The 72089-nt window shown below is 41.9% G+C and overlaps 1 protein-coding gene across 5 annotated transcripts; it reads right to left on the bottom strand.

Moving 5' to 3' along the window:
- Positions 1 to 12301: 12301 nt before the first annotated feature.
- On the bottom strand, positions 12302 to 52570 carry RUBCNL (rubicon like autophagy enhancer). 5 transcript variants are annotated; one of them, XM_030565234.1, is made up of 17 exons: positions 52227 to 52570; positions 47962 to 48267; positions 44882 to 44993; positions 43148 to 43268; positions 33071 to 33760; positions 25723 to 25808; positions 22956 to 23163; positions 21838 to 21942; positions 19449 to 19491; positions 19049 to 19181; positions 18471 to 18616; positions 17660 to 17724; positions 16315 to 16553; positions 15286 to 15347; positions 13547 to 13700; positions 13338 to 13428; positions 12302 to 12824 (listed from the first exon to the last, which is right to left on the bottom strand). In XM_030565234.1, the coding sequence occupies exons 3-17, from the start codon at positions 44951 to 44953 to the stop codon at positions 12715 to 12717; spliced, it is 2325 nt and encodes a 774-aa protein (XP_030421094.1). In that variant the 5' UTR covers positions 44954 to 44993; positions 47962 to 48267; positions 52227 to 52570; the 3' UTR covers positions 12302 to 12714. The 5 variants fall into 5 exon arrangements, with proteins under 5 accessions (XP_030421094.1, XP_030421087.1, XP_030421103.1 ...); XM_030565227.1 differs by lacking the exon at positions 47962 to 48267; XM_030565243.1 differs by lacking the exons at positions 33071 to 33760; positions 43148 to 43268; positions 44882 to 44993; positions 47962 to 48267; positions 52227 to 52570 and adding an exon at positions 26090 to 26321.
- Positions 52571 to 72089: the final 19519 nt, after the last annotated feature.

Below are 72089 nucleotides of genomic sequence, written 5' to 3'. Positions count from 1 at the left end.
TGTAAGCAAGAGACTCCAAGGTGTTGACCTTGATATATCTGGAGCAATGGAACAACTGGACAAAGCAAAGTCATACCTACAGTCTTACCCGTCAGATGAGGGATTTCAAAGCATTCTGAAGAGTGCACAGAAGTTGGCAGAGGAACTTCACACTGAAGCTGTTTTCCCACCGATTCAAGAATACAAGAGTCACCAAAGATGACAACGTTTTGATTACAAGGCACGGGATAATCTCATAAGAGACTCCAAACAACAATTCAAAGCTGAATTCTTTAACCAGGTGCTAGATTATGCAATATAGTCAGTTAAAGAATGTTTTATGCAGCTCAAGGAACACAGCAGTAAATTTGGGATGTTATATGATATTCCAAAACTCCTCACTATACCTGAAGATCTACATCAGCAATGCAGGGCACTAGAGACAGAGTTGCCACATGACGACACACGCAGTATTGATGTGAGTGATTTAGGTGATGAACTGAAAGCCCTTTCAAGATACATTTCAGCAGGATCAACTCCAAAGGCTGTTCTGGAATATATATGCACAAATCAGATGACCAACCTCTTTTCAAATGCTTCTGTTGCTCTGTGCATACTTCTAACACTCCTATAGCAGTTGCCAGTGGAGAATGCAGCTTCTCCAAGCAGAAGTTAATAAAAACACATGTACATGCCACAATGACACAGGAGAGGCTGGTCAGCCTTGCAACCATCTCAATAGAGCATGAGCTGGCCCAGACTGTGGACCTTCAGCTAGAAGCAGTTCAAAATTTGCAACCAAGAAGGCACAAAGCACCACTTTGATTATTCAAACTGATAAAAATGTCAGTGTTTACTATGCAGACAAGAAAAGTTGCATTTGCTGTTCAGTCACTTGAAAGTTAAGTGTTACTTAAAATTTTTGAAAGAGGCATTTTAAGTTGTTAGTTCTTCTTTCCTGGGGTAGGTAGCAGAGCAGAACCATGAGAGGAGTAGAACAGGAAGAAGGCAGAACTGAAACCTTTTAAAGTTTTGGCCCAAGCGAGCAGGTATTGGGGCATCATTTGAGCTTCTTGCCTCAGGTGCCACAATGTTGTGGGCCGGCCCTGCCTCTTGTAGACAAGGAAAGTTGGAGTTTGCCCTGGTGAAGTTTATCCTGCTGCACTACTGCAGATCCCCCCAATTTCAAATCACAGCTTTCTCTGTTTGCGCTTGGGGTTTGCACTGCCACAGCTATACAGGTTGCTGACAACTGATGGCTGTATCCAGAGCAAATCTCCACTATAGGCATGGCCTACACTTCTTTGTACATCACAACTGAAAGCACATTCTCTCTCCTTTGCCTATTCCTTTTAATTGCTCTCCCTTCTTCTATTAATTGGCTTTGACTGGGTGCTTCATTACTACTTGTTAAGGACCAATAATGTACCTACTTCTGAACAGGACACAAATATAAATGATGATACAATGTTTTGTTTTCTGTGATTTACATAAAAGTGCCAGATCTTCAGAATTTGTGCACTTAATTCGTAGGTGCATTTGCTGAACTTGTACAGATGCATTTGCTTGCAAAAATGGACTGTTAGATGCTTCAGTGGCTATTTACATGTGCAAACCCCCAATTTGCATGTGCACTAAGGTAACTGAATGCACAAATAAGTTATGAAACTTCACACATTTTTAATAAGCTCCTTAGAAGCCCCATTTGGTGTGCCGCCTTCTAGAATTCAAGTTCACAAAACATTTGAGTGCAATAGGTCTGAAAGAGGATATAAAAATGTGATACTAGCTGGACAAAACTTTACCAGAGTAACCAAATGCCTAGGAAGTTGTTTCTCCAGCTGTTTGTATGTGCTGCCACTCTAACTGAGACGTAAAAGAACGGCGCACACAACAACTATTACTTTTGGCTATGGGGAAAATATTTTATCTCAGCTTGCTGCTTTCCTCTTGTGCCTACTTCAGCTGACTCAAGCAGAGGCTGTGGGAAAGCCCCCCTATGGAAATCAAAGGGTATTTTGCACAACTTCCCTTGTGATTCAGGAAGTGAGATGGTTTGTCACTAACAGATTAATATTACTAATTTGAGGGCAGATGTTTGAAACAAATTGCAGTAGATCAGTGGTTCCCAAACTTTAACAGCCTGTGAACCCCTTTCACTAACACGTTAAGTCTCATGAACCCCCTCTTAAAAATGAATATTTCCAGAGTTTTTCTTCTTTACCTAGTATAAATTATAAAAGCAGTGATCTTGAAAATATAAAATTTATTTTTATGGACATGCTTATTACACACTATTAATTATTATTTATCATTATAGTATTTTTATTACATTATGAAAATGGCAACACTCTTCCAAGAGCTCCCTTTCGTAGCTTGTATCACTTTGAATAAGCCTGTTATAAGACAAGGCTCCTATGTTTCATCAAGGAGTATCAGATGTGAAACAGCATGAAGGTATTTAAGAAGGCAACTCAAAGAGTTCCTCCTACGCAGGCATTCAGGTCTTGAGCAGTCCAGGCAAACAGTGCATGTTACAACAAAGCTTAAACTTGTTCTTCATAATAATTTTAAAAACAATACTAGCTGCCTTTTTAATTTTAAAAACAGCGAAAAATATTCATCTCCCTTTCCATTTCTTAGAAGGAGTCTTGAAGTTTAAATCTCCTCAGTGTGATAGATATGTTTGCTTTGATCTGCTTAGCTCTTGGAAGTCCAGGGGCTCCGGGCCCTGTGCTGCCCGGAGTCCCTAGGGACAGCTCTGTCCGCCATCAGGGATTTTTTTCCCCAAGAACCCCCTGTAACATTTCACAAACCCCAGATTGGGAACCACTGTAGTAGATTAACATGATCAGCACAAGTGGAAAGCAAGTTTTGCTGCCACCTGCTGTTGAAGTAGGACAGTGACATGTCTATGGATAAAATGCACTCCTCCCATCAAGGATACTGCAGTGATTGGGGTTTTTTCTGGTACAGTGATTGTCCCACTTTAAAGTTGCTTTCAGGGCCATAAACAGAACATATACAAGTTTTTGAAATTTGCTGATCAGACAAATAGCATCCTGAGGGCAGCCATGCCCCACCTGTCTCTAAACATGTCCTGCAAGGAGCTGAGGACACTTGCAGACTCACAGGACTAGGCCTTCTAATTCCACGGCTAAAGCCATTATTCAGCATATTTAGACACATATCTCCATATATCATAGCCACTGGCAGATTAGCCACTAAGCCGACGGGGCCTGTGCCCAGTGGCCCCGACCAATTGGGGGTCCTGGAAAAATGGGTGCCCCTGTTCCCCGACACTGCTCGATGGAAGGAGTGCTGGGCAGGGCAAGTCCCTGTGCCCTGATCCCACACCCTGGCAGAAGTGTGGGGTGGTGGGGGAAGCCCCAGAGTCCCAACCCCAGCTGCAGTCCCAGGAATGGAGGAGCTCTTGCTCCCTGCCGTGAGCAACCCGGGGCCATGGCTCGAGGAGGAACAGAACTTCTCCAGTCTGGGGAACTGCAGTGGGAGAGGGGCAGAAAGGAGCAAACATTGTGGGGCTGCAGTTGGGGGGACAGAATGGGGCAGACTATGGCTGGAAAAGAGTGGGGCCGCAGGGGAAGAGGCAGAAGGGGTTGAGTCCATGGGCAGGGCCGCAGATGGAAGGGGCAGAACAGGGGTGGAACTGCCAGTGGAAGGGGTGGGGAGAGGCCTCCCCCCACTTGCTCTGGCCCAGGGCAGCCTTATTTAAAGAGAAAGTGCTTCAAAAAGGCAGCATTACACTAAACCAGTGTTTCCCAAACTTGGGACCCCACTTGTGCAGGGAAGCCTCTGGTGGGCTGGGCTGGTTTGTTTACCTGCCCTGTCTGCAGGTCCAGCCGATTGGGCTCCCAGCCAACTGGAGCTGCTGGAAGTGGCGCAGGCTGAGGGAAAATAGTCTTAACTATCTTGAGAAGCTTTCATTTGGTTTTCTCTTGTCTGCCTTTTAAATACAAATTAACACGTATGAGCTAGCTGGATGCTCCTCTGGCTAATGTTCTGCACTCAAGTCTAGCTCCTGAAGAGGCAGTTCTGTAGTGAGGTGGGGTCTCACATCACTCTTATCAGTCTTATAGCAGCTCTCTACTTAATCTAACAGCTACACAAACAGACATCAAAGAGTTCAATTCCTGTTAAAGGAAGGTTGCTACAATTCAGGAGCTTGATGAAGTGGCAAAAACCATGGGCTCAGCCAGAGACTAGCCCACCAAAAACTCCATTTTCCTTCAATTATCCCAACTTCTGCTGTGAATTCCTCCTGGCATTTCGCTTAACCATGATTCTCCTTCCCCTCCTGTTCTAAATGGTTGTGCAGTGTAGCTGTGCAGTGTGGTTACATTTCAGCCTAGAGGTAGCTACATTATAATAGTGAAGTGATTCCTATTTAAACTATTAAAGCAGATGGGATCTGTCAGTAAAAACGAGCTACATCAATACAAGGTTACTACTTGTTAAAGGGGGTCAGAAATAGAACATTAAACTGTATAGCCCTTTGAATTATAGAACTGAGTATTTTGCAGGAGGAACAATTACAATCCCCAGAACCAAACCAACACCTGTGGACTTGGTTGCAGATGGATGCAAATACTGAACTATATTCTTAAATGCAGCCAAAATCTCACAAGCTGGAACAGCCACTCTCATTTTGGGCCAAAATCTCATTAGAACAGCTCCAAGATTTCAGTGCCATTAAAGCCCAAACCCTGGCCCAGATTCAGCTTCAAGTCCAAACTCGAGCCTAAACCAAACTGGGATTTGAGTATCTCCTTCTGAGTAGGGTGACCAGATGTCTCGATTTTATAGAGACAGTCCCAATTTTGGGGTTTTTTCTTATATAAGCTCCTATTACCTCCCACTCCCATCCCGATTTTTCACACTTGCTGTCTGGTCGCCCTACTTCTGAGTCAGTGTGTTACTAATAGAAGACACATGCCAAATTCAAAACCATCCTTTCAAGCACATTCACCCTGTAAAAGGGGAAGACTTTGAGTTAACCAAGCAGACATTGGTTCTGAAAGAGGAAGCTTGTCAGGACAGCTGTGCAGTTACTTCTGCTTTTCTGCATCTCTATGACTGCTAGTAACGTGCTTATGCCTTGTTCTTTGGAAACGTTACTAAATATGCAAATTATTAAGAGACTAAAATTAAGCGTTGTGTTGGCCCTGAAGCGGCGTGGTCCACTCACTCTTTGATAAAGTCCTTTACAAATCCCAATCACTGTGGGCCAGATTCTCTATTGTGCCCTCGTTACGCTGGGCTCAGAACTGACACTGATTTTCGCGGGATTCTCTAGCTGCATAAACTTGCCATATTTCCTAAGAGACCACTGTGAGCTAAGAATTGCTCTGGCTGTTCCCCCACCCCGACATTCCCCTTCCCACCTCTGCCTCACAATCTGCATTGGGGCTTCAGAGAGGGCAGTGAAAGCCAATGCTGTTGGCACACACCCAGGCTGGGGAAATCCCCAGCATGACATTGACTTTAGCGGTGGTTTCCGTAACAGGGACGCCATTCACCTGGCTCCCCCTTGTGGCCAGAGGTGTTTCCACGGCACCCTCCATCTACCCCCTTTCTTCAGTGCACCTTGGGAGCACTGAAAAATCTCTCTCAAGGCTATCACCAGAACTCCCCTGAAACTGGGTCAGTAGCCCAAAATAATCCTCAGTATCCCAAACACAGTATCCCCATAGTTCCAACCCATGTCTAATGCTCCTGCTTACCACAGAGCCTTTATTCTATCCAGCATAAGTCTAGCCTTCCAGCTCCGCCTTTCTTCCTCTGTTATCGCATGCCCTTCTCTGAGAGAAAGATGGCATATATACTACCCTCCTGCTAAGCATCCCTCCCGATTGACTGAAAGAGAGGGGACCCCTGCCCCCTCTCCCCCTCCCCACACACAGTCACTACAGGGCTTCTGATTCAAGGCCCTTAAAGTAAGAGTGTCCTGGGATCTTCCCATCCCACTGTTAATTCCCCAGAAGTGCTGCCTTTCTTCCAGTTGTGGCTGCTTTCTGAGCCTGGCCTAACACTAACAAACCCCTGGGATGACATCTTTTGGCCCCCTTTAGGGATAAAGGACCTGTACACCCCATTACAGCTCCTTTTATGAGCAGAGGTGAAGAGGTGGTGTTCTGCTCCAGTGCATTCAGCTGCCATATTGCATGCTTCAGAGCAACCCTTATGCTGTGATTTAGTAATAATATCCAATGCAAAGGTGTCAGTCACTGCACTACTGCAGTTCCAGTTAATCTGTACTGGCACTATGAAAAGAGAACTGAAATGTGTAACAGGATGCTAATCATCAGCATCAATCACATTTGTTGCAACTGAGGGGTCTGCAAAGCTATTGTTTTCAGACTGAAAACTAGAGCTGGGCAGAGAAGCTGCCTTGTGGATCCCAATAAGTTAAGGCTAGCTTAGGGTTATAATATCAGAGAAAACATGTAAGCAAACCCCGACTGAGATAGGAAGCAATTTTTATTCATACTGTTTGATTTCCTCTTCCAATTCATCAATCAAAACCAGATGGGAGAGTATGAGCTCTATTAATTCTAAAAATTTGAAAGCTATAGAGCCAGATTTTAAAGGTATTTAGGCACCTAAAGATGCGGATAGGAGCTAGTGGGATTTTCCAAAGTAGCTGTCTAATACCCATTGGTTTCATTGGAGGTTAGTACCCAACCTGCTTAGGTGGTTTTGAAAAAAACTCACTAGTCTCCTCTCTGCATTTTTAGGAGTCTAAGTGCTTTTAAAAATCTGGTCCATGTTGACCAGAAACAATCTGTCACTTGGCTAACCATAGTTACTACTTCCTTTGGTTAATAAAAGTTAATATTAAATGCAAAACATGTTTTGATAAATAGACTTTTGTTATGTATCCAATACATTTAAGGTAATTTTAACTAATAAAAGAACAATTTTAAAATGCTGGTTTTGTGCATTTTCCACTGAATTCCAATTTGTAATCAAATACAGCTAGCAAATAAGAAATGCATCACTCACTATTTTCTAACAAAAACAATATAAATAAGAATCCAAATTATTGTTTAAACTATATAATTGGTTAAACAGAGTTTAATCGATATAGTGTATCCTCCTGGTTAGCAAAAAGAAGTACCACATTTAGTGTAAAGTTTATATCTGGTTGCAAATCAACATGTTTTAATGGTTATACCAACCAATGAAAATTAGCCTGTCTTTGGGAAAATAAAAATACACATAAGATTAAAATCAGGTATTTAATCTAGGGTTCCTGCTTGTTGATTTAAATCATGATGAAAACTGGTGACTTAATTCAATCCCCACTGCATGTGTAGGAGTAAAACCTGATTAAAGGTTTTACAACAGTGCTGAGAAAACTTCCAAATGAATTTTGAGTCATCCAGTTAAAAAAAATGGTTATGATTTGACATTCCTGGTTTTTCTAAGCAAAGAACATACACACACACAAAAAACTTTTCAGGTCATGCATATAACTCATAAAGGAGCAAAAAGAGAGATGCTATTTTCTTCTCTCTTTAGAGGTCAGTTTTAAACAGTAACCACTTCACTATTTCTGGAAAGACTAGGCTACTGGGAAACCTTGAATTATAGAAATGTGTTAAATAAAACGTTATGCAACACTTCACAGCCCGGCCTTTCTCTTGTGAATGAGTGGTCACTTCTGACCCTCTCACCCTGTCGCTATCTTTGCCAAATAGACAAGTCAGACCAGAGAGACTTTCTTAACTGCTTCCTTCTCCCATATTTAGCTTCAATCTCTTGCCACTTAACTTTAAATGCCTCTACCTAGAAGACACTCATCTCCTGCAACTCTTAATAGTTTTACAGAAAGTGCTTAATGAATCTTCCAACATACCCACCTCATTCCCAATGCCCATATTCTTTTGTGGGTTTACAAAGGCGCACAGGTATTGCCATACTGGATCAGACCCATGGTCCCTCTAGTCCAGTATCCTGTCTTTGACAGGCAAACACTAGATGCTTCAAAAGGAAGCTGCAAGGAATGTCACAGTGGGCAGATATAGTAGAACTTGCTGTCCATGAAAGTCTCATTCTAGATGGGCTTAAATTCTGAAGTAGGAGGGTCGATATCACTTCAAAAAAATGTTAGCATTGACCATAATAACTAGATGTTCTTGTGATCCAGAGAAATGCCCAGCCCTTCTTTGAAGTGTGTATATTTGTAATAGCATATCTACTTACAAACCAAGTATTTCACCTTCCAGGTCACATTAATTACTCCGGTCCTTTTTTTACCCATCTGTTGAGCTCTTAGGAATTATCTTTTAATGGCTTTTTATCTTGCTTCACTGAAATCTTTGGAAGCCCATTATTTGTTTGTGGTTACACCTTCATCAGACCGTCAAACAGGATTCTTACTGGTGAAACCTTCTTTTACACAAGCTCTGTAGGATGCCTTCCACCTAATTAGCATTTCAGTGTTTGACAGGGATGTAACATAGATTCTCCAAGCTCCCGAGTGAAATGAGTGGTCAAAGACTTACTTGTGAACAGTATTGCAATTATTAGAACACATGCAAAATAAAAATAAGTACAGATACAATCTTTGTGAGAAGCTTTGAGCTGTTTTACAGTGTTCAGATCACTGGCTGATGGAATTAAAATACAGCTACAGCTGGCTTTCAAATATCACCCACCCACATTAAAAGTTCAGACCTGGGGATGACTTTCACTGGAAACACATAGGTTAACTAATTCAGACATACGTGGAAAATACATAGAATTGAGAGTCCATCTACCGAAACAATTAACTAGGCTCTGTATATAGAAATACATGTTCATAACAATGATTCCTAATAATGTAAATATTTTCATTCATTAATCTGAATGGTGCGTGAGCTACTGCTGGAATTATAGAGCTCAGTGAAGCTGTTTAATTATGCAAAGTATCTAATTACTCTTGCAGTGAAACCTGTACTTGCGCTCACATGCTATGCTTGGCCATCAAAGGTTAACTCCCTTATTTACATTATGGTAGCAGGCCCCAGTCAGGAGCCAGGCCCAAAGCACCTAGCAAAACAGCCCCTGCTCCAAGAGTTTATAATCTCAATTAAGCAGACATGACAAATGAATGTAAGCGACAGCGCAGAAGTGGCTAAGAATGAGAATGATAATACATGTTTGACATTCACCACAGTATATTGGCCAGGCACCTCTTAAAACAGACAGATCAACCGGGTGTGAAATCCTGCCCCTATTGAAGTCAATGGCAAAACTCCCAGAAGAGGAAGTCCATTAAAACTGTAGAATGTTCCCCAAAGGAACTTTGGCTGCTTCTGCCTCTGCCAACTGGAGTCTCTGGCTGGCTCTTCGTAGCTGCTTTCCTCCGAAGCCCACATGATGGGGGAAATGGAGACACCTGGTTCTAATGCCCACAGATACGTTAATGCCTTGGACTCATTCTGTCCAAGCCAAGCATTTTCCAAAGTTATCCCCAAATAAGATACATAGAGCACCATTTTCAGTTTTGTTCTAGCTGCTATATGCCCACAACTATCTGGTAACTCCTCTGCTGCAAGAGGAATCCCGTGCTGGCACAAAGTAAATCCTCTGTCCCTAGTGGACTGCTATGATAGGGCCCAGAACAGGCCCCAGTGCTGCCAGAATCCAGGGCCCATACAGGTGGCAACTGACCACTTTTGAACTTCCCTCCCAGCTTCCTCTGCATTGTGCCAAGCACAATTTACATGCGCCTCATCATTGGAGTCTTGATCTCTTGGTGACAGCTTCTGCATGAGAGCATTTTTTTAAATTACAAACACTTATGTAACAACAGCCTCTATAAACTTGTGTAGAACTGTGACAAACTTCTTGGCACCTTCTGTGGTGCATAGCAGGGATTATAACGAGTAATGCCTAGTCATACAAATCTACAGTTTACAGTTTGTAATGGGATAAGTTAATTACACTCAAGACAGGTTAAAATGAAATACTTTCAGCTCACATGCTCCACAGACAGCTGAGTGGGCATCTTCAGTCCCTCTCTCCATGTTAATTGATATAGCCTAAAGTTAACTCCTTTTCTTATTTTGTCTTGTCTCTCTAACATGACAGCAACGTTTGGGGTTTACTAAGCTAGTGTTCTCTGTTTCACTGCTCTGTTTCTTTGGGTTCAAAATACCAATAGCAAAAAAGTAACCTGGGTTTATTCGAGCAGCCTCCTCAGAAAACACATCTTATCAACCGGGTATCACTAAACAAACCGCCTCATATTAGTTTAGCTTCCCCCAAAGCCTCATTCTGGCCATGGCCAAGAGACAAATGACTTTTTACTAAACTCTTGTGAATGTCTTAGGGCATAATGTCCTATTGGCGCTACCTGTTCCAGCAATTCTTCAAACACTAGCATGAAGTAGGGCTATGAACAGACAAATATTTCAGTAGGGTTTGATACTGTTGAAAGCAGCCCCATACACAGCCAATTCCAAACAAGACAGATTATAAACACTGTAGGGTGCCAAAGATCCCCTTGACCACTGAAGAACTTTACAGGGCCTATGAATGACCAAACAAACAAAGAATGAAAGACCCATGCTGTATCCCCAGACATACACACTTTGAATTTAAAGAAACATATCATTTATTTGGATCTGCACTTCCACCAAGCACGCGAGGCAGGATACTACAGGGGACTGAGGTATGCGCTAGTCCACTACAGAATTTCAGCAGCTCCAAATGAACAAGAAAGATGAAGAGAAGAGAACTGTAGGATATGAATGTTCTGTGGTTATATAATAAATAGGCAAAGTGAAAAAACTTGTAATGATTTTTTTTTAAACAAGTTTACCCTGTCCCTCTTCACAAGCTGTCCACATGTAGTTGTGATTTTCAAATTCATTCAAAGGTCTTTTTTATTGATTTAAACTCAACTTTTGAGAAAGTCTGAATTCAAGTGGTGATGCTTAGCAATGATTGGTCAGGTGATTCAAGTGGTAGTCAAGTAGCTCGATTAAAATTAGCATAGGTTATGTGTGTGCATGTGAACAAAACAAACTCACGTTAACATTCCTCTTTCTGCAAACATTTGTGCAAGAAAAATCATTCATTAGATTATTCCTGGAAAGCACACACAACCAAAAGTTTAAGTGAACATTTTCCCCTTACTCAAACAAAGCCAGTAATCCTGCAAATTGTTCTATACAGGGATTAAGGCAAGCTCTTCCATAAAATGTAAATCCCTATAGCAAATCCATTAATGTGGCTTATTCAGTCTTGTGTATAGATGAAGCAACTAACACTTGCATCACATTAATTGCAGCCAATTCTGTAGGTGTGTCCCATCACCAAATCTCACCATTTGACATCACTCACTTCTCAGCAAAGTTTCATGTCTGTTTGCAGATCTTAGATAACAGTAATAGATGATAATCTTACGTCTATGCAATAAGCAGTTACATTTTGTTTATAGCCACAGGAAGATAAGAACTGTATATGAAGTGTCCCCACTTGCAATGTGTATTGTGAAAGATTTTCAGCTTGGAAGTGAACTGCAACAGATACTAGTTTCAGAGTTCCATTCTCTTTTAGTACAGCGGTAGTCTTGAATGGATATTTAAGAGGAAGGGTGTTTGAAAGTCCCATAGGAAATTAGACATTGAATGACAGAAGCAGATCCGGTGTCTTAAAGGCACTTAGCTAGGGAGACAGTACCTTTGGGACATGCTATCCAGATCAATGTCTACAATAACTCACAATAATCCTTCCTGTAAGTTTTGGGGATCTCTGTCAGCGGGTGGCCATTGGTGTTGCAGTGAAGCTTGGACCATGTGTGCTGTCACTGCTGAGGCAAGTACCACAGGAGTAGGAGTGATATAGGTTCAGGCAATAGCTCAACACTTCTGTGTACATGAGTCGCTTTCATGGCGAGCTTCATAAGAAGCATCTGCAGAAGCAGGTAAGGAAAGCAGTCAGTTTTCAAAGAGATACCCAGTACTTGGCCTGTAGGAGTCAGCAAGCCTGCAGTGTTGGGCAGAGTGAATTCAGGGTCATGGACCTCTCTCTCCCCCTCTCTCTACATGCCCTCCCCAAGTAGTCTGGCATCTCTCAGGTTTGGAAGTACTGCCGTAGAGTTTAGCACGGGTCTCTTTTTAAAACTGATCCACCATTTTGAGTTAGGATTCTTTTCAGGATAACATTTTCAGGTGTGTTTTTTTGTTTGTTTGTTTTTAAATCAAACTCGCAAGTCAAGGCATTTCTGTAGTATATTTTCAACAGAGGAAAGAAAATTCCTTACATTTTATCACCTCTTGCTTATAATAAAAATCTGACAAGGTTAAAAGAGTTTTTCAATTTTGTTTATTTTCTCTACATTGCATGAAAAGTTACATATGGGAATTGTCAACTTGTCAAATATAAAACAATAAAACAACAACAACAAAAACTTAAGTTCAGAAATAAAAAAGAGTAAAAAAACAGTAGCAGCAAAATATTAATGACAGCATTAACATACACTTAAACTGATCACAATAAAAAACTATTTTCTGTCAGGATAGGTATTCAAGCATAATATTTAAACCTTATTATTTTTTTTAAAAAGTCATATTAAAAAATGTTAACATGGCAGGATGACTTAAAAATACCAATGTTTAAAACAACATTATCCAACCTGTAGACAGACACCATATGTATCTGTATCTAGTTTCTTCAGAGGTATATACAGAAACCTGCATGCCTCTTCATAGTAATCCGGTCTCACATAGCCACAGATGGAGATTCCAAAAACATCCTCCGAGCAGCTATTCTCAGACATTTGGGGCACTCTCCAGACTTGAAACACTGATTGTGGAAGCACGCTTTGCAAACTGTTTACACACACAAGCAGGTGGGAAAAATTGCATCAATAATTGTATTCCTTAAAGGATGGCAGTTTATCCAGACATGAAAGTAACTGAAGACGACTCATGACCAGGACAATGAAGCACAAAGTAACAAGTTTAATTCCATATTTTGATCCCAAGCCAATGAACCTTGAAGTCAATTGGAGTCTTTCCATTGACTTCAATGGGCAGTTGATTAGGTCCAGAAAAATCCGACGTAACAGCAATACATTTGCTATTTCAAACTCAAACTGAGACATGTAAACCCATACCAAGAACACACTTGGATTTTGTTTTAACTTACATTCAGACAACACATCCAAGTTTTCAAATATACAATAAACTCACTGAGATAAGACAGTTTGAAATCAGTGCGACTACTCATGTGCTTACAATTAGGCACATGCTTAAGAACCTTGCGGAATCAGGGCTTGAAACATTATACATGCACGCACATACATGCTCACAAGAAAGCAATAGATTTGGGCAGGAACATACCTGTACATCTGCTACATGTAGCCATCTGAAATGGGAAGAGTACATCTGAGCTCTGGCAAAATTCACAAATAAATCCCTTGGCTTGACAAAGCTAGAAGAATTGAAAGAGTTAATTACTTTGATGTTTATTAAAAGTTCAGATTTATAAAAATATATGGTCAGTTGTGGCTATTCTTCAGGCTATATACCAGACACAGAGATTTCCTTACCTCACAGTTTTCTACATGAGATATGGAGCTTTTTAGAATATCCCTGAGAAGAGGCACTAACAGCCCTCGTTTGGTCTTCACCAAGTCATCCATTGAGAACAGATGCAGCTCTGTCGTCAGGTGGCTGGAGACCTGTTCAAATTCTTTCAATACACTACAGATAAAAAAAACCCGTTAAATTACAAAGTGGTGACATGTTTATTGAGAGCATGTTTAGCAAAACATGTAAGTGGAGACCGCTAAGTCTAATCAACCAGGAAGAACATAAAATTGATATCTCTATACACAGCAGAACTTAGTTTAACTGGGTTAAAGGGCACTTGTGAATTTTGCCAAAAGCCTACTTCTTAACTAACCTTAGAAGAAAGAATATTAAGTCTTGCCTACCCAGTTTATGCTGGAGTGTTCTTTGGAAGGCTACAGTGAGAACTTCCTTGACTTGTGGGTGAGGGTGTATGGGGGGGGTATCATTATTTAACATAGCTTTTTCTCCCAAAGTTTGAGTTCAATAAGTATTTAAACTAAAAAAAAAAATCTGTTCTCAATTGTTTAGGCATCTATCTTGTCATATGCAATAATCCCACCAATTCACTGATCATACATAGAATGCTCACACAGAAACAGCATAGATAACTTGCTATTTTAATGCACAAAAAAGCAGTGGGTTGTTGTTGGTTTTGATTTGTTTTGGGGGTAGGGGTGTATTAAAAAGCCTTTTAGACTATACAGCCATTGCAACAAGCGCAAGATGACCACTACTGCACATTTTAACTTTCATTTGCTACCATAACTGGGTGGAGAAGGAGTGCATCAAAAATGCTTAGTTTTGACAATAATATTTTCATCAGTCATCAAATCATTATTGTCCCTAGCCCTATAGTAGAGAGAGACTAAAAGGTTTTTTTTTTAATTTTTATTTATTTGCCTGGTTTATAAAAGACCTCTAATTCTGTGGGTGTAAGCAACAGCATTCAGATGTCTTGTCCAGAACTCAGCTCAATGTCCAAGTGCTATCATATGCACCCACAACTAATTGCAGGTGCAAAACAGAGGTCCATTATTTTTCCATTTTATAGTAATTACATTAAGCATTGCAGGCAACTGTTTGATTTAGACAAAAAATCATAAAGTTTGCTGGAAGAACATCTTACTTTTCTTTAAAGCCACCAATGTTCCCTAAATCCACAGAGAAGTTAGGCTGAGTGTGCAATGAGAGAAAGTAGTCAGAGCTGCCTAACTCAGGCAGAATATACACATTTTCTACAGCTTGTTTTATGTCATTAGTTAAATGAAGATGGAGTGAATACAATCTACTAAAGAGCCATCATTTGAGCAACATATGGAATAACCATTCTAGTCACCCTAGAAAAACTTTGAACAGAAATTACATTGCTGAGGGAGGAACAATGTGAGTGTCCTTGAAGAGGAATAGTATCAGAAGGATGAAAGAAAAAATTCTGCTAAAAATAATTACACACATCTAATCATTAATCAAGTCTCATAGGGGTTTCTACAAAGGTACTGGGGGAAAAAACAAGCTGCTTTATAAAATAAACTATCACTTGACATTTGCAATAGATAAATTTGCAAGGAAAAGGAAGATATCAGAATTTCTGATGACAATATCGAACTAATGTCCTTAAAAAATGTGTGATTAAAAATTTTTCTGGAGGGGGAAGCTCCATGAATAATTATTATACTTTTACCAAGTATTTACTACACTTAATCATGCTCCATACCTTTCAGCAAACCTGCAGGTTTTCAGTAGTTTTTTAATATGCAAAAGCTGTTCTTGTATCTCCTAAAGGATGAAGGGTAGGAAAATGTAGTATTTAAAATGAAAAGCAGAGCAGCATACTTAAACATTCAGAAGTGTTTAAGACCACTAATTTAGCCAGTGATTATTTAAAAATTAGCATTTCACCAATACAGCAGTTTTACTTTAAAATTAGGAAGAATACAGCAGAGAGTTAGATCAGCTATATAATGCACCAAAAGGCCTGCCCCACAAGTGAGTATGCATAGCCAAAATGCATGACCCGAAACTGCAAGTTGTTCCTGCAGGATCAAAGACTATATAGAACCAATTGCTATGCCCCAGGGCAAGGGGATGGGTTTATAAGCCCTTCCCTTGGGTTCACAAGAGCCAATAGACTTGTGCCGCACCCTTCTGTCCAACCAGTCAGCCATAGAGACACCCTCCTCTCCCCAACCCGCAGAGAGGTCAGTGTGCTCACAAGAAGGGCAGGGGGGGAGTGTGAAATCCTTAGAGAAGCCAACTGTTTTCTTTCCTCTGCTGGCCAGACACAGCTGCTTCATGGGCAGAGAGTGGCAGCCAATTAAACTGCTAGTGTCTCCTGGTGGCAGGTACTTGTTCAACAGGGCACCCAAATCCCTGATAAACTGGAATTGGAAGTGGATTAGGAGAAGGCATCTCTTAAACAAGGTGGGAAATAGGTTTGGGGCTCCTAATGTCTGGTATAGAAAGGAGAAAACCCCTAGTCCCCATCCCTTTAACCCTCATAAGAGCGGACAGTGCTAGTACCAGGTGGATTGGAACAGCGGGAAAAAGGTGGTAAAGATAACAGGTGGTACAGATAACAAATGAAAAATGGCCTGCAGTGGATGAGTTATTGCCGGATAGTTCCCAGATATGTTACTTAATAAAGCGGCAACCTAATTAAACCAGATTCCTGGGGTCTAGTCTTTCTTCTGGCAGCATGCAGGACGATGCCACACTCTTCAATTACAAAGATGCTGCTACTTACCCTGACTCTGTTCAGTTCCTTTGCTTTTGTATAGAGGGTTTTGTTGATACACGACACATTGAAGATGGGGTTTTGCCATATGCTGAGCAGGAGATGTTTGGAGAAGTTACAGACATAGTACTTTTTGAAGTCCCATTTCATCAATATTCGGGCAGGGATGGAAGTTTGTGCATAACTATGGCAACAGTCGCAGAAGTACTTCCCCAGGTAATCACAATAGCGGAGTCTCCTGATGTATTCTGAGGAGGGTCAACAATGAAGATAATTCTTTAAAGAACCATTCTTCTAAAAACTACGGTATTGCCTTTTAACTGCATCAATCCAGTAATAAATAATTCAGATCTACAGAAAAATAGGCTTTTTTTGGGGGGGGGAGGGGGTTGGTTTTTTAAGAGGTAGAACCATGGTCAGATTTAGTATTCTGAATTAACTATAGAAAACTCTCTTTGGCCTATGCAAGACTGATCATAGTTATGACCATCAAAATTTACACAGATCCTTACTGGAAACACTTTTGGCTGCTTCCCGCAAAACAAGTTCAGGACTGGGTCTTGTGGTTACAGGTGTAACCTCACTAATTCCTTTGCACAGTTATTGTGAATGATTCTCCGAGTCCCTGATGTCAACACAAATATTAATTTTGTTCTGACAGGCATGAGCGAGTCTCTCTTTATATAATGGACCCAGTATAGCGCTTTACATTCATTTCAGAGATTTCCCATGCAATGAGACCTGATGAAGTGGATACATCTGAACATTACAATGCATTAAGCAGCTTGTGAAAAAAAAGTATCCCAACGATTCTTATAACTTCAACAGGGTTTTGTGGTCAAGTCTTTAAAAATAAGAAAACCACTTACACATCCTCTTTCTTTTTAAGACCAGTTGACAGTATCAATTGGCAAGGATTACAAATTCTATTTCAAAAGTATTTTTAATTAAGATTTATGATTTGCAGCTTGGAGACTTATATTTTAACTTATATTTTACTATTAGCCTACTTTTTTTTTTAAAATCAAGCTATTTTACATCATAAATAATTTGCTTCCAGTTTTATTGTTGAAAGTCACCACTTCTAACTGTGGATAAGTAGGAGTGCTATGAAGTAGCCTACAGCTGATGGAGAAGGGCGTTGTATTCAGGCTGTAATAACATTTCAGGTGGAGATATGATCCTATTGTGCATTGTGCTACATGCATCCCCAACCTGGAATGTTTTCTTCTAGTTAAGGTATTGCCAGAACTGCAAAATATATCCTGTCAACACAAAAATACAGGCTGGCAAACAACTGGGGATTGCTTGGTGTGGTATGTCTGGGGGTTTGTGTTTGTGTTTCAATACTTACTGAGTTCTATTGGGGTTCCACAACCAGCACAAGTAAAGTTTTGCGCAGCTACAACAGCATCTCTCCTGTACAGACAGACAAAATTAAATCTAATATTTTCAACTTGGAAGTCTGATCATGTTACTCAAAAAAAAAACCACTACAATGTAGGAAGAGAAGTCTGTTGTCAAAGAGAAGTTCTGGATGTTATTTTACAGTGGAACTCTAAGCTAATCTTTGTAGAATATGCAGACACTGGTACCAGAGATCATGGTATGCCAGAAGTATGATACTTCCCCAGTCTTTCTTTAAGAAAGCATAAAGGGATACTGTTGACCAGGAAAAAAGTCACATTTGTCTGAACATTTTGTACCCATTATTAATTCCAAGTAACACTCAAGATTTTTTTCTGCCAACTTCTGTTAAAACAAAGTTATTAGTTTGTTTACTTTGTGCATTTGACAGCACTTTAAGTAGAGCAAGATTCATAATTCTTCTGCGTAGTCAATCTTTTGCTTGCTGGAAAAAAGTCTTGAGCCAGCAGGGGAGCTAAAAACAAAACCCCACAATCTTCAAAAAAAGTAACTCACCATATTGAGTAACAGTACATAGACAGTGTTAGTCAGGACATAATGACTCAGCAAAAGTAGGCATTATTACATAACTTCCAGTGAAACACTGGAGAACAAGGTACTGAACAATAGGCCTCATCCAAAGCCCAATGAAATCAATAGAAATCTTTTCACTGATCTCAACAGGCTTTGGACTGGGCTTAGTGTATAACAGAAACAAAATGACTAGTCCCACAGACAGACAAGTACTTGAGACTTACTTGAGTGATGGGTGAATACTAAATATTATTTGAAACCTAGGTGGGGCCCAGTCTGTGGTTCCTCTTAATCTGGCTTTGACCTTTATTTCTTCTGCCAGATTCCCACTTGACTCAAGTTCCTTTGGAATATTTTCTTTATTTGCACACTATTGAAGACAGAAAGACAGACTTAAGTGTGGAATTTAACCTGCAACCTAGTAGTTGAACAGATGCTAACATGCTTTGCAGACTATGCAATGAAATGTCACCTTCAACACTCCAACAGCTGTCAGTACAATCACAGTTTTGATACCCAAAGTCATGTTTAGTAGCAACTCTTGAAGGACTTCTTGTGTTCACAGAGATCCCATTTACATGATTTCCTACAGAGATCCCATTTACATGATTTCCTACGTTGCATTAAATGCATTAGAGCTTCCTAACCAAGACAGACTCCCCTCCCCCGCAATTGCTTAAAAATAACCAAACCCTGAACACACATTTATATCATTCTACGCATCCTCCTTCACCCCATGAATGAGGCAGCTGCACTGAAGGCTTTGAATAATAAGCACATTGTTTTCTGTTCAAAAACTTACTTTCTCCTTAGTTGTGTTCAGGCACCTAGACAGCTGAACGTTATTGGTTACAGACAGAAACTGTTTCCTGAACTCTTGGTAAAGCTTCTGTGCTGTTACTTCAGCAGAATAGCAGCCTGGATCAAAAGATAATCTGAAAATTAAGCAAGCCAAATGGTAGCATTTCATAAGTAGATTTGTGTCCTCCACATCCCTGAAGATTTCTGACACTCCTTCCATCCTCCCCTCCCTTCCCCTCCCCTTCCCACTTTGATTCACCTATGCCCTCTAGGACCCTTGTGCTACATCCATCAAACAAACTATGTTCCCTTCCTGCCTCTTTTTAGGAGAATCACAATATGGCAGGGAAAAGTATTGCCACCCGGCTATTTACTAAGTTATGAGAAATACAAAAAGTTACCTTTTATCTAGAGATGCTGCAATATTTTCCAAGTCTTCAAGTTCTGCAGAAATGGAGGAAAAATTTGTTAGCCCTACAAAAGCAAAAACCTCCACCTCCTGCCATTGTATTCTATCTACTTTAGGTTCTTATATGGCTCCCATTACCGTAGTATCTGAGCACCTGACAATCCTTAATATATTTATCTTCATAAGAGTGCTGTCAGGTAAGGAAGTGCTATTATCCCATTTTCATTAATCATCATCACTCCCATAATCACATTGGTCATTGCGGCACCATCACTGATGAGCAATCAACCAATTGTCTCCACCTCTGATGATTGTGTGTCAGAGCTTGAGTCTCCAAAGTCCATTCCTGTCCACTCTATGTTGTCAATCCATCTCTTCTTCTGTCTACCTCTTCTCCTCCTCCCCTGTACTGTTCCTTGGAGGATGTTCTTGGATAGGCTAGATGATCTTGTTACATGGCCGTACCACTTCAGCTTGTGCTTCTTCATGGTTGCCAGGAGACCTTCATCACCCAATGCACTGGGTCATATGATGTTGTGGTTGAAGTAGGGGATGCCCAGGATTTTCAGAAGTATCTCATCTCTACCACCTGTATTTTCCATTCAAGTTCTGCCGTAAGGGTCCATGTCTCGCACACATACAGAAAAATGGAGATGACCAATGCATGCAGCAGTTTCAGTTTATTTTCCACGGAGATGTTCTTATTCCTCCAAACTGGCTTTAGCATTGCCACTGCTGCTGCTGTTTGCGCAGTTCTTGCCAGAATTTCTGCCTGTGATCCTTCATCAGTGAGGATTGCCCCTAAATACTTAAACTGTTTCACTATCTCCGCCTCTTGTCCACTGACAGTGATATGTGAGCTGATCCCATCCTGTTTGTCTGTCATCAGGTTGGGTTTCTCTGCATAATTTCCATGCTGTATTTTGCGGAGGTTTCATCCAATCATTTCACAATATCGGCAAATTCATCTTTGCTACCTGCCAGTTCGCCAGTGTCATCAGTAAACTGAAGATTTGAGAGACTGTTCTCTCTCTCTCTCTCTCTCTCTCTCTCTCTCTCTCACACACACACACACACACCAATGCTGACTATACATATGTAATCTTCTAGGACATCAGTCATTATGTGCTCCAAGTAGATGTTGAACAGTGTGGGCGAAGAAAGCAGCCTTGCCAGACTCCAGCAGTGGTGCGAAACCACTCTCTTATTGTGCCATTGATGAGAACTGCACTGCTGGCCTTGGCATATAGTTGTTTAAGGGTAAGAATAAGCTTACAACCAACACTGTACATCTTCATGGCTGCCCAGAGAGCTTTGTGCCATACTCAACGCCGAAGTCAACTAAAACATGGTGGATGTCCTGCTGGTGTTGTAAGTACTTCTCACATAGAATACAAAGATTGAAAATCTGTTCTGTGGTACTTCTTCCAGCACGAAAGCCAGCCTGTTCTGCAGCGATGATATTCTCCACTTGTTGAAAGTCATATTGAACAGAATGAAGCACATCACTTTGCTGGGATGGCTAATTAAGCTTATGGTCCAGTAATTTTGACACAATTGCAGGTTGCCTTTCTTTGGCAGAGCAATGACTAGTGACTATGTCCACGTGGAAGGCCACTCATCGGTTTGCCATATCTTGTTGCAGATCTTGATGAGTAGATCTATTACTATTTCTCCTCTGAATTTCATCAGTTCGGCTGGGATATTGTCAATACTTGTAGCCTTTCTGTTTTTGAGTGATTTCACAGCTGTCTCCACTTCTTCACGCAGCATAGGAAAGTCATCCTCCCCTGTTGAATCTGGGAGATACTAGTGTAGACAGCCATTTGTCTGGTGGTTTTATAGATCAGAGCAGTAATTTGTGCACCTATTGATGATGTCCCTTTCTTCTGTAAGATTGTTCCCTTCTTCCTCTTGAATTGCGTTAGCTTTTCAGATTTTTTACAGATGGAAGCACAGAGACTTCCACAAATGACTTGCCCAAGATCACACACAAAAACTGTGGCAAAGCAGGGAATTGAACTCAGGTGTCTCAGCAGCCATATAGGGAATCTGTGGTGTGTACACTTTGGGCACTACCACATACATTGCATGTGCACGTTAATATATATGTCAACTACTGGAAAGTATTCTTGCTGTAGAAATGAACTTCTGTATTATTATTACGTATGATAGAGTTTCAGCACTTATGAAAAGCTATTTCAACTCTTCCAATTAGTAGTGCACGATTACCAAGAGAGAAATGTCATCATACACTTGCGAGTTTGTACTATAAAATACATACTATGGCAACATGTAGCTCTGGAAAAGTGGCACTGAAGTAGTTAGTAAATCTATCCAGACTCATTGCAAGTTGCAGCTGCATAGTTTGAAAGTCTTACCAATAATTACAAATTCATCATCTGAGTCACTATCGCAGTGAAATCTACCGGCCTCATGATGTGACGATGGATTTACTGATGAGCTGACCCGCAGCACAGCACAACCTTTAACAAAGTAAATGATCCATTAATAAGAGCTTCATGGAGGGATTAATATATTTAGATCTTTGCACTATTTTAAACATTCTGTCACTGTCTTCTCCTCTCTCTCCATCAAAAAAAAGCCACACACGAAATGTAAAATGAGCTTTTAGGTTGTATGTTCTTTGGGGCAGGGACTGTCATTTCTTTTGTATTTGTAAAGTGCCTGACACAGCAGGGCCTGAGCTGGTTGAAGCCTGTATTAGCTACTGCAATTATAAATATTTAATAGTAATGTGCTTCCCGCACCCCACACACTTCTTCTTCAGTGATTTCCCCTCCAAGAAGTTACATCATTTAGATTCATGTTATCTTATGTATTCAAATCCCTTTTGGGACATGCCCATTTTACAAATTCATGTACTGTACAGCGTTACAATATCATAAGCCTTTGTTACCCTGACTCATACTTCATGTGCACAAATCCTGCTTGAGATTTCATCCTACTCAAATGTCTAGTGACTGATCCATGAACTAATGAAGTAAGCTATAAAGCAAATTGATGATAGTCAGACTCCATAACCCGTAATACAAAAAAGGAAGATGAATAAACCACACATTACAAACGTTGCACTTGAAGGTGGGTTGTTGTTTTTTTTTAAATCCTAACTTGACAGTTTCACTAACAAAGAGCATGAATTACAATTTCCAGTGAATCACAGTCCAGCACAATGAACTACATATATCCCCAGGCACACTCCAAAGAGAGACGCAAACCATAAAAAAGATACACAGATGTGAATGTTAAAGAAAAACTGGCGAGCATGGGAATCATTTGGAGAATCAAATTTATCAGGGAGACATCTCATGGGACAAGCGACCTTTTATTTTTGACTGTCTGTCTGGGGAGTCAGTGAAGATTAGACAGGACAAGGAAATCACTTATGAGAAACACCCATTCCAACTCTTTCTGTAGGGTAATCACACAAAGGCAGGCAAGAAAGCACTGCATTATGGGTTAACATTAAATAACTTGCCTTCATAGCCACTGTCTGAAGAAGCAGAAGAAGCAGATTGTGTCTTTACTCTGGTATAAGAGGATATTTCTGAATCAGGCTGATAGCTGCCTAGTGATCCACTGGTTTCCTCTGTATTCCAGGGTTCTGCATGTTGACTTAGGATACTGCACTTCATTTTTTCCAAAGATGCTATGATCATATCTGCAACAAAAAAGTGTGCATTCTCCTAGACGTAGAAAAGAGGAATGTTTATTACTAATTTACTTCTTAGTGTAATTAGTGTCAGTTTCTCTTCCCAACATTAACAAGCCAAGAAGCATACTTAAAGCACACCTGGCCTTTAATTTAAGAAGCTGCAGGAAATTAAAATAAAACAATGCGGGTAAAAGGTATAGTATCCAAGAAACTCAATTTATGTCTGTCTTAATTTTTTTAAAGCATATTTATTGCATTAATTCTCTGTCTTTTAAATCAAAAGGAAGAAACTTAAAATGCTTAATTGAGCACTCTCGGCAGGTGTGCATATTTAGGCATTTTTAAGGGCATATTCCCAAGATTACAACATAAATTTTAGTAAGCATATTTTAAACCATGTAGCATATTTACTAGGATTTAATTAAAGGAGTGAGGTATATATAGACACATTAGTGTGCACATTAATTTTGAAGTGGCGAGGTGTGGCAGGCTTTAATACTACTGTGAGATTCCCAGATGAGGGATGATAAAAGAAGAGCAAAAGCACTTGCCTATCTCATTGACTTAATTCTTTAATGTTTGTAAGATATAATTAACCCCATTTTACAGGTGGGAAAATGGAAACTTGCGTGACTAGATCAAAAGGTCACACAGGAAATTGTTGATAAAGTTGGGGACAGAACTCAGATTCCCCTGGCTCCCACTGTGCAGTTGCTTGCTTGCTTGCATGCAACTTCAAGGTATAATAGGAAAGCTCATTGCTTAAAAATACCCTCAGAATCTAGTGTTGCAACTTGTGAATGCAGATATCAAATAATCCACTAAAAAAACTGAGTTACCGCTCTAAAAATGGACCGGTTGTAACTGCAACATTCTTCACAGCAGTGTAATGGAAAGCTGTAGTAATAAGCTCTACTAAACTATCATCACTTAAGAACAATTAAAAATGAAAACTTCAGTAGACATTTCTTCAACTTTTTAACCATCTTTAGGACAAAGAGGTGAACAACAGATTTTATTTCTAAACGATTCCAGTATAATGGCATTTTCTCAACAGTGCAGGCCCTCATATAACATCTCAAGAAGTTCACATAAGTGCCTGAAGAAACTGTATCTTAAACTACATGTTGTTCGATTATCGCTACTACTTTGGTTAACAGTTTCCCACAGAAACCTTTCAACAAGATTTGGGACATACCATTAAAAAAGGAAAGAGAATTAACCAGCCATTGTTTCCTAGCAGGGAAATACTGATATCAAGGTGGTTCAGAGAAAGTTTGATGGATGCTGAATGGGGGTTAATGCCTGGTCACTGACAGATCTCAGAATAGTGCCATGTCCAGTGGTTAAGGACTTGCCTGCAAGAGTTTGTGTTGCCAAGTGGGTACTTGCATATTGAGGAACTTACATAAGCAATCAGGCTGCATTTACATGAACTCTGCTATCACCCCTTTTTCACCACCTTCCTTTTATACACTGAGCTCCTTCCCTTTAAGAAACAGCTCGGGTCATAGAAGAAAGGTGGAGAAGACCTATTAGGTCATCTATTCCCTCTCCCTCCCAGGGCAGGACTGTAACCTTCAATACGTAGATTAGTGCTTTGTCCAATCTTCTACCAGTTCCCCTGGGAGACTACTCCGTCATCTAATAGAGGTCAACTGTCAGGAAGTTTTCTCCTGATATTCATCTTATTTTCCCCCTCTTAGCTTTACCCCATTACTTCTAGTTAAACCCCTTGTACCATTCCTGGTGTCTGAACCCTTTAATATTTGTTATATTCTCCCCTCTCCCTTTCAGAATGACTGAGCACTTAAGAGGAAAGATCAAAGATGACAGACTGGATAGTTCTCTGAAAATATCTGCTAATGCAGCAGCGGTCAAAAAAGCTATCAGAATGTTAGGAACCATTAGGAAAGGTCTAGATAACAAAACAGAATATATCATAATGCCTCTATATGAATCCATGGCATGCCTACACCATATTTGAATTGGAAAAGGTACTGAGGAAGGCAACAAAAATGATTCAGTGCACGGAACAGCTTCCGTATGAGGAGAGATTAAAAAAACTGGGACTTTTCAGTTTGGAAAACAGATGATTGGGGGGGATATGATAGAGGTCTATAAAATCTTGACTGATGTGGAGAAAGTGAATAAGGAAGTGTTATTTTCTCCTTCACATAACACACGCATAAAACAAATGCTATACTTTCACAGAATAGCATGAAATAATGCAGATAAAATGGAGGTTTAGGAAAGGGGAAAATGTTTGGAATGAAAAGGGAGTATCTTTAAAGTATTATATTCCCTGGAGTGAGTGAAAGGAGGGTGTGTAGATGGGGCAATACTGATAAGTTTGGGATGAATTTTAATTTGTAAGAATGCTCATCCTAAAACAGAATAAAAAAGAAAAAAATAGCAGGTTGTAAAAGACTAATTTTGGCATCACTAAAATTTGTTCTTCTAAAGCCAATCAGAAGGAATCAGTTCTATGTAGTTCTATGACTAGCAAACAATCAAGTGTAATTATTCATAAGTGACTATTCTGTACTAGAGTATTGGTGCAATAGATTCATGACAGCAATGCTCTCACCTTCTCCACATCTACAGAAAGCATGAAGATATCCTGCAAGGAACGGTTCAAGGAAATAGCTCCTATGCTTAAAGCCGAAGTAGCACCTGTAGGCATAACAATAAGCATTATTATTAGTCATTTGTTTCTTTGCATTAGCCACAATGTGTTAGTGCTTTCCAAGAGAAAAAAACTTGCTCTTGTTTTCCAAAACTGTCACCGGGTGTGGGAGGGGGGAAGAATTATCAAAGGTAGAGTTTGAGAAGTCTTTGTCTTTGGAAAATACAGACAGTACTTAAGTTATCCTGGCAACCTGGAGAAAGTACATCAAGTTTAGAGGAAACAAAACTTAAATACACTGCAACACATAACTTCATTGTAAACCTGCCTCAGAATTCTAAGCAAAACCCAAAGCTGTTCATTTAGTCCACTACCAAACACATAAAATACCACCACACTGAACTACAAATAGAGGAGTGTGGACCCGAGCAGTTAAGAAAAGCCACATGGCAAAGCCAGGACACTCCATATGCTAGCCTTGGAAAACTTCATGTGTTATTACAATAAACACATGGAAAGTTAATGGTGCTCAGAACTGTTAGCTACTGGCTGGAAGATAAGACTCACACTAGCACAGTGTTCCAGTGGGGGTCTAATCATACAGGGGCCAGCTGCAGACAGTTGGGTGTTGGTTTCATGTGAATGTAAGAAGTTCAGAAAAGTTTGCTGTATATTTCCATATGTCCCGAATCCCTACTGCATGATAGCATATGTAGGACCACCATATGTAGAAATGCAGCATTTCTCGTTTTACAATGTAGCAGCTGCCAGTTTTCGTTTTTACAGTGTTTACTGGTGATTTTGATGAATATGGGAAACAAAAGCACCATCCCATCCCTTTCAGCACCTTTTTATGACAGAGCAGAGCATATATTTGTTTCTCTATAGCTCTTGAGTACCTACATTCAATCACATAAACATGATGTGCTGGAATGGGTCTTAATTCTTGTTGAAATTAAAGCCTCACCTTCATTAAAATGAGTTGGCTCATATTCTAATATGTATTTTATATTCAAATCCCTAAGAACTACTACTGTAAGAAATTATCCAACTAATATTGACAAGATAGAGGGGCAAGGGGATAGTTTATACATTCACAACACAATAAATAAAAGGCGCATATGATAATAAGACCTGTGCTTACTACCACCTTGACCATTTTGCTTGTATATTGTTTGTCTCTTCCCTACTTTGCATGTATTGACTTGTTTCAGTTAAAAAGACTTTGGGACAGGGCCTGGCTTCTTATGTACTCACACAGCATCTGACACATTCTGGGTATACCACAATATAAAATGATTTAGAACATCCAGACGACAAGCAAACGGTCTGTCTTTTTCAAACTAAACCATCGCCACCATAGACTTTCTGCTTAAACTGACAAACTATAATAGACAAACAGGGGCAGCTCCAGGCACCAGCGCAGCAAGTGCGTGCCTGGAGCGGCAAGCCATGAAGGACAGCAGTCAGGTCTGTCAGTCCCACGGTTTTGGCGGCAATTCAGCGGCGGGTACACCGAAGGTGCGGGACCGGCAGATCCCCCGCAGAACCACTGCCAAATCCGCGGGACTGGCGGACCTCCCACAGAAATGCCGCAGAAGGCTGCTTTACTGCCATGCTTGGGGCGGCAATAAAAATAGAGCCGCCCCTGCGAACAGAGAGAGACTCCTGAAAACACATAAGAATAGTTTATGCAAATCATCTCTTCCAATTAATTAGCACTGAACATTTCTCAGTACGTTAAGCATTTTTATTTGGCTATAATTGGACACTTCACCTTGAATGGTCCTTTAGAATGTGTTAACTATAATATGTGCTAACTAGTTATGCTAAAATGTTTGATCTTGTATTTAGCTGTAACACAGATCTGGAGAAGAGCTCTGTTTAAGTTCCAAAGCTTGTCTCTCATTAACACAAGTGGGTCCAGTAAAGATATTAACTCATCCACCTTGTCTATCTGGAACCCACAGGGCTACAACAACACTGCATACATTGAAGATAAAGTAATCCTGTCCTCCCTATCTTACTACAAAAGGGTTCCATTTCTCTCTGAAGGAGCTTAGTTAGGATAAGGTGGGGAAAGACAAAAAGACCAAATGCCAGCATCACACTAAGAGTCTTTTAGAAGTCTGCCTTCTCATTCAAGTTTTAACTCAGCCAAGTTTCACCAAAACATTTGATTAAACTTATAACAATCTAAAAATTTTACATCCTTTTCAGATTTTAACATCTTTGCAGCCTCAACTTACATCTGCAACAGATCACTGTATGCACCGTTGCAGTATGAGTGAGCTAGCCGTACTTTGTAGCTACCAAGTAGGATAAACGTCCACCGACCTAGTCAGGTAAATGTGTGGAAAGAGAGAACTGTGCCAGCTGGCTATAACAGCAGGGTTGCACACACAGTCTGTAGGAGGAAGCTAGGTGGGACCTGACAGCAACATGTTGCAAACTGTGACAGATAAAACTGTATGCGGCGTTGTAGCCATGTGGGTCCCAGGCTATTAGAAAGAGAAGGTGAGTGAGATAATGTCTTTTATTGGACCAACTTCTGTTATAGAGAGAGAGAGAGAAGGTGGTCCAATACAAGAAATTACCTCACTCACTTGGACAAAATTGTCAGTTTGCTTGCTAGGCACTGTGCATCACTGCTCTAACCCTGCTGGGGTCTGGGAATGGACATTTCAGACAATCACATTAGGAAACTGGTTACTCTGAGTAGCCTAGGCAAAAAAATAAACCTAAAGGGAAGTAACAGCCATTTTGCTTGCCACACACCTATCACCTCAAAGACCAAAAAAACCATTCATTTAAACAGTTACCTAGCAAAGGTAGAGATTTGCATTTAAAATTAAACTGTACTGAAGTCATGGGGGTGAGGGCACCTTAATGTGGCCCTTTTTAATCAGAGATTTTTGGAGAGGTCCTCAGAGGAAGTTTCACAGGATAAGTAGAAAGAGCTTCATAGTTCAAAAGAAAATTCCATTAAAAACCAGTTTGTCTGGATTTAAACATCAAGACTTTCATTTTCCTGTTTTTCTTCCTTAGCAGTGGGAGACAGGGCAGCAGGAATCACATCAACATTTAAATGGTGGGGGTGGAATTTGAGAGGGGGACAAAGCTTGTTTTCAGGTAGAAATCAATCTTATCTCATCCTTCTGAGAATCAAAGATAAGCTCAGCATTCAGGCTAGGTAGAGAGTCCCTCCCTCTCTCTCCCCCTACCTCCAGATATTCTTGGAAGTGGTAGTAAATGGCCCTGCTCCACTAAGAAACACCCCTTCTTAAATACAGTCTATGCTTTTTTTCCCCAAGTGCCCAAACTGAGACATTCCAGCCCCTTTCCCCAGTCAGATGTCTGAGTAGAGAGTTCATTATTCCATGGGATTGAGTGCAGTTGCAAAACAGTCAAAATTGATGATCTGGCGGCTTTTCAATTATAGTCATTCAACAAGGCACCAAACATCTTTCCTGGGCTAGGCACCAGTCTAGAATGCAGCGCAACAGACTGGCCTTGACAACATTTTTCCAGCACAAAATGCAAAATTGTAGTCAGCACACAGAATGGAAGAGATTGCAGAAACAGAAGTCATAATTTGACAAAGACCTATTCCACTATGCATGATAGGTAGAGCCCTCCATAGATACAAAATTTGTATCTGCATCTGATCCGCAATCTGCAAAAATGGTCCGCATATATACACATCTACATCCACAGATATGGAGATCCATGGATTTGCAGGGCTCAAATGATAAGACCCTAGCACCTGATGGGCGGGAAGGCGAGGGAATTAGGATCTACAGTAATATTAACACAGGCAAGGACATTTTTTGAGTGTTGACTTCATCTTTAGCACCCCTCAACCCGTTCTGACTACACTAGCCAACTTCATCAGACTCATGAGACATGCCAAAAGCCTACATTGTTTGCAATAAGACAGATAGTTCCATGCAACTTTAATGCATAACAATCCCTGGCAACAGCTTGGAGACTTGGCCAGGATTAAACTATTCAAACCTGCATGACTAGCTGTACTTGGTTACAAACATGGGTGTAGTTTGTTTCTTCCCTTGTCTATTCCGGAGAGGATCGACATACATTGTGGCTGGTTCAGTGAACAACTGTGAATAACTGGATCCGCAATCATCAGGCCACATTAATCAACTGCTCACAGTATTTATGAAACTATATGTCCCAAATAACTAGTTATCCTGCAATGGGGTCTGCCCATTAAGAAGCTCACTGCAGGATCAAGACGTTTTGAATTAACAGGACATTAGCCATTTACAGATGAGAGAGACTAGAGTATTTGAGGGTGGAGCCACAGAGTCTGTCACATGTACAATGTTGATTTTAGAGTAACAAAAATAGAAACAAATCTGTTTGAGGGGGTTTGGGGAGGGTGGGGGAACAGTTATTTATGATACCAGGGCAGCCTGATTTTCCCACCCTTACACCAGAAATTCACACCTTGTCAACCTTAGGTTTCCTGGACCACTGAGGAGATAATACAATTATGATATCAGATACCAATGAAAGGAAACCCGATTCACTGATCAGAGGGGTATCCGTGTTAGTCTGGATCTGTAAAAGCAGCAAAGAGTCCTGTGGCACCTTATAGACTAACAGACGTATTGGAGCATGAGCTTTCGTGTGTGAATACCCACTTCAAAGTGGGTATTCACACACGAAAGCTCATGCTCCAATACGTCTGTTAGTCTATACGGTACCACAGGACTCTCTGCTCCAATTCACTGAGGGTTTCTGGCTCCTTGGAGACCTTCAGCAAAACAGAGTACAAAAGATTTGACATTCCTGAGATTTCTAAGATAAAAACAGAAAAAAAAATCAAATTCTGAAGAAACAAGACTTATAGTTCAAGCCTTTTTTCTAATCACAAAGAAGGGGAAGAGAGCACAAACCCACAATTCTCTCCACCTTTAGGTCTCTTTTAAGTAAAAATCAAATCAGTTACCATTTTAGTTACTTGTATTAGAGTAGCAGACAGATGTCTTAACTGAGATTGGGCCCCATTGTGCTAGGCACTGTACAAACACATCAGAAGAGACAGTCCTTGCTGCAAATAGCAGCTCACTATCTAAAGGACAATACAGACAAATGATGGGAGGGGAAATGGGCATGAAGCAACTTGCCCAAACACACACTGGAGGCCAGTGGCAGAGACAGAAAGAGACCCAGGTCTGACTCCTAGTTCAGTGCCCTGTCCACTAGACTAGACCATGCCATCCCCCCTAATGTCACTACTTGTCCTGCACCTTCATAATAGAGAACTTTATTTTCCATTGGTGACAGTCGGGGACTGTACTATTCATATGACTAAACAAATAAAAACTGAAGCTTATTAGCAGCAATGTATTTAGAACAAGAGGCTTCTGTAAAGCTCTTCTCCCTGATCCTATTTATGTGCTCATAAAGAACAGTGGAGAGTAACTGATGAGAAAATAGATTCCTATAAAACAGAAGTTCTTTATCACAACAATTCCAGGAGGCAATGCTCCAGAACAAGCAAACTTAGTATATGCACTTTCTTAGGAATAAATATTTTTTTTTTAGTAACAAAATATGCGTATATTGCAAATACAGCACAGTGTTAAAATTTGTATCATTTGAAGGAGGTGGATGACAAATGAAGAGCTTTTGGTGTTAGTCTGAAGATAACATCCCTTTGAGGATACCTGCCTTTTGGTGAAATCTGGTCTATTCCAAAAGCAAAATATATATATATTCTGCAGAAGGTATAAGTCAATTGTGGCATAGGATGATATAGCAGTACCCACAAAGGAGATTAATTCCCATCAGAGTCAGGGAAATCACCACTCTTTCTTGCATGCAATTTGGTGTCAAACATCTTAAGGGTCTCCCATGCAGCCCCTCCAGCACATCATTCAATCATTAGCTAAAGCAAAAAATGCCAAGATTTACTTTATTTGCTTTTAGCATAAGGGAAATTCTGAGATAAGATAAAGTTAGGTAGTAGTCTCTTAAATTACATTATCTGCATTATTAGAATTAAATGACTTATGTTCTATTAGAGATTCAGTACTAAATTAGAATCATTTAGCATTCTTATAACAAGAAAATAGCAGATACATCCACTAGCATGTGTTCAGAGTTTCACTGATTAGTTTGTCCCCAGAGAACAGCTGTTCTTAATTTGTTATTCCTCCATCTTCACTCTGTCCCATTCCAAGGCCTGGATTACATTATAAAGTTAGGTTGACCCAGAGCTACATTGCTCAAGGGTGGGAAAAATCGACACCCAAGTGGTGTAATTAAGCCAACCTAACTCATGGTGTAGACAGTGCTAGGTTGACAGAAGAACTCTTCCATTGATATAGCTACCAGCTGTTGGGAAGGTGGATTATCTATGGCAACAGGAGAATCCCTCCCATCAGAGTAGGCAGTGTCTACACCAGGGCGAGCAAACCTTTTGGCCTGAGGGTCGCATACAGTTTCCAAATTGTATGGAGAGCCAGTTAGGGGAATCTGTGCCTCCCCAAACAGCCAGGCATAGCCTATCCCCACCCCCATGTGACCCCTCCTGCTTCTGGCTCCCTGACAGCCCCTCTGAGACTCCAGCCCCATCCAACCCCCCTGTTCCCTATCCCCTGACAGCCTCCAGTGCCCCTGCCACCCCATTCAACCCCCCTGTTCCCTGTCTGCCCCTGGAACTCCTGCCCGACTGCCCTCCACCACCCCATCCATCCCCCACTCCCTTTCTGACTTTCCCCATTCAACACCCCTGTTCCTCGCCTCTGACCTCCCCGACCCCTATCCACACCCCTGCCCCCTGACCCAAACTCCCCTGCCCTCTATCCAACCTCTCCTGCCCTCTATCCAACCCCCTACAGCCACGCCACCCAGACCACCAGGACAGGCAGCCGCGCAGCCCAACTGGAGCCAACCATGCCACTGTGCAGCACAGAGCACCGGGTCAGGCCCTGGCTCTGCAGCTGCACTGCCCCAGGAGCTCACAGCCCCACCATCCAGACCATTGCACCGGTGACGAGGCAAACTGAGGCTGTGGGGAAGGGGGAACAGCAGGGGAGGGGCCAAGGGCTAGCCTCCCAGGGCAGGAGCTCAGGAGCCAGGCAGGAGGGTCCCAAGAGCCAGAGTTTGCCCACCTCTGGTCTACACTGTAGCATTTCAAGTGTGGACAAGTCTCAAGTGGCAGCATTTGCGTTATCAGTTATATCACCATAGTGAGACCAGTTTCATTTGGGTCTATCCCTTAGTACTAAAACAGTCTTAACAGGAAAAGGTTTGGAAGTGATTAAATGAAAGTTACCTTGCTGATCAGAGGGCGCTGACTGTGAACACGGGTGCAAAGCATTGCTGCCTTCATCTGAGAGTGGCATGGGTTCTGAAGTCTCAGAATTCCTAAATACTGCTGACAGCTCATTAGCTGTTGAATCTGGAGAGATTCCTTTAAAAGCCAAAGGCTGGTCTTGTGAACTTGAAGAGTTTTTAAGTTCTTTTTCTGAACACATAATAGCAGAGTTCGTCAATGATGTGATAGTGCCTCCAGTTAATGTCACTTGGGTAAAGTAATCACATTTCAGAGGAGACATTACCAAATGGGATGAGCTATTTAAAGCTGAAGTGATGGGGCTTCTGCCAGGATAAAGTGGGCATGATGAGGAATCCAGTGAAGATTTAGAAGAACTACACTGAGTATTATCCCAAGATGCCTTATGCCTCATAAATCTAACATCCATTTGTGTAGAAGCAATATTGTGATGTGTATAATCATGGTCACTGTCATCATTAGAATCACCATAGGTACTCTCCTCCCAGTGTTCCATATTGCTGTCTGGATCTTCAGTTGTCTGCAATACCGTTTTCTCTGGCAGCAAAGATGATTTAATAGCAGATGCATTTAAAACAGATGCAAGAATTTCTTCTATGGCTGCAGTACTGTCCAGGAATGATCTAAAATTTCCTGCATGCCCAATCACGGCTGGCCTTGAGTACTCATCTGTTTAGGAAAAGTAAGGGATCAAGAGGTTAGGAAGTCATCAAAAAGGTTACTAGTTACAGCATGAGTAGAGAATACATTCAATGGGGAAAAAAAATCCAAACAAACCCCCCAACACCACCTCCACTGGAAGGTTAGGGATCTTGTATCCTGCAACCTGGAAATGTTTCTATTGCCGATCGATGAACAGTAAAGTAAGCCATTCCTAGCCAAGAACTAGGCGGCCGCCTAGAGCGCCTAGTGGTTGAGTGCGCCTAAAAGCCCACTCAGGCGAGGAGATGGAGTGGAGGTGAGCTGGGGTGGGGGGGGCGCACAGGGGAACTGCTCTCCGCCTCGATTACCTCCACTCTGCCTCCTCTGCTGAGCACACAGCTCCCGCTCTAATTCTCCTCCAATCGGCGCCACAAGCCTGGGAGGGGAGGAGAATTAGAGTGGCGCCAGCATGTTCAGCGGAGGCGGTAGAGTGGAGGTGAGCTGGGGTGGGCTCCCTGGGAGGGGTTAGCTGCCATGGAGGAGGGGCTCCCCGGGTGGGGTTAGCTGCCACAGAGTGGGGGGATCCCCAAGTGGGGTTAGCTACGGGGGGTGGGGGTGGGCTCCCCAGTGGGGGGGGTGGCAGGCGGGGTTAGCTGCCGCGGGACTGGGGGTTCCTCTGGTGGAAGGGGCGGGTGGGCATAGTAGCTGCCATGGGGGGGTGTGCAAGGTGAAAGTTTCACCTAGGGCACAAAACTTCCTTGCACCAGCCCTGGCCAAGCATATATAATTAGTAAACATTTAAACTGTTATCCCAATACGGTCCCACATGTCATTGCTGGAAACTACGTGTGAGCTCAAAAGAAAGCCTTCAGGAAATTCTGAACAGGGAAAAACAACAAAAACCACAAACACACTCTGCTCCAGTCCTTACACTATCTCCTGCATTAAGGCAAGAATGGAACATAACAGTTTAGCAAGACAGAGGAATACAGATTACTACAAAAGGCAAAGGAGTCATATATTTTGTGTCAAAAAAGAAGTGCTAGAGTCTTCACCGACAGGACTTAGGCTTGATCTACACTACAAACTTATGTTGATATAACTATGTTGCTCAGGAGTATGGAATATCCACATCCCTTGTCAATGCAGTTATATTAATCTAATCCCCAGTGCAGACAGCTCTATGTCGACAGGAGGGCTTCTCCCATCAACATAGCTACTGGGGAGGTAGAGAACCTATGCTGATGGGAGAAGTTCTTCCACTACAACCACTGCAACACTATAAGTGTAGACAAGCAGGCAAGAAAGATTCCCACTAAACAAAAAAGGTAATGAAAGGTGTAATATTTAGAATTTAAACTTTCGTTTATATCCTTTACAGTTGCAAACGTCATTTTTACAAAGACACTTACTGAGTCTGCAAATAGATAGAAACAGGCACCAAGTTGAGATCTTTATAAGGAATTATTTTTGAAGTATAAAATATGACAGAATTCACTTTAAAAAAAAAAGGAATAATGGATACCTATAGAATGCTTTTACAAGAACCTTCCCATTTTTTATGTGCTTTCTTTCACAGAAAAAATTACCCTTCTTGAAGCATTTCCCCACTCACTGATAGTTCTGCTGGATCCAGACCAGACCCTAGCTGGTGGGGACAGAAGGCAAGGGCATATGGTGCTTTCACTGCAGGCAGCCTTCACACTCACTCATACTCCTGCTGGATCCAGAGGAGACACCAACTGAAAGTATGGGCCCAGTACTGGCTCAGCCAGCTTAGCACAGGTTAAAGACTACACTGCTCTGCCTACACCAAGTTTTAGAATGTGTTCCTTTCAATCCCAGAAAAGACAAGGCCAAAATGACCATGAATCCACTATTCAGAATGGCAGCAGCTTTTTGTCTGGACCCTCGGTAAACAACTGTAAAAATCAAAAGCTCTATATGCTAAAATTTCACAATTTTAAGTGAATTACTGCAAAGTTGGAGGTCAACAGAACAGGGAAGAATTTGGTAAGATTTTTAAAAGCAGGTCTGACATCATGAATATGATGTACTAGTATGCACTGCAATCGGTAACTACAAATTATGGACTTGTAGAACCAAACATTTCTTCATCAAGAAATTTAGGAAAACCTTACCATCAGTCATGAAATGAAGGGCCCTGTCATGTGGCTGATGTTACAAGATAAGTTATCAGACCTCATAAGACAAAGAAATGGGCATGTGTATCATTGACAGCAGATAAGTTGATTGTGAAAGTCTGAGAATAGGTGCAAACAACAAGTTTCATATCCAGAGCAAAGGGCGATTTATTTGGACCAGAGGGAATGCCAAGAACCACAAGCGGAACAAAGTGGCAAGTCTGGGAGACCTTTGTCCAGGAGTTGTCTCCTTGGACATTGTCAGGAAATGAATCTCAACTAAAAACAACTGGCAACAAATCTCACTAAGGCCCACTCAACTGGGAGCCAGTATGTGCTGGAATTGTTTGTTAGGTAAGAGAGTTTACTAATTTAGGGACTCAAAGAAAAACCCCAGTCACTTTGCTCAGCCTAGCAGCCTCAATATTGTAAAAGCACATCTCAAAAAGAGAAATCTAAGGTGTATCTGAAAAACTGCTAAACATTAATGAACTGATCCCACTGCTTGTGGAAATCACGTTGCTACTGATTTGTTACTTAAGCAGCATAGACTCAAAGAGACAGGGACCAAAAGCTAAAAGACTTTCAAAAACAAAAAAAGGGCAGTACAGTAGAACCTCATTGTTACAAACTCCAGAGTTACAAACTGATCAGTTAACCACCCACCTCATTTGGAACCGGAAGTACACAATCTGGTAGCAGCAGAGAGACACACACACACAAAAGCAAATACAGTACAGTACTGTGTTAAACGTAAACTACTAAAAAAATAAAGGGAAAGCAGCATTTTTCTTCTGCATAGTAAAGTTTTAAAGCTGTATTAAGTCAATGTTCACATGTAAACTTTTGAAACAACCATAGTGTTTTGTTCAGAGTTGCAAACATTTCAGAGTTATGAACAGCCTCCATTCCCGAGATGTTCAGAACGCTGAGGTTCTACTGTACTTTGATTTGTTTTCTTGGGGCGGGGAGAGTGCACTTGCATGTCTCCCTCCCCAAATGCACATCATCCTTCATATAAGACAAAACATTCAAAATACAGCCTCTCCTCTACCTTTGACTCTTTTGCCACTCTTTCCAATCACAAATTCTGCCTGCCAGCCCCTAGTCCTGGCTCGGGTCACCCTGCCCCCCAACGTCATCTTCCTCCAATCCTGCTTTTGTGCTGTGGAGCATCTCAGGTGAAAATCCCAATGACCAGGCTGACTTCCCCCACCGTAAATTCGTTCTCTCCTCCTTTAGTTCTGCCATCATCCTAAGCAAACAGCTGTACTTATCCAATTTAATTGAATCCCACACCCACAATCCTAGCTGCCTTTTTGACATCTTTGACTCACTCCTCAAACCTTCTCCTCCTCCCTCTACTTCTTGCCCCATACAGGATCTCATCAATTTCTTCCAAGAGAAAATTAACTACATATGACACGGACTTACCCTTTCCCCTCCTACAGCTTGCTCCACCTTCTCCTCTGTAACAGATGTAGGTTTTTGCCTGCTCACCTCCCCTACTCTCTCCACTTCCATGAGTAACCCCACCCTATCCCATCTTCTGGTAGCCCTTACCCCCACTCATCTCCTTCCTTACTCTTCTTCTTCACCTCTCACCTTCACTGGTTCTTTCCACTCACAATACAAACATGCTTTAGTCTCTCTCACCCTTTGCTCCATTTTTCTCTCCAACTTCTGTCCCATCTCCCTTCCCCCAATCATCTGTAAACTCACTGAACCTGCTGTCCGTACAATTGCTGTCTGGAGCTCTTCTCCCCCAATTCCATCCCAAGATCTCTTCAAATTTGGTTTTTGCTCCCTGCACTCCACTGAAACCTCTCTTAAAGTCTCTAATGGCCTCTTCTTAGCCAAATCTCAGAACTAGCATTCCATCCTCATTCTCCTTGGCCTGTCAGTAGCAGTGGAGATTTAGAATGAGTGGAACCCTGTCCACAGCTTCATTTTCGGGGCCCAGCCAAGAAAAAACAACGTTCTCTGTCATCTCTCCCCACCCTCCAACGTTTTTCATTCTTTTTTTCTTCATCCTCCTCCTCATTGGGGCAGGGCGTTGGGGTGCAGGAGGAGGGGCAGAGGGGCAGGCACTGGGAGGAAGTTTGGGTGCTTAATGTGGGCTCTGGGCCGGGAGGAGGGGTGCAGGCTCTGGGCTGGGGCAGGGGGGCAGCGCTTACCTCGGGCGGCACGGCTCCTAAAGCAACTGGCACACACACCCCTCTGGCAGCGGCTCTTACCCACAGGCACCGCCCCTGCAGCTCCCATTGGCCGTAGTTCCCAGATGCTCTGGAGTCAGCGTTCAGGGTGGGGGCAGCACGTAAAGACACCCCCCCCCCCAAGGGCCGTGCTGGCTGCTTCCAGGAAGCAGCGTGAAGGGAGGGACTCAGAGCGGGCAGGGAGCCACATTAGCTCTGCTGGCACGTCTCTGTGTGCCCCTTAGGGGAAGTGGGGCAGTGGGTCTCTGAGCTCTGCCTGGGCTGGGGCAGTGCACGGAGCCGCCTCCTCTACCCCACCAGGGGTGCGCAGATATGTGTCAGCAGCCGGCCACTTCCAGGAGTGGCGTGGGGCCACCAGCCACAGCTTGCAGGCAGCCTGTCTGCTTGAGCCCTGCTGCATCGCCAGCCGGGACTCAGGGGCTGGTTGTCAGATATTTGTCCTGCATTTTGGGGGCCCCCTGTTGTTGGGACCCTATGCCACTCCACGGTTTGTTTCATGGTAAATCCGCTCCTGGTCAGTAGCCTCCAAGATAGCCAGCCATGTTGTTCTTAAAACATTTTCCTCATTTGACTCCATCTTCTCCTCTTACCTCTCTAATCACTCTTTCAATGCATCCTTTGGAGGATCTGGCTCATCCTCCCTTCCAACTTTCCACTGGAGTCTCACAGGGTCCTGTCCTTAATCCCCTTCTATTCTCCTTTATCTCTGGGTCATCTTATCTGCCAACACGAATTCAACTATCATCTTGATGTTAATGACTCACAGCTCAACCTCTCTAATCCAGACCTGCCTCCTTCTATCCAAACTAAAATCTCAGGCTGTCTCTCTGACATCTCTTCATGGATGTCTAACAGTCAGCTGAAACTCAACATCGCACCCACAAAAGCTCATGTTCCAATACGTCTGTTAGTCTATAAGGTGCCACAGGATTCTTTGCTGCTTTTACACATCCAGACTAACATGGCTCCCCCTCTGAAACATGACTAAAACAAAGTTCTTAATCGTCTCACCCCCACCCCCAACCACCCTCTTGCACTTTCTTGACTGCTATGGACAAGACCATCATTCCACTTGTCATTTAGGCCTGGTTATTATCTGTGACTTGGACTTCTCTCTAGGTCCTCACATCCAGGCTATGTTTAAATCGTTCAGATTTTTTCTGTGTAATCTCTCTTAAAATAAGGTTTTTCTTATCCATCCATACAGCTAAAATTTTCATCCAAGCTCTTTTCATCTCACGACTCAATTACTGCAACATTCTTCTCTCTGTCCTTGAGAAATGCAACCTTGCCCCACTCATATCCATTTAGAATGCTACCACACAAATCATTCTCCTAACCAGTCGTTTTGACCATATTATCCCTCCACTGGCACCTCATTCTCCACTGCAGGCATGAACTCTTGTCTTCACTTTCAAGGCCCTTCACGATCTACACTTCCTCCTACCTATCATCTCTCATTTACTATTGACATAAAATCATAGAACTGGAAGGGACCTCAAGAGGCCATCTAGTCCAGTCCCCTGCACTCATGGCAGGACTAAACATTAGCTAGACCATCTCTGACAGGTGTGTGTCCAACCTGCTCTTAAAAATCTTCAATGATGGAGATTCCACAACCTCCCTAGGCAATTTATTCCAGTGCTTAACTACCCTGACAGTTAGGAAGTTTTTCATAATGTCCAACATAAACCTGCCATGATGCAATTTAAGCCCATTGCTTCTTGTCCTATCCTTAGAGGTTAAGAAGAACATTTTTTTTCTTCCTCCTCCTTGTAGCAACCTTTTATGTACTTGAAAACTGTTATCATGTCCCCTCTCAGTCTTCTCTTTTCCAGACTAAACAAATGGAATTTTTTCAATGTTCCCTCATATGTAGATCATATTTTCTAGACCGTTAATCATTTTTGTTGCTCTTCTCCGGACTTTCTCCAATTTGTCCACATCTTTCCTGAAATGTAGCACCCAGAATTGGACACAATACTGCAGTTGAGCCCTAATCAGCATGGAGTAGAACAGAAGAATTATTTCTCATGTCTTGCTTATAACACTCCTGCTAATACCTCCCAGAATGATGTTTGCTTTTTTTGCACCAGTGTTACATTGTTGACTCATTTATCTTGTGATCCACTATGACCCCCAGATCCCTTTCTGCAGTTCTCCTTCCTAGGCAGTCATTTCCCATTTTGCATGTGTGCAACTGATTGTTTTTTCCTAAGTGGAGTACTTTGAATTTGTCCTTACTGAATTTCATCCTATTTACTTCAGACCATTTCTCCAGTTTGTCCAATCATTTTGATTTTTAATCCTATCCTCCAAAGCACTTGCAACCCCTCCCAGCCTGGTATTGTCTGTAAAATATATAAGTGTACTCTCTATGACATTATCTAAATCGTTGATGAAGATATTGAACAGAATCGGACCCAGAACTGATCCCTGCGGGGCGCCACTTGTTATGCCCCTCCAGCATGACTGTGAACCACTGATAACTACTCTCTGGGGACAGTTTTCCAAGCAGTTATTTTCCAACCATATTGATTCCTACATCCAGTCGGCCCATAATGTCAGCTTCTATAATCCACTTGTTAAAGTTTCAAACAAGAACTTTTGTGCTTTCTCCCATGCTGCCACTCATGCTTGGGAGGAGCTCCCCATAAACATGTGCAAAGCTACCGCCTTAAAACTCGTAGCCAGGATGCCTACAGAAAAACAGTTAGGCACTGGTACCACTACCTCTTACAGTGACCAAAGTTGTCTCATTGTTTCTTTCTACTCCATTCTGTCTATATCCATCAGATGTTTCTTGTCTTATACTTAGACTGTAAACTCTTTAGGTCAGGGCCAGCTTTAGGCCGATTTGGCCGATTCCGGGGAATCGGGCCCCGTGCCTAAGAGGGCCCCGTGCCTAAGAGGGCCCCGTGCCTTAGGCACCTTTTTTAATTTTTTTTTCCCACTTACCCTGGTCCCCGGCTGCGGTCTGCTCCAGGGTCTTCCATGGTCCCACTCCTTTGAGCGAAGCGCCGGCAGGAGCGCGGCGCGGCCCCGCTCTCCCAGCTAGAGTTCCAGCCGGGGCAGCGGGGCTTGCCGCGCTCCAGCTGGGGCTCCATCCGGGAGAGTGGGGCCGCGGGGCTTGCCGCGCTCCGGCTGGAGTGCGGCAAGCCCGGTGGCTCTGGTTGGAGCGCGGCAAGCCCCGCTCTTCCATCTGGAGCTCCAACCAGAGCGTGGCAAGCCCCGCGACCCCGGCTGGAGCTCTGGGCCCTTTAATAGCCCTCAGAGCCCTGGGGCACTGAGGGGCTCTGGGGGCTATTTAAAGGGACTGGGGCTCCAGCTGCCTCTGCCACCCTGGTCCTTTAAATAGCCGCTGGAGCCCTCCCTCCCCCATGCATTCCCCAGCACTCCTGCGGCTATTTAAAAGGTCCGGGGCGGGGTAGAAGGGGGTTTGGGGGCTACTTAAAGGGCTGGGGTTCCAGCTGCCTCTGCTGCACCCCTGACCTGCCCACACCAGTCCAGCCCCCTCTGCCTGCAGCCAGCTCTGCACCCCGTGCCCACAGCCAGCCCCTGCCAACCCCCCTGTCCTGTCTCCTGCCACACATCCCTTCAGCCCTGCCCAAAGCCAGCCAGCCCCACACACAGCTGCCCGCACCAGCCCTGCACCCCCTGCCCAGCCCGCACCCCCTGCCCTGTCTCCAGTCAACCCCTGCTGCACCCCACTGCCTGAAGCCAGCCAGTCCCGCACTCCTCTGTCTTCAGCCCTGCATGCCCCTGCTGCACCCCCCTGCGGCCCTGCCTGAAGCTAGCCCGCCCCACACCCGTCTCCAACCAGCCCCACACCCCTTGCCCTGCCTGCAGTCAGACCCTACCTCCAGTCAGACCCTACCTCCAGTCAGACCCTACCCTGCCTCCAGCCAGCCCCATGTCCACTGCTGCCCTGCAGTTTCCAGGGCAGTAACCTTGCACACCTGCTTCAATGAGGGGGGCAGGGAGCAGCTGGGACCAACACATGTGCACACCCCCAGGGAGTGGCGGGGACCCACACATGTGAAACGGCAATCATTAATAGCCAATCAACAGCATATATGATGCAATGTATATAATATATAATTTTATTATTCATAAAGTTATGGAAAGTAAATAATACATGACAGAAATGAAAGGCTTTTTTTTCCACTTTTTTTTTTAAGTCATCCCTGCCAGGGCCCCACCGAAAATGTTCGAATTGGGCCCCACACTTCTGAAAGCCGGCCCTACTTTAGGTAAAGACTGTCTTTTCACTCTGTGTTTTTACAGTGCCTGGTACAATGGAGTCCCATAAGTAGGACTCCTAGGCACTAAGGTAATAATGACAAAGAGATTATCTTTCCTTCTGAGGCTTTCAACGTTCTCTACTGATTTCTCCAGCTTTCCATCACATCATTTAAAGCAAAGCTTAAGTACACAACGGAAGGGACTGTCCAAGTAGAAGTAATGTGATTGTTGCCTCAAAATTTGAGTGTTTCCAATGGTTGGGTTTTATTCTGGGTCAGCACTGGCTAAAATCCAAGACTGGCTAACCCATCATCATAAACTTTCATCTTTACTCTGGGCTCCTATGTTGCCAACATCAGAAGTGTTACTTGTAATTTCAAAATTTGATCTTAAAAACTAATATATTCCTACTAATGGCTTCATCTTGCAAATTGTATTCAAGCTTTGTTGAAGTCAACAAAATTATTATTATTTGCATGAGTAAGGGCAAAGTCTTTATTTTCAAATACCATTCAGATTATTCATGGGAAGAAGCATTCATTTTAGCTTTTGAGCACTCAGATTGCTATTCTGACCAGAATGGATGGCAGGTTCTTCTCAAGGCAAGGAAGTGAGGCAGAGTGAAGGAGACACTTTTTTACTGACTCATCTCAACAGCCAACAAATAAATTTTCGATTTCAGGTCAGTTAGCTCTCGGTAATTAAAGAACTATACAAATCTCTACCATTTCTATTAACAGGCTGACTATCATGCCATGCAATCAACAATTAAGACTATAATTTAGAAAATCAAATTATAAAAGTCATACCTGAGAGATCTGAAATTTGAGGTGTCTGAGCAAGACAGCTAATCCTTGCTGGAGCAAACACTGTAGCATTCCATGAATACACTGACGCGGAGACAGTTACCTTATTGCTTTGCTTGGTCAACTAAGACAAAAAAAAAAACAAATTAAAAAAGACAATTGGATTATGGTGTTCTCTCAGGAGAACACTGCACAATGTTTTATTAAGCACTGCAGAGAAAGACAGAGTTTAGTCAAACCAGTGTTACAAAAATGCTCTAATCTCTGTAATATTGTTGCATTTCCATTGTTTAGGTCACAACAACATAACAGTTCAGGACTGGCAACAAAAAGTTATATGCTTCACAAATGTAATGGCCAATACAACTATTTTATTTTTAGTTATTTTTGAGAAAACAAAGTTACTAAAATACGTTCGGGGGTGGGGGAAGCAAAATATATAAGGGGAAGAGGAAGAAATCCTGTTTTTTTAGGCCCCAATCCTGCTGACACTTATGCACATCCTAATTCTACTACCATGAATATTATTTATTTCAATGTAACTACTCGTGGTAAAGTTAAGAATGTGCCATTTACAGGAATAGGTCCTTAGTTTGTGTTGAATTAAGATGTTTAAACACACTGGCATAATACAAAGTGTTAAGAAAAAAAAGAGGAACTGTAATTCTTGTAAACTAATAGTTGCAAGGGAGAAGCTGCTTAGATACATACTGTTTTTAAACTAAACAAGCTGCACCAGAGCCTGACAGCAGACAACAGTCCCGTTAGTTTAAAGATCAGAGCAAAGCACCTTTGGAATCTGGGAAGGAACAAGTATCCAAATCAAAACTGAAGTATTTTCATTTTAGCTGGAGAACAGTTACTGGGGACAAGCATATATTATTGTATGTTTGACATAGTTAGAATTCAATAACCTAAACCGTTAGGGAAATACTCCATTAAACACTGGATTTGCTTTAGACCCTTTTTCACAAGATTCATTTTTAAAAACTGACATTTCCAAACTTGTCATATTTAATACACACACACACACTATAAACCAGCACTATCAAGACCAACATTTCTTATAAGAACATAAATATTTAGCAACCAGTTCGTTTGATTAAAACTTATTTTGAGTACTCATTGTTAAATCAGTTATGCAGTAAAGAAGTGCTGCCTTTTAGGACACTAATGCCCTAATTATCACACACGTCAACACCACACCTTACTGCAAGTGTTCTACAACTATAACATTTACACTGAATATATTTTTACTCTAAGATGCTGCCTGTTAGATCTTATCAGAAGCAGTTTACTAGTCTCAGAACTTAGATAAGATATTTTAATTACTTTCAAAACAACTCCCACTTAAATGAGATAATATTTCAGGCTTTGGAAAAAGCTTGAAAAGAGAAACTCTCTTAGATATGTTTAGTTATCAAACAAATATTTTAGTTAGATACAATTTTACTGTAAAGTCTTAAATGAGTTATCTGAAATCAATGGCCAAACCTAACAGAGGTATACAATGCACAGGTGTAATCAAAGCTAACTAGTCACAACCAATTTTAGTTTTTCATAAAATAAATAATACATTTGGTTTTCAATTTGTGTTGGGCTTAAAGTCCAAGTTCATCATGAAATCAACAGCAGTTTAAGGATATAGCATCTACTGCATCTAAATTAAATGAAAAGCAATAACATAAGAGGATTTCCAGTTCATAAAAAAAAGGAACCAAGAACATGTTGCTTTACCTCTTGAGCACTTAACTGTTTGAAGGTCTGCGTTCTACTGTAGCTCATTAGTGATCCTGTGCGGATAGACATGATGGAAAAATCTTCATTTTTTTAAATTACCTAGAAGCAACTGAGAAAAGGTGATAACTAAATTAATCATGCTTTCATTTTGTTTTGCAGTCTTTAAATTCAGACAAATCTTTACGTACTGTTAAAGCTTGACTGTTGTGCAGTTTCTAACCTTCCCAATTACTACCAAGCACAATCTAGAACCTGCCTCGGCTAAGAGATAGAAAAAAAAAATATTGGAACAGCCAGTCTCTCTCCCTCTAACATCTATTATTCTAGAAACAACGGCTTGTTGTGTATTTCAACTCTTGCTTTTTTGCCCAGGATATCTGTAAATAAGATTTTGTGCTTCTTTAAGATTTAGCAGTTTTCGCTATCTTTTCCCCATCTGCACTCACAGTATTCATACATAAGATAAACTGCAGTTCAGAACAGATATACCACGCAACTGTTAATATACTGTCCACCAAACTACAGTAGAACGCCCAGCTAGTACCAGGACTGGAGTACGGAATAGGCATTACAGGGTCCTGTCTCCTAGAGTCCACTGAAGAGATCAGTCCCCGTTTTCACATTAGAAAAATGTTTCTAGCCCTCCTGATAGCAAAGAAAAGCTTGAAAATGTGACCTGGTGTAATTAATATCTGCAAACAGCTAAAACAATAGCTCCAAGTAGTCTGAATAGCCCCCCTCATCTTAATGCTGAAACCTACTTCCATACCCATGTGGAATGTGCTCAAAGGGCTAGACTGCCTTAATTCAGCTTTATCTACTATCACATGTGGACAGCATCGATGTTACAACAGTGGAAAATTTTTAGGAAAAAAATCTGTTGTGGACAAAACCTTAGGGCACTATTATGTCATATCTATTGAACTTGGAACACCCTAGTACAACCAATGAGGGTCTGTTTAAAAAAATAAGGCTGTGGCATGATAATGATCTTTTCTGTAAAAAAACAACAACAAACTTTATATTATATATAAATATGTATGGCTTGGAAGGATTAGATTTTTGTTAGTAAATGTCAATTTCACCATGTACACACAAACTGACACAATTATTTCCATCAATGATAATCAGAATTTACAGATAGGAAAAATAAGAAAAATGCTGCTTAAGAATTTATTAGAGTTTTATTTAAGAATATTTACTTTGCATATTTTGACACGAGGTCCACAATTTGTGCTTTAATGGTTACAAAGCTTTAACTTTTTGAATCTCAATGTCTACTATCGTGAAATAATTATTGTCTGACTCCTCACCAATTTCCCACAACTGTGAAAATATAAAATCAATAAAAACAAATGCTTAAATGTAAACATCAATATTATCCATCTAAAAAATAAAAATCTAATTCTGCCACCCACATATGTATTCCATAGTATTATGTAGCCCTTTAAGTGAAACTGACCAACCTTACAAGAAGCCATTAGATGATAGACAGATAATGTTCCAACAAAAATATTCTAAATAAATTATTAGAGAGACAAAGTAGGTGAGGTAGTATCTTTTATGCATCAACTTCTGTTTGTGACAGAGACAAGCTTTCGGGCTTACAGAAGTCTTCTTCAGGTCTTCTTTCCCAGACCTGAAGAAGAGCTTTGTGTAAATTCAAAAGCTTGTTTGTTTTATAGTTAAACAGGATAATATAATCTTTACTTTACATACAATAGAATACAAAGTAAAAATATTAGTTTTAGAAACACTGGTGAAGACTGAATTAAACCAGATCAACTGCTACCGAAGTCCAACTCTATGCTCCAGTATTTATTAATATTTGTACAGTACCACAGATGTGTGCTGTCTTTTACAAATAAATTCAAACAGTTTCAAGACTTGAGATTACAAATCTAGGGCAGTGATGCTTATAAAAATGCATACCTTTATCCACTGGCTTCAAATAACTATTCAAATACATATAATTAAATGTGCGTAAGTATTTGCAGGATCAGGGCCCTAAAAATGCTAACTTAAGAAAATGCTGTTGCAGAAATATCCTCTGATATATACGTAAATATCTTCTGATAAGGATCACTGTTCATCTTTATAAAGCAGATTAGACCAGGTTCAGCCCTGGTATAAAGCAGGTGCTACTTCAGTAGTCACATCTGCTTACACAGCAGCGTGTATAGTCCAATGTTTGTTCATGCAAATAATGAGCCTACTATAGATGTGTATGAAACATTTATAATAAAATGGAAAGATACGCAAGTAAGGAATTCTTAAATATCATTATGTATGTGAAAATTTACTCAGGGCCCAATTCTACAATGTGTCTCATGCTGAATACTTTACTTCTATGAGTAGTCAAATTAAGTCAATAGGACTACTTGTCAAAGGAAGGTACTATTCATGAATAAGAGGAGCAGAATTGGGTCCTTACTTTTTTTGTGAATTACTTTCACTAAAAACTAACCGCCACATAAAATATATATATTATCACATAGAACAAGATCCATTTTGAAGTGAAAGCAGCTTTGCAGCGAACATGTTTTCAATGTGAAAATAGCTATTTTACTGAATTTCATTGGGGCGGCGGGGAAACTGGCTAAAAAGAAAGTGAATATTTTTTCTTACACTTTCAGTTATCTAAAGCAGACAGATCTGCATAGACAGTTTTCTGCATATCTGTTTGTAAATGTAATATTTGGAAAAAAAATTCCCAAGTTTTCCCAGAAACCTTGCCATTTATGCTGCACTCATCGCCATGGAATCTGAGCACCTAAAATAAGGAGCAGAGAGCAGCTCTTTAAGCATAATTTTGGAAGAGGCTTATTTTTTTCTTCTGTTAAACATTTTAGTTATAACATATTGATCAAAGTAATTGCTGAAACATTACTCACAACTGATTTAACCAGCATATCACATTTTACCAGAAACACATACTAGGCAGAGGCTGATATGAAAGATGAGGGAACCCCACCTACACAAGGGGCAGAAGCAATACCCTGGAGAAACCCTACCCAATATTTGCCTTGGTGGTTCTGGGATTCTCTCAGGAAGAGGACCCCATTTTTTGTACTCACCTTTAGCTAACAGATGAATGAAGCTTGAAATCCCAGCTCTTGGAAGTAAAAAGGTTTCTCATCCTCTATTTCCCACTGGGTCCCATTTAGGGTGACCAGATGTCCCAATTTTATAGGGACAGTCTCGATTTTTGGGTCTTTTTCTTATATAGGCTCCTATTAACCCCCACCGTGTCCCGATTTTTCACATTTGCTGTCTGGTCGCCCTAGTCCCATCTGACAGGGCCATCTTGAGGAAGAATTTCTGGACAAGTATACCAGAAATCCAGTGACATAGCTGCGACATATCAATGATATTTTCATCCTCTGTAAAGATGAAATAAACTCACTCAGATTTCCACTACAACTTCAATATACACCACCCATGTATCAAACTCCCTCTAGAACATTCCCGAACCAGCATCAGTCTCCTAGACACCACAATCAGCTTCAGCAATAGAACCCTACAGACAACTATATACAAGAAACACACAGATAACCACATTTATCTTCACAGATCCAGTAACCACCCAAATGCACCAAGAAATCTTATCTACAGACAGGCACTCGGCTACCACAGAATATGTTTTGAGGAGAACCTCTGGGACACAAACCTAAACACACTTAAAACTGCCTTCACCAAATAAGGACACTCCACTAGAGAAACAGATCACATCCAGGGCCAGCTTTAGGACATGCAAGGCCTGATTCGAAAGAGTGCCGCCGAAGACAGCGGCAGTGATTGAGCTGCCACCACTTGATGGCGGCTCAATCAGTTGCCGCTGTTTCTGGCGGCACTTCAGAGGAGAGTGTGGGGTCCCTCTTCCGGACTGAACCCTCTCTTTTTGCCTTCAAACAACCCTCCAGTTTCATCACCAAGAGCGAGCTCTCTACAGACAGACCCACCAACTCAAAGTGGCACCTGACCCTGGCATAACAACAGATGCAAAACCTGTAGCCATATCTCCACTGCTATAATGACCATTACCACACACATCTTTCAAGATCCACATGTCCTACACATGCCTATCACAATATGTGGTATACTTCATCCAGTGCTCTAAATGCCCCAATAACTACTGGATAACTATTGGATGAAGCCAGACAATCACTATCCTGTTGAATGAATTCACACAGAAAAAATGATAAAAGACAAAAACACCATATTACCAGTGGAAAAACACTTTTCACAAAACGACCACTCCATATCTGATCTGTCAGCCCACATCCTCAATGGATACCTGCACACCACCTTCAAAAAATCAGTTTTAATAAAGATACTAGATTTGTGTCTCATTACAACATTCTGTAATCCACCAGCCTCTCTTTTTTGTCCTGTGACTGCCAGGATGTTAATGGGCCATTTCACCTTGAATGGTCCCTTAGAATATGCGTTAACTATTTATGCTAAACAAACTTTGTGCTTAGCTGTGATACTCTCAGACCTGATCAGAAGTTGGTCCAATAAAAGATATTACCTCACCCTCCTTGTCTCTCAGAGAAAAAAAGAGGGCATGTTTTTTTCAATCCTGTTAGTTCAACTCAATTGAAAGCCCTCTTAACCCTGGTTAAGATGCAAGCTAACATGTGGAAACAGTGTTAGCTTCTATATCAGGGGTTGGCAACCTCTGGCACGCGGCTCGCCAGGGTAAGCACCCTGGTGGGCTGGGTCAGTTTGTTTACTTGCCACGTCGGCAGGTTCAGCAGATTGTGGCTCCCACTGGCCACGGTTTGCCGTCCCAGGCCAATGGGGGTGGCGGGAAGCCGCAGCCAGCACATCCCTCGGCCCGCACTGCTTCCCACTGCCCCCATTGTCCTGGGACAGCGAACTGCGGCCAATGGGAGCTATGGTTGGCCAAACCAGCCAATGCGGCAGGTAAACAAACTGGCCTAGCCCACCAGGACGCTTACCCTGGCGAGCTGCATGCCAGAGGTTGCCGACTCCTGTTCTATATTCTAACCTAAACCTTCCCTCCGCCCCACCACACACACACCTTTTGGCAACAACAGGGCAGCTAAGAGGGCATCAAGCATGTTAATGGTGCAACTGAACTAGTAACAAAGAGGGCTTTTCAATTATGTTAAGCAAACAAGCGAAAATGCACCTTTTTGCCTGTCAAAACGGGGCTTTAGAGAGTGTAGTTCCAACTGCTTGTACCTCACCCTCATTTTCCTGTGAATAAAAGCAGGCTTTGTCTATGCAAGGGAAAATGTGGTTATGTCAGCCAGCTAAAACATTTTAAAACTACAACTGCCTTGTCTACACTAGGACTTAACATGTGTTAGCTACTAGAATGTATTAAACACATCCTTTTTTGTAGTGTGGATACACCCTCAGAGCTTGACTCTGCTACACTTCATAATTTCCCAAGCAGCAGCAGAGTGAGACTGACGTAATTCTTGATGGTTTCACTACTGTCAAAAGATCTGCAGACTTAGGAAGACAGCCCCAGACCCATTCACATTCTTTGCAACCAAAAAGGCAAAAATAAAATAAATGGGGGGGGGCTTAAATTCTTCAGAAATTGATACCTCAAGCCCACAAACACATTTGACTGGTAAAGTTTCCTACTTGCCACTTGTATTTTTTCCCCGAACCATTGAGTTAACATTAACTGATTCTAGAGATATGGAGTATTGAGTAGACCTATTATGCCTCCAGAGAAAGCCACTAACTTTGCATAAAACATAGTAAGTTAGGGGGAAAGCCACATAAAAGCATTAAATAAATTCCTGTGCATCTTACTGCCAAAAGATATTCAAACTCTCAACAGCTGAAAACATGCTGTCTCCTGCAAGAAAGTTATAAAAATACTTACAAGCTAAAGTAAAAAATAATTACAGAGAAAACAAAATTAAATTTTACCCTTAGTGTTCCTGTAACACTTCTGATTCAGTTAACACTAATACTATTTGTAGTCAGAGCTACCTCAGGTATATCCTTTGGAAGTCTGGTTGGTGGGAGGGTAGTTTGTGTACTAACAAGAACAGGTTTAGTCTCGCACAAATATTGCATGTTTCTTATGAGGGATTCTCCCAGCATCCACTCCTGACTACTTATTAGCTGAAGCAATCTATTTACAAGTATACCAGGGGAGTCACTCTATGCAACATCTGAATGACAATGTGGCTGTAACTGTTTATCTTAAGCCCTCCCTTGTCCAGCCCACCCAGTGCAGAAAGAGCCCCGGCCCCTATTCAGGTCAGAACAGGCTTTCATCAGTACTGGCAGTAGGAAATCGCGGGCTTGTGGCAAGCACCAGGTTAGGCTGACAAGGACAGAAAGAGGCTTGGAAGCCAGCGCGGCCCTTAATGTTCCCAGTCCCAGCCATATCTCGCACACTCGGGATGGAGCCGAAAGAGCGAGTCAGAGCCGCTCCCCTCCAACAGTCACTGTTTTCGCTTTCTGCAATAGGGGATGCGGCTGGATCATTTCAAAACCTAACCCTAGGAGCAGCCCGCCTCTTCCCGTGTCCCTCCATGCGCACCACCAGCAGCCCGGGGAACTGAGCTGCAGGGCCGGTGGCCTCATGCCACAAGCGCTCTGCAGCGCTCGCCACACCTCTGTGCGGCCATATGGCGCCCACTCACACCCCGCATCTCCATCCCCACAGCGCAGTAATAACCAGCGCCGCCTCCACCTGTTCCCCACCCTCCCATTAATCAGCACCCCCCTCCACCTGCCTCCCATTAACCAGAGCCCCCCCAGCAACCAGCGCTCCCTCCACCTGCCCTCCGCCATTAACCAGCGCTGCCTCCACCTGTCGCCGGCCCCCCATTAATCAGCACCCCCTTCCAGCAACCAGCGCCCCCTCCACCTGCCCCTCCGGCAACCAGCGCCTCCTCCACCTGTCCCCCATTAATCAGCGCCCCCCTCCAGCAACCGGCACCGCCTCCACCTGTCCCCCATTAATCAGCGCCCCCCTCCAGCAACCGGCACCGCCTCCACCTGTCCCCCATTAATCAGCGCCCCCCTCCAGCAACCGGCACCGCCTCCACCTGTCCCCCATTAATCAGCGCCCCTCTCTAGCAACCAGCGCCCTTTCCACCTGCCCCCCGCCATTAACCAGCGCCGCCTCCGCCGGTCTCCCGCCCCTCCCCAGCAAGCAGGGCCCCCTCCACCTCTCCCCCCAACCTCCAGTTAACCAGCGCCCCCTCCAGCATTAACCAAAGCCCCTTTACATGTCCCCAGTCACACACTCCCTCCACAACAGCAAGGCCCGGTCCCCTCGTCTGTAGGATCAGCAGCGCCCCATTGCCGTGCTCCCCCCCGCTCTGCCCCTTACCCCTGAGGCTGGAGGGCGCAGGGCGCCTCCCTCGCGCGACGACCAGCAGCTGCCCGCGCCGTTCCGCCCCGCGCGCAGGCTGGTGATTGTTGACGCCGCCCCGGTTGCGGGCCGGCTGCCCTGTAGGAGGCGAGCGCCCTGCTCGGGCTGTGGCTGCGGCGGCGGCTCTGGGGCTGGCGCAGGGCGGGCTCGCGTCGCTGCCCGGCGGGGTTACAACTACTAGCTGCGGCGGCGGGCGGGAAGCGAAAGATGCTGGTTGCAGTTTCCAGCCCTAGCCCGGTCTTCTTCCTGCCACCTGCCCTGACCTCCCGCTCCCGAGGGGGTGGGAACAGGGCAGGGGCTGTCCCAGTCCGAGCGGGCGCACACCCAGCCAACAGCGTGAGAAGAAATCCCACGCCCAGGGAGCCTTCCCTGTCCCCGCTCACAGACTGGGGGGCTGGGGCATGGCTGCAATGTCACTGACTGCGGGGCCGCAGGGCTCCTGTTGTAACACACACAGTGTTCTTACCCAGCCAGGCAACTGTGGCATCAATCCTGATACATACTTCAAAGTTTTAGGCAGGGTGAACTTGATTTAAATCACTAGACTCAGTTTCATCATGGATGTCGACATAAAAGTACATTTTTGTCGGTTGTTATAACCTTAATACATAGCCTACGTCCACACTACAGCTTTAAATCGATATTAGTAAAATCGATTTTATAAAACCGGTTTTATAAAATCGATTTTACGTGTCCACACTAGGGCACATTACTTCGGTGGTGTGCGTCCATGGTCCCAGGGTACCATCGATTTACGGAGCGGTGCACTCTGGGAGCTCAGTAAAAGAATAGGACCAATAACTTCGATATCCGTCCACACTAACCCTAAATCGATTTAGTAATATCGATTTTAGGGTTACTCCTTTCGTTTAGCTGGAGTACAGAAATCGATTTTAAGACCCCTTAAAATCGATTTTAAGTGCCTTGTAGTGTGGACGGTTACTGCGTTAAATCGATTTAACGCTGTTTAAATCGATTTAACGCTATAGTGTGGACCTGGCCATAGTCTTCACAACTGGGAGATAGATGTAGATTTCATTTTTAAGTAATTTATTTTGAAAACTTTTCAGATTCATTTTCTGATATAGCTGTAAAACTAATGATTGGTTATTTCATTTACCAAAGGTAATTGAAGCAGATATTTATGAAGTCATTGGTAGGGGAACTATCTCCAATTCAATAGGTTAATCATTAATATTTGGAGGATTTTCTTGTCATGCTGTATTAGGAGGAGAACATTACCAGACAGATATTTACATTGTTTTATTTAACTAAAACAATGTTACGTATTCTGGATTTTTTTCTTCAACAGCAAACAGATAATATTTTAACAAAGCAAGCATATGAATTTTTGAATTTAGTTAAACATTCAAGTTTTTTAAAATCAGGTTTGTTTTTGTTAAAATTGTTTAAAATAGTTAAATGAAATATTTTAAAAATCAATAATTAAATTCAGCCAGGTCAACATGAGAAACTTAAAATATTGGCTTCTGCAGCTAACTCAGTCGTCTTCACCTTAATTTTCCTGATTGTTCATAATCTGGAAAAGAAAAACAAGCTTTCCTTCTTTTTCAGGTCTCAAATGATTTCTTAGTGTGGAATGAATTAGCTAGGGATTGGTCCTGCTTTGAGCAGGGGGTTGGACTAGATGATCTCCTGAAGTCCCTTCTAACCCTTATATGATTCCAGTCTATGATTCTATGAAAATATTCTTTCTACACCAGCAGAAGAAGCTACTGCTGTTAAAAGTGAGATTATCACTTCAACAGTCTCTGAATCCAAGTGCTTAAGTGACTTCCACCAGTTCAGCTCAGGAACCAATCCATGCAACAAACCTCGATGCCAACTCTGCCCACATATCTACACCAGCGACACCATCACAGGACCTAACCAGATCAGCCACACCATCACTGGTTCATTCACTTGCACATCCACCAATGTAATATACGCCATCATATGCCAGCAATGCCCCTCTGCTATGTACATCGGCCAAACTGGACAGTCTCTATGGAAAAGGATAAATGGACACAAATCAGACATTAGGAATGGCAATATACAAAAACCTGTAGGAGAGCACTTCAACCTCCCTGGCCACACTATAGCAGACCTTAAGGTGGCCATCCTGCAGCAAAAAAACTTCAGGACCAGACTTCAAAGAGAAACTGCTGAGCTTCAGTTCATCTGCAAATTTGACACCATCAGCTTAGGATTGAACAAAGACTGTGAATGGCTTGCCAACTACAGAACCAGTTTCTCCTCTCTTGGTTTTCACACCTCAACTGCTAGAACAGGGCCTCATCCTCCCTGATTGAACTGACCTCGTTATCTCTAGCTTGCTTGCTAGCATATATATACCTGCCCCTGGAAATTTCCACCACATGCATCTGAAGAAGTGGGTTTTCACCCACAAAAGCTCATGCTCCAAAACGTCTGTTAGTCTATAAGGTGCCACAGGATTCTTTGCTGCTTTTACAGATCCAGACTAACACGGCTACCCCTCTGATACAGTTCACTGGTGTGACTTTCTTTAAAACGTCATCAGCAAACATATTTATTGAATGGTTCTTATTCCCAAACTGGGTCTCTCTTATGGCCTGCTGCCATTATAGGTTTTCCCTTCTAGGGAGAGAATGGTATGGTAGATCTCAAATCAATGAAGGCTACACTCAGAAAGACCTCAAGACTTCTCCCTTATGCTGCTCAAACAGTTTCACTTTTGTTTCTACTGCCTGCCATCCCGTCTCACATTTATCTCCAGACTTTTCTCCTTGTCCAGAGCTATTCAGCCCCCAATAATCTTCTATTCATTGAACTTTTTTAAACTTTGCACTTTAAGAGAGAAGTAAGGGATTGACTCTGTACACAAATTTGCAGAGGGACAATAGGGTTGAGGTCTGTTATTTCTCACTTCTAATTATTTATTTCTTTAAAAACATTTTTGCTGTTAACAAGCATGTTATCTCTGGAGATACAAATCCACAGTTTGAGAACTGCAAAACTAAGTATCTCTGATGGTATCTTCTAGACTGAGCACTGAGTTCCATTGGGTAGATAGAAAGATTAACCTAAATAATCTATACAGAAGCCCCTGGAATCCCATAAAATTGGGTCCCTAATCCATTAACTATTGGAATTTATTTACAAAACTTTTCTTAAACATTACATGAATATATTGTCTCATACTATAGAATTAGAATTTATTATCCCTATTCCATAATGAGATATCTTTAAGCTATAATGTATCTTAATTAAAACTATGTTTAGATAGGTTCTTCCTCAAAAAGCATTTTATCAAAAAATACAATTTAAATTTAAATAAATCCAATTTAAATTAAAAAAATCCAATGTTTTTATTTTTATTTTTTAAACAAAATCATTGATTTTTATCCACCCTGGTTTTAGGTGTCTCCTAATGTATAGTACAGAGGACCAACAAGGGATCTTGCCTCATTTCTGGTTGGCTAGCAGTTACCACATAGCAATTAGTGGAAATAAATAATAATTACGCTTATAGAGATTCACGTTTTTAATAATACATTTCAGTTTTCTTTGTGTAATGGCCATATGATGTTATACTCTCCAATTATTGGTTTTATTGTATATACAAATGTATGTATGTACAGTACCTAGTACAATGGGGCCCTGATTCTAATAAGGGTCTTTTGATTTTTCCACAATATAAATAATAGTAATAGCCCAATGTTATCCCTTTGAAGTGAATCTAATCTGAAGATCATTTGCCTGCTACATAATAAAAGTGGTTACTCAAACTTCTAATCAAAGGACACACCTTATTAAAATACATGCAGCTGTGTACTGGTTGATCTGTATCCAAAAACCCTATGACATCTGCTAATATGTAAAGATCAGTTAATATAAAGATCCATTAATACTGCATGGAGGCTTCGGGAAAGAGTAATTTACCTCAGTTTCAGTAAGGCATTTGATACAGTGCCACATGGGGAATATTAACTAAATTTGAAAAGATGGGGATCAATATGAAAATTAAAAAGTGAATAAGGAACCGGTTAAGGGGGGACTACAACGGGTCATATCAAAAGGTGAACCGTCAGGCTGAAAGGAGGTTACCAGTGGAGTTCCTCGGGGATCGGTTTTGGGATCAATCTTATTTAATCTTTTTATTACTGACCTTGGCACAAAAAGTGGGAATGTGCTAATAAAGTTTGTGGATGACACGAAGCTGGGAGGTATTGCCAATAGAGAGAGGGACTGGGATATCCTACAGGAAGATCTGGATGACCTTGTAAACTGGAGTAATAGTAATAGAATGAAATTTAATAGTGAAAAGTGCAAGGTCATGCATTTAGGGATTAATAACAAGAATTTTTGTTATAAACTGGGGATGCATCACTTGGATGTAACAGAGGAGGAGAAGGACCTTGGTGTATTGGTTGATCACAGGCTGACTATAAGCCGCCAATGTGATATAGCTGTGAAAAAAGCTAATGCGGTCTTGGGATGCCTCAGGCGAGGTATTTTCAGTAGAAGGAGGTGTTAGTGGCGTTACACAAGGCACTGGTGAGACCTCATTTGGAATACTGTGTGCAGTTCTGGTCTCCCATGATTAAGAAGGATGAATTCAAACTGGAACAGGTACAGAGAAGGGCTACTAGGATGATCCAAGGAATGGAAACCCTGTCATATGAAAGGAGACAAAGAGCTTGGCTTGTTTAGCCTAACCAAAAGAAGGCTGAGGGGAGATATGATTGCTTTTTATAAATATATCAGAGGGATAAATAACAGGGAGGGAGAGGAATTATTTAAGCTCAGTACTAATGTGGACACAAATGGATATAAACTGGCCATCAGGAAGTTTAGACTTGAAATTAGACAAAGGTTTCTAACCATCAGAGTGAAGTTCTGGAACAGCCTTCCAAGGGGAGCAGTGGAGGCAAAAGACATATCTGGCTTCAAGACTAAGCTTGATAAGTTTATGGAAGGGATGGTATGATGGGATAGCCTAATTTTGGCAATTAATAAATCTTTGAATATTAGCCATAAATATGACCAATTGACTGTGATGGGACACTAGATGGGATGGAATCTGAGTTACTACCGAGAATTCTTTTCTGGGTGTCTGGCTGATGAGTCTTGCTCACATGCTCAGGGTTTAGCTGATTGCCATATTTGGGGTCAGGAAGGAATTTTCCTCCAGGGCAGATTGGCAGTAGTCCTGGGGGTTTTTCACCTTCCTCTGCAGTGTGGGGCATGGGCCACTTGCTAGAGGATTCTTTGCACCCTGAAGTTTTTAAACCACAAGTTGAGGACTTCAATAGCTCAGACATAGATCAGGGGTTTGTTACAGGAGTGGATGGGTGAGATTCTGTGGCCTGCGTTGTGCAGGAGGTCAGACTAGAAGACCATACTGGTCCCTTCTGACCTTAAAGTCTAAGAGCAAACATCTGCTAGCCAGCTCTCAGAATCAGCTTTACTAAAGTGGCACTAAAATTAACAAACTGCAATTTCTGGTAGTCTCAGTCAGTACTAAAAATAAAGCTAAGAAAAACAGAACCAAAGTCGTGGTTTTAAAAACTTGCTGACAGTATGTAAAGTGATAACGTATATACAAAAAAGGAAGGAAACTACTAGCAACGCAAGCACCAGAGAGGACACAGAAGGCAGTGTAAGTTATAGAGGAATAATTGGGAACAGTAAACAGAAGGCCAAATCTGAGCTGTGGCTGAAAATTTGGGCTTTCAGAATTGGGAGTCATTCAGGAAGATGAAGTGGGCTGGAATTCTGGAGACCTTGGTTCAATCCCTGGTTTGGTTGCAGATTTCCTATGTCACTATTGGCCAAGTTATTTAATGTACCTTGTGCATCAGTTCCCCGGCTGAAGAACTGAGGTAATATTTCCCTACCTCACAGGGGTGTTGTGAGGATAAAACCCATTCATGATTATGAGAGGCAAATAAATATGAACAAAAACAGAAGGGCATATAGGTCTATTTCTGGTTCAGCCAGACTTTCTGTGTGACCGTGGGAAAGTCAGTTAATATTTCTATGCTTCGATACCTATGCCTGTAAAATAATCATATTTCCCTACCTCACAAGCATACCGAGGCTCAATTCATTCTTGAAAAGTTCTCTGAGATTTTCAATTATATAAATGCAAAATATCAGAATATCAAAGAGCAAAACAGAGCTGAAGAAGGGTAATGGCATTTAAAGACTTTCAGATCACTTCAGTGCATCTTTCTATCTACACTGCTCTCTTTAAAAAGGAGGTTAGTGTGCTCTAAATAGTGTAGGATGTTTGTCACAAAGCATCTTTGAAAAACAAATCATGTCTGAGTCATACTGCACAACTGATAAAATCACAAATTTGTATCTATTTGTGATTCATCTTGACTCATTTTTTAAAAAAATCTTTCCATCTTTGACTGAGACGAATCAGGTTCGACTAAGTGTTTACTCTGGTGAGGAATGACTAGATACAACCGAGTAAAGTTCAAAACCAAAACAGCTGTTTATTAATCGAACAAGCAACAAGGATAAATTGCAACTTGGATCAGAAAAAGGGGCAATTCAACAACTACAGATACTATCAGAATAAAAACATACACAACCTGGTACCAGGCAACAAGAACAACAACAAGGAACAAATTATAATTCAAATTGAGCAAGACAATTTATCAATTAAGAATACTATTAAAAATTATATACAAAACTCTATACACAACTTTATACACAACTCTATACAACTCTATACAAAGCAGGGAAGACAAACAAAGGAAGGTAATTAGGCAAAGATGGATTGTATACAAAAAATTAAAATGTTCTTACCACACTCCAGATGCAGCTGACCAGCAGTACAGACACCGAGTACATGGCAAATTGAAGGGATGTAATCCTAACACGACATGACACGAGCCGGCAAAAAATGGAGAAGACTCTGACTGAAAGGGTGATCAGGCCTTTCAGCTAACACGCGGGCACTTCTAACGGTTTTTGGCACGAGACACAGTTTTATCTGAAGACGCTTACTCATGTCGGCGTCGGATTGGTTCCCAGCTCCTGCACCTATCGGGTTCTGAGCTGGTGCCCTTTACGTCAGTAGAAGTTGCACCCGCACACTAGGGGCTGCACACGACACACCACTTTTGCAGATGGCACAAGTAGCACACGGCACAGTTGTAGCACACGGCCCTGCAGTAGCACATGGCACACAAGTAGCATACGGCCCACTAGTAGCACAAGGCCCTATACTGACCTTGTGCTGACCCTGTACTGACTGACGATTGGCCAGACCGAGAGCCAGAGTGTGAGTTTCGGGTTGTGATAATCTCCTATTTCATGCTCCTTCCCTAACTTCCTGTGCCTTCAACAGAACCCCTTTCACAACAATGCTCTAGTGACCTAGTTAAGGCCTTTCTGCTAATGGCATTGCTAGGTGTGGTGGACAACTACGCAAATGAAGAGTAAGTAAGTCCCATTCTTCATTGAACAACAGAGGAAAATAAATCCATGTTTGTGAAGTGGATGACCAAGATCAGTCTGCCAGCCATACAAGTTCAAGTTGTCTGGTTTGTGCTCCAAAAATGTATCAGAGGAAACCTGCTCCAGGAGTCTTTTCAAGAAAAGTGTAGGAAAGCTTGGGGAAGAGTTGTGTGGTGGACATGGGTGCATTAGAAATGCCTTGGATAGAAAATTCTGCTAACCAGGAAGAGGTTACGGCTTGTAACTGGAGCTGGGAAATGGGTCTTTTGAAATGTAGAAGTTCAACTATAACCAAGCAAGTTGCAGCATCTGGACATCTTTAGCAAATGAAAGAGCCAGGGTGATAGAGCTTCTCAATGTAGATGTGTCTGAGAAGGTTTTGTAGGCAGGAACAGGAGTCAGACATTTATCTCTAATTTATTAAATAAATTTCTTCCAATATGTTCAAGGCACTGGCCCTCACTGCAGGCTAGGTATATGCTAAATGTGTAGAGATTATATCAAGCTATGCTCATGTGTGTGGAGAAACTACTTTGTTCTTTAAAAAGAGGAATAGATAAGGCTTTTTCAACAAAAAAAATTAAAATAAAAGAGCTTAAAGGAGTTTTTTTGACTGTATAAATAACATGCTTGGGCTAAGTTCACAGGAGAAACTGCCTAAAAGGTGCTTCTTGCCGCTGCTGTTGTTAAATTAGAAGGAAGTGAAAGTGGAGGCCAGAATAAATGCATCCTGCAACTTTAACTGTGGCAATATTATCACACTTTCTCAATTCCCAGATAAAAACTACATGAAAATGAAGTTGAAGATTGAAAGTACATATTGTCAATGTAAGGGTTAAAAAAAAAAAAAGAATTCCAGGGATGTTATAGTTACCCCCAAACCAAGCAAGTCCAAGAGATTCAGAGACAAGGTTAACCTCTGAAGAAATCCAAACCTGTTAATATATGGGAATGCACAGTTAAGGTACCCAAACAATTTTAACTTTGTCCTGTAGTGACAGCATGCAAGAACATAGAAAGATGATTAATGCATATTAGTTTCTGTGATTCCCTGATTAGATTAAATTAATTTTAAAGAGACATTACAGTGTTGGGAGGTGTCACTACAAGGCAGGATTAAGTTTGTATCTAGGTGGCTTTTGAGCCAATGGAATTTACAGCGCAAAGGAAGGATAGAGTAGAGCCTAATGGGGGTGAACATCTGGTACTAGAAGTATGTGGGGAAAGTGTTTAGAAGAGTTTATTGCTTTTCACTAGTGGTGGTTGCTGAGGTTTTCATGTATGATCCTTTACAGGGATGATGGGAATACTTGGCATAATGGAGGAATAATAAGGCTTGAGGCCACAATTTGAATATCAGAAGCAGCTGAGAAAACATGATTGTAAATTCCCAGAGTCATTGCGTTTAAGGCCAGAAGGGACCACCAGATCATTTAGTGTGACCTCTTGAACAGGGAAGGGCACCAACCCCACCCAACAGCCACACACTAAACTCAACAACCAAAATAAGACCAAAATATTACAACCCTTAGGAGACTAAATTATTATGTGCCACAGGCAGAGAATAGAAGGGAATAAAGTACACCCATGCTTAAGGTCCCTACAGTGGCAGGGACCTGATTAAGTGAGATATATCCAGATAATCCCAGGACTCCATGCTGCAGAGGAAGGCAGCACACACACCCTCCCCCCCCAATCTCACCTGGGGGAAAATACCTGGCAATCAAACCCTTAGCATGTGAGCAAGAACTAGCCAGCCAAGCACCTGAGAGAGAGAATGCCACCTCAAAGTGCCACCTCAGAGTACTGGCCCACCCCATCCAGAGTCCAGTCTGCACAGATAAAGCTTCTGAGGCAGAGATCATAATGGTCTTTGAAAAGCCTGTAATGCATATGTGTACCTGTAAATGTAAAAAACTTTTGCTTCTAGCCTGTTGCATGACTACAGAATAGGGTTGTCAAGTGATTAAAAAAATTAATTGCATTTAATCACACAATTAAAAAAATTAGTCATGATTAATCACATTGCTAAACAATAGAATACCATTTATTTAAATATTTTGGATGTTTTCTACATTTTCAGATATATTGTTTTCAATTACAACACAGAGTACAAAGCATACAGTGCTCACTTTATATTTTTATTACAAATATTTTCACTGTAAAAAACAAACAAAATAGTATATTTCAGTTCACCTAATACAAGTATTCTAGTGCAATCTCTTTATAATGAAAGTTGAACTTACAAATGTAGAATTGTGTACAAAAAATAACTGCATTCAAAAATAAAACAATGTAAAACTTTAGAACCTACAAGTCCACTCAGTCCTACTTCAGCCAATTGCTCAGACAAACAAGTCTGGTTACAATTTGCAGGAGATAATGCTGCCTACATCCTGTTTACAATGTCACCTGAAAGTAAGAACGGGCATTCGCTTGGCACTGTTGTAGCTGGCATCGCAATATATTTATGTGCCAGATGCGCTAAAGATTCATATGTCCCTTCATGCTTCAACCATCATTCCAGAATACATTCTTCAATGCTAATGACAGGTTCCGCTCAACAACGATCCAAAGCAGAGCGGATGACAAATGTTCATTTTCATCTTCTGAGTCAGATGTCAGGTTCTGTAGTTTCCGCATCGGAGTGTTGCTCTTTTAAGACATCTGAAAGCATGCTCCACACCTTATCCCTCTCAGAATTTGATTCTTAAACCTTGGGTCAAGTGCTGAATCTATCCTTAGAAATCTCACATTCGTACCTTCTTTGCATTTTGTCAAATCTGTTGTGAAAGTGTTCTTAAAACGAACATGTGCTGGACCATCATCCAAGACGGCTATAACATGAAACATATGGCAGAATGCGGGTAAAACAGAACAGGAGACATACAATTCTCCCCCAAGGAGTTCAGTCACAAATTTAATTAATGCATTATTTTTTTAATGAGCACCTTCAGCATGGAAGCATGTCCTCTGGAATGGTGGCCGAAGCATGAAGGGGCATATGAATGTATCTGGCACATAAATATCTTGCAATGCCGGCTACGAAAGTGCCATGTGAACGCCTGTTCTCACTTTCAGGTGACATTGTAAATAAGAAGCAGTCAGCAGTATCTCCAGTAAATGTAAACGGACGTGTTTGTCTTAGCAATGGGCTGAACAAGAAGTAGGACTGAGTGGACTAGTGTGCTCTACAGTTTTACATTGTTTTGTTTTTGAGTGCAGTTATGTAACAAAAAAATTTACTTTTGTAAGTTACACTTTCATGATAAAGAGATTGTACTACAGTACTTGTATGAGGTGAACTGAAATTCATTTTTACAGTGCAAATATTTGTAATAAAAAATAATAATATGGGGGAGCACTGCACACTTTGTATTCTGTGTTGTAATAGAAATCAATATATTTGAAAATGTAGAAAAACATCCAAAAATATTTGATACATTTCAATGGGTATTCTATTGTTTAACAATGCGATTAATTGCAGTTAATTTTTTTGAGTTAATCGCATGAGTTAACTGCGATTAATTGACAGCCCAATTACAGAACATAAAAAATTCTGTATGCATGCTTTAAAAATACAACCACCTAAAAACAAGTCTTGCAAAGCTATTTGGGGGATGGAGAATTCTGAGAGAGAGAGAGAGAGAGAGGATAAAGTAGAAAGAAGGGGCGGGGTGATCATATAATAATGGTGGAGGTACAAGAAATTCAGATTCTTAATTGACAAAAATTAAGGCCCTTTTATGCTGCTCTGGTGATATAAATGGACAGGAAACAGACTCCAGAGTGCTCTCCCAGGACCCCCACCAATGTACACATCCTAACCCTGAGCATACAGATGTATAGGGGCAGAGAGAGACCAGGAGAGGGGGTGTGGACAGAGTGCTATTTTATTTCCTTTGAGGCCATGGCCCATAGTAAAGCAGGCCTAACACTCTAACTGCTGTGAGGAGCAGCACTGGCCCCAGAATGAAGTGGAGAAAGGTGAGTTTGCCTCCCTCCTTCATTCTTATGCCTAACACCAGGATAGAAAAACTGACAATCAGAACTTTAACATCTCAGACAAGGTCTACGCTACAAAGTGTTTTTGCCATAGCTATGTAAGTCAGAGGTGTGGGAAAACTACACCCCCTAGCCAATTTAGCTATGCCAGCACAGCTGTGCTGATAGAAGAGCACTTCTGTTGGCACAACTTTTGGGGAAGAGGCGTTATAATGCTAGCAGAAAAATCATTCTGTTGTCATATATAGTGTCTACACTACAGTGCTCTGCTGGTATAGCTATACGAGGAAAACATTTGTAATGTAGACAAATCATCAGGAACATCAGTTTTGTAGATGGTTTATGAAATCCAGTTATTTTGCTTATTTTGTTAAATCCCAAAGTCCCCCAAGTTTTGTTTTCATAGAATCAGAGAACCATAGATTAGGATTGGAAGAGACTCAGGAGGTCATCTAGTCCAACCCGCTCAAAGCAGGACCAAACCCAACTACATCATGCCAGCCAGGACTTTGTCAAGCCTGACCTTAAAAACCTCTAAGGATTCCACCACCTTCCTAGGTAACCCATTCCAGTGCTTCCCCACTCTCCTAGTGAAATAGTTTTTCCTAATATTCAACCTAAACCTCCCCCACTGTAACTTGAGACCATTTCTGCTTGTTCTATCATCTGGTACCACTGAGAACAGCCTAGCTCCATCCTTTTTGGAACCCCCCTTCAGGTAGTTGAAGGCTGCTGTTAAATCCCCCCTCACTCTTCTCTTCTGCAGACTAAATAAGCCCAGTTCACTGACCCTCTCCTCATAATTCATGTGCCCCAGCCGTCAATCATTTTTGTTGTCCTTTGCTGGACTCTCTCCAATTTGTCCACATCCTAATATGCTGCATTTTATCTGTTACCATTTATCTCTGTGTCTTTAACTACTTTCTCTTTCAAAATTTGTTCCAAGACATTGCATACAACTGAGGTCAAGCTAACAGGCCGGTAGTTTCCTGGATCACTTTTTTTCCTTTCTTAAAAATACGGCACTGTACTAGCAAATCTGTACTGTATTGTACTAGCAATTCTCCAGTCATAGGGTATGATCCCCGAGTTTATAGATTCATTAAAAATTGTGAGATACTATTAGTGTAGAGGAAGGGGAAGGGAAATAAGCTATTTCAGTATGACACATTTATATAGGTACAACTGCATCCACACTAGGACTTTTACCACTATAAAAATTTCAGTTTGGGATATGACTTTTTTTTACCAATGATTTTTTAAATGATTTTTTTTACTGATAAAAATTTCAAGTGCAAACCTGGCTTTAATTCCAAATAGTTTAAATGAAATTTAATTTATTTTAAAGTATATTTTCAGAAGACTTATACCAATATGGTACCCTAAGAAATCCTAAGAAGGATTATATGGTAATATATCGCAAGCCCTTATTGCTATTGTAGTTATTGACATGTATGTTTAAAAGAAAATAAGCAGACTTCTAAATTTAAGAAGACTTTATTCCAATTGTTTTTTCCTAACACACATACACTCAGCTATCACTTAACATTGTTGGCATTTAAATGGTCCCAACAGAAGTTAACACTTTATTAAGATGAATAAGGTTGTGAGGGGTAGAACCAGGGCCGGCGCTTCCATTTAGGCGACCTAGGTGGTTGCCTAGGCCACCAGGATTTGGGAGAGTGGCATTTTGCTGCCCTTGGCAGCAATTTGGCGGCGGGGGGGGGGGGGTCCTTCCGCACTCTGGGTCGTCTTTGGCAATTCTGCGGTGGATCCTTCACTCACTCCGGGACCTGCCGCTGAAGTGCCTCGAAGACTGGGAGCACGGAAGGACCCCCGCCTAGGGCGCCAGAAACCCTGGCGCTGCTCCTGGATAGAACTCACAACTTTGTCACTATTAATATTTGAATTGAGCCAGTTTTCTGTAAATCAGAATGTAGTATATGATGCCCACAAATGGATTATCAGCTTTTAGTAAGTGTTCTCCACTTAGGATAATTGATTACTATTTGTTTTGAAGAACTAATGCTTCTAGTTTATGTTTCATTTGTTGAGTGTGTTGTCGCTTCAGCTCCCTTGTAGGTCTAGGAGCATGACGTTCCTGTAGAACTAGTCTGAACTAGAATTAGTTCTCTTCTGTTTCTAGAATCTGAAGCAGCAATGAGTCCTGTGGCACTTTATAGACTAACAGACGTACTGGAGCATGAGCTTTTGTGGTGAATACCCACTTCGTCAGATGCATGTAGTGGAAATTGCCTCTTAATTGTCTTACTCTTAATTTCCCTGGGTGCTTTTTCAACCAATCATAGATAGATTTCCTTTGTAGCAAATTTTTCCTCTCAGTTGTTTCCCAATCCCAGTCCAGTATAACAGTCCTTGTACCACAAAGTCTGAATCCATATAGACAGTCTGAAACATTATTTTTCTGTTTAAGCAGATCACTAAGAGCACTGACCTCTGCTCCCTGAGTTGAAGTCATAGTCATAGAACCAGAAATAATTTCCCCATCAATTTGTACAACTCCATGTCCCATATATGACTTAGAGTTCTCACGGTATGAACTACCATCTGTAAACCAAACCTCTTTTTCTCCGAGGCTTAATACTTCATCTCCCTGGGTGCTTCTTCAGCTAACTAAGGTTCAGTTTCTGGAAGTGGGCATTCATGCTCCTCTCTTTCCATCTGGAGGGCATATGGTAACATCATTGCTTGTTTGTTATTCTCATAAGTAACATCTCTGCTAGTTAACATCAAGGTCCATTGGGCCATCCTGGTATTTGATACTCCTTTCCCCTCCAGTTTTCCTGATAAAATATACTTCAGGGGAGAGTGAGGTGTTTGTATTATAATAGGGGCTGTGCCAGTAGTCAAAAGAAAAGCTTCAATGGCCCACACAGCAGCTAAATATTCTCTTTCACAGATCCCAAACTGCTGCTCCATAAAGGTTAATCTTCTAGATTCATATGCTACAGATATTAACTTCTTATCAGTTTCGTGCATCAATACCGCTGCTAGACTGCGTTGGGTTGCTGCCAACTTAATCACAAATGGCTTGTTTATCTCTGGGAATTTCAATGCTGGAGCTTGCATCAAGGCTTGTTTTAAATTACAGAAAGCTTTTTCCTGTTCAGGCCTCCACTCCCATTCTACTTTCTCTTTTAGTAAAGGCCACAAGGGTCCAGTTGTAGTGGCAAAATTCCAGATGTGTTTCCTTAAATAGTTAAATCCTCCTAACATCACCTTCAACACTCTGATTAACCTAGAAGATTTATTCATATTTAAGTTCTCTGTTCCTCCTAATTCTGCCCACTATACCAGCCATGCAGCTAAATATTCACTGGCCCTAATGACTTTACCATCAACTGTAAGTCTGATGAACTCCAGGAATTATTTGTGTCTCCTCTGACTGTATCTCCCCCACTACATCCTTAATATTTGATCTCCATTCTATCACTGCTACAGAATTTCTGGCTTATGCTCTCTCGGCCAATTTCTTATTTCTTCCCTCAACTTAGTATAAAGCCCCTCTCAAGGTTGGTCAAATTCCCTTTTCTCTTGACTCCTCACAGATCCTCTCCTTACCAGATATCATTGGAATCCAAATCCAAAACTCTCTTTTTGACACACAGCTGCAAGTTGCAGCTCCTGTATTTTTACTTGCTTTTTCAATTCTGCTACAGTTTTCTGGCATCAACTGTAAGAAATGCTCACAATCGCCTCTTCCTTTTCCTTAGTCAAATCTTGAATTAACTGTTTCATTCCTATCACTTTATGGTCTAATATATCTTTGCCTGCTTTAATCTTTTCCCAATCCATCATTCTTTTCTCCAGTTCCCTATTTTGTTTCCCCATTTGTTCTAACTGAGTTTGCATTATCTGTGCCTGCCTCACTTCTCATTCCAAATTTTGCTGGCAAAAATTCTCTTGTAATGTTTGTAACTCTGCACAGACTTCTCCCTTACATGCAAATTTCCTTTTTTACAGCTTGCCACAACAGCCATACTATGGCTGTTTGCTTTTTACTGGCATTAGGCTTGCACATTTGTACATATTTCTCAAACATGTTTTCTAAGGTGTCAGAGCTCCCTGCCCACACTGAACTTTAGGGTACAGATGTGGGAACTCGCATGAAAGACCCCCTAAGCATATTTTTACCAGCTTAGGTTAAAACTTCCCCAAGGCACAATTTTTCCCTGGTACCTTGGATTATGTAAACACTGCCACCACCAAGTGATTTAAACAAACATTTAGGGAGGGCCGCTTGGAGCCCTATCTCCCCACTAATTCCCCCCTCCAGCCCTACACCCCCTTTCCTGGGAAGGCTTGAGAATAAACAAAATCAGCACAGATTAACCTTGGGTTTTTTTAGGACACTAAAAAAGCCAATCAGATTCTTAACAAAACCCAGAACTTTATTAGAAAGAAAAAAGGTAAAAGAAGCACCTCTATAAAATTAGAATGGAAGATAATTTTACAAGGAAATCAGATTAAAAACACAGAGGATTTTCCTCTGGGCAAAACTTTAAAGTTACACAAAGAAAACCAGGAATACACCTTCCTCTTAGCACAGAGAAAAATCACAAGCCAAAATAAAAGTAAGCTAACACATTCCCTTGCTAGTACTTACTAATTCTAATGGAGTTGGATTGCTTGCTTACTTGATCTGTCTCCGACAAGCACACAGAACAGATAGATGAAGCCTTCCCCACATCCCCCTGAAATCTGAAAATATCTTGTCCTCTTATTGGTCTTTTTGGTCAGATGCCAGCCATGTTACCTGAGGTTCTTAACCCTTTACAGGTAAAACGATTTTGTGCCTCCAGCCAGGAGGGATTTTATAGTACTGTATACAGGAAGGTTGTTACCCTTCCTTTATATTTATGACATAAGGTATCAAATATTACATCAGGTTCCACCACACCTTCCATCCAAAGGCATGTCCCAAATGCAATAATCTCCTTCTCTAGCAGAGAAGGGGCTTTAACTTTAGTCCACTGGGGTGCCTCTTCCACACCTTTACTTCTCTTCTTAAACAGTTTTTTAAACATTATCACATGAACACCATGTGGTACCTTCCCACATGTTTTTTTCTCACAAATTTCACAAATAAGGAGTCAACCTTATTAGTTTTAAATAAGGACTCCCCCAGTACTGTAAGATCCAGTCTCAAAATCCAGCACTCTTTAATCTCCCCCCCCCCCTCTGCATTCTCCATCAGTTGTTAGACCCACAATAGAGGTCTCCCTATGGGACGGGGAGCAAGCAGATACCAGACACAGTGTTGGTATACAATACTCTATATGCTCTTTAGTGATTACAAAACAAACCTTACTCACTCCACAGTCACATCCCAAACATACTATACCAGAGTCCAAAGGTCAGAATGGTCCCGATGGCCAGTCGAGGTTCCTTCCATCAGGATAAGATCATAAGATGCGGGGAGCTGGCAAAAAACACATCTATATCCACATGGGACTCTGGATTAATTAAGGACTCTGATTTGCAGAAATCATAGGCATCCATTTATAGTCCATTCCATCACATCATCAATTCTTTGCCTTTGTTTCCTAGGCCTTCTACCCACACAATTCCAAAAAGACAATTCTGGGTGGGCTGCCATGATTCAAGGCATGCTATTTCCTCCAATTCTTATACAATTTTACATAAGTCCATCTGGTGTTATTTTCTTTTCTGATGATTTTCCATATTTTTCTCGGAATATAAGATTGTTTTTGCACAAAGAATTCTAATAGTCCTTGACCTTAAGTTCTTGCTTCGGTTGCTAACTTGCAACGCACACATTCATGTCAAGCATGCATCATTCATACCAGGCCTCAATGACCTATAACATATTACGTGAATATATGAATTATATATATAACCCAATAAAAGCTTCGTTTGTAGCAAAGTTCCTCTAGAGGTAAGAAACAGGAATGAAGACCAGAAGCAGGAATGAAGACCAGAAGCAGGACTGAAAACAAAATGGCATGGAGATAGAATGCTGCAATACCTGCCAGAGGCTGGAACTACTGTGAGGAGAAACTGCTTCCAGAAACAAAAATGGACAGAAGGGACACTGTGGGAAGACCTGTTATCAAATGGTTCTGAGGTAAGAGCCAGGAACTTTGGGTTGAGGAATTTAAGGGGGGTGAGGCACAGGCTTAGTTCTGACCTTGTTTGTTGAGGAGACTTGAAAAGAAACCACAACAATGCTGGAAACTACCATCCCAGGACTTGGTGAGAAGGTTCCAGGCAGAATTCGCCCAGGGAGGGCACTAGATCAGCAAAGGCAAGCCATGGTTCAGCTGGAAGAGGGTGCTATAAGACAAGCCCCAATCTCTTACAGGGATATTTGTGCTGAGAAGCTGGAAAGAACCATCAGTAAAAATTCACAAAGCCCAGGAAATGGAGTACTCCTGGGGTGACCTGGGCACTTCCCAGCTGCGGATGGCCTTCACCTTCTGGGGGTCCATCTTAATGCCCTCTAGGGAAAAGATATTACTCAAAAATTCTGTGGAGGATTGGTCACAGGTACATTTTTCCAATTTCATGTATAGGCTGTGCTTCCATTGTCTTTCTAAATTAATGCAATAACAATGCTGCTCAAGATTATCTGAAAATACAAGTATGTCATTGCGATAGATGACTACATACTGCTCCAGGATGTCTCCAAATACATTGTTTATAAAGTGTTGAAAGGTTGTGAAAAACGTTGGTCAGACCAAATGGTATTACTAACTATTCAAAGTGCCCATGGTGGGTTTGAAAGACAGTCTTCCATTCGTCTCCTGCCCCCACCCCTATGCCCCGAGGTCCAGTTTGATGAAAATTCTAGCAGACTGCATATGATCTAGCAACTCCAAAATTAGGGGTAGGGGATACCTGTTTCAGACTATCATCTGGTTTAAGACCCAACAGTCTATGCAAACGAAAAAGACCAGAACCCCTGCTGGGGAGGTGGGATGCTGGATGAAGCCCTTGGCCTGGTTTTCCTGGATGTACACATAAAGGACTGCCAGTTTCAGCTCAGACATTGCATAGATCCATCTTCAAGAGACCTTCACCCTGGGTTGCAGGTCTATCGAGCAGTCAGAGTCCCAGTGCTGAGGTAGCGTGTTTGTGTTTTTCTTTTCAAAAATATCCACAGAATCCCATTACTTACCAGGGAGGTGGGGACTCAGGCTTGGAGTGGTTCCTTCTGACTAGCCCTTCAAGTGCTGTCACTTCTGATCAGTTGCAGAAACCTGGGACTAGAGGGTTGGGGCCAGCTGCCTGCAGGCAGACCCTTCGGCAGGGTTCAAAAGGGAAGCTGATCCTAATCTCTTGCCAGGAGATGCAAGGGTCCTGGTGCTCCAGCCAGGTGATGCCGAGAATTAGGGGGAAGTGTGGGGAATGGATCACATTGACTTGTAGCACCTCCTGATGACTCTGGAGTATGGCCTTTAGGGATACTGTTTCTTGTGTCACTGGCCCAGCATACTGGAGTGACCATAGGCAATGCGTGGGGGGGGGGCATGAGAGCTCAAGTGCACCCTCCCAGATTTCTGCTTGGCCTGCTGGGGAGGAGGGAGAGGGGTTCTGTCCTTCTCCCACTGTGCTAGCCCCCCAGAATGCTTGGCCTCTGTCCCCAGCAGCTGAGCCCAGGTGGGCAGCAGAAGAAGCAGAACCAGCCTCTTCTCATGCCGGCTGCCCTGGATCGCTGCTCTGTGAAATGCAGCAGCTGCCTGAGAGAGCCTGGCTAGAGAGGCGGTGGTGGAAGCCCTCCCCCAGCACTTCTCTGGTTAGCAAACTGATCACTAGCCCCACCCTGGTCTGGACAGTGGGGTACGTTCAAGGGGAGAGCAGAAAAAGGAGGCAGCATTGGTTCAGAAACCCCCTGGACTTCTGGTGGTTCCCACCAAAACATGCCAGTAGCCTTACTGCAGGACCCTGTTCGGAGGTCAGTGGCCCAGCTTGAGCCTGGAGCACAGACTTCTTTTTCTGGGACTGTGCTAGCTGCTCACGAGTGTCTGATTTTCTGCTAGGAGCTACACCATCTGGGATCGCAGCACTTGCTTTGGAGTTGAGTGACACACTTCTGCAGATTCAGTACTATATGGGATCCAGTGGATTGTGGTAGACCATCTCTTCCATTTACCTGCTAAGGGGCTTCTATGGAGGTGGTCAAAAATGGGTCTGGATGAACTGTAAGGGATCAGGGCATAGGTGATCTGGCCTAGCAATCATGGTTAGGGTGATGTTCACATGTCAAGGAAGGCCACTAGGTGGTAGTCAGCAAGCTGGGATCAATAAGTAAGAGCCAAGGTCAGAGTCAGGCCAGGGCTGGAGATCAGTCAGAGATAGTTACCAAGCTGG

This window comes from Gopherus evgoodei, chromosome 1 (genome assembly GCF_007399415.2).
Source record: "Gopherus evgoodei ecotype Sinaloan lineage chromosome 1, rGopEvg1_v1.p, whole genome shotgun sequence".
In the NCBI taxonomy this organism is placed as follows: Eukaryota; Metazoa; Chordata; order Testudines; family Testudinidae; genus Gopherus; species Gopherus evgoodei.
This window is presented reverse-complemented; position numbering and strand designations above follow the sequence as displayed.

What these genes read in the sequence shown, in the direction of transcription:
- RUBCNL (XM_030565234.1), bottom strand. Translation starts at nt 44,953, where the DNA reads ATGTCTATCCGCACAGGATCACTAATGAGCTACAGTAGAACGCAGACC. An exon ending in TCAAATTTCAGATCTCTCAG is followed by an intron (nt 33,761 to 43,147) that starts GTATGACTTTTA and finishes TTTCCTAAACAG; the next exon opens with ATGAGTACTCAAGGCCAGCC. An exon ending in TACATGTAGCAGATGTACAG is followed by an intron (nt 12,825 to 13,337) that starts GTATGTTCCTGC and finishes GTGTGTAAACAG; the next exon opens with TTTGCAAAGCGTGCTTCCAC.